This window comes from Theobroma cacao, chromosome 4, assembly GCF_053813885.1.
Source record: "Theobroma cacao isolate CCN51 chromosome 4, ASM5381388v1, whole genome shotgun sequence".
Lineage (NCBI taxonomy): Eukaryota > Viridiplantae > Streptophyta > Magnoliopsida > Malvales > Malvaceae > Theobroma > Theobroma cacao.
This window is the reverse complement of record NC_142642.1, coordinates 35,781,665-35,849,023: the sequence shown is the minus strand read 5'-3', so window position 1 is coordinate 35,849,023 and position 67,359 is coordinate 35,781,665. Positions and strand designations below refer to the sequence as shown.

The 67,359-nt window shown below is 35.0% G+C and overlaps 11 protein-coding genes across 20 annotated transcripts in view; 6 read left to right on the top strand and 5 right to left on the bottom strand.

Moving 5' to 3' along the window:
• The window catches only part of LOC18602782 (RING/U-box superfamily protein), a 7,404-nt gene extending 4,247 nt beyond the window's left edge, over positions 1 to 3,157 (bottom strand). For both annotated transcript variants that reach the window (XR_001927686.2, XM_018120189.2), the window contains exons 1-3: positions 3,017 to 3,157; positions 988 to 2,011; positions 53 to 689 (exon numbers count right to left, since the gene is read on the bottom strand). Coding sequence is in view for 1 of the 2 variants with exons in the window: in XM_018120189.2 (XP_017975678.1) it covers positions 53 to 689; positions 988 to 2,006 (1,656 nt within the window). In the remaining variant the exon portion in view is untranslated. The remainder of the gene's footprint in view (positions 1 to 52; positions 690 to 987; positions 2,012 to 3,016) is intronic.
• Positions 3,158 to 4,040: 883 nt separating this feature from the next.
• On the bottom strand, positions 4,041 to 11,253 carry LOC18602781 (dehydratase family). Its single transcript, XM_007034381.3, has 14 exons — positions 10,480 to 11,253; positions 9,439 to 9,510; positions 8,699 to 8,746; positions 7,468 to 7,622; positions 7,180 to 7,374; positions 6,987 to 7,098; positions 6,750 to 6,819; positions 6,589 to 6,647; positions 6,347 to 6,470; positions 6,145 to 6,215; positions 5,521 to 5,622; positions 5,316 to 5,396; positions 4,477 to 4,635; positions 4,041 to 4,391 (listed from the first exon to the last, which is right to left on the bottom strand). The coding sequence occupies exons 1-14, from the start codon at positions 10,999 to 11,001 to the stop codon at positions 4,341 to 4,343; spliced, it is 1,821 nt and encodes a 606-aa protein (XP_007034443.3). The 5' UTR covers positions 11,002 to 11,253; the 3' UTR covers positions 4,041 to 4,340.
• A 6,881-nt stretch (positions 11,254 to 18,134) lies between these two features.
• On the top strand, positions 18,135 to 21,159 carry LOC18602780 (chalcone synthase 1). Its single transcript, XM_007034380.3, has 2 exons — positions 18,135 to 18,438; positions 19,917 to 21,159. Exons 1-2 carry the CDS (start codon positions 18,261 to 18,263, stop codon positions 20,906 to 20,908), a joined length of 1,170 nt encoding a protein of 389 aa, XP_007034442.1. The 5' UTR covers positions 18,135 to 18,260; the 3' UTR covers positions 20,909 to 21,159.
• Positions 21,160 to 24,572: 3,413 nt separating this feature from the next.
• On the top strand, positions 24,573 to 30,312 carry LOC18602779 (uncharacterized). Of its 2 annotated transcripts, none has more exons than XM_007034378.3 (3): positions 24,573 to 25,309; positions 25,570 to 27,323; positions 29,719 to 30,312. In XM_007034378.3, the coding sequence occupies exons 2-3, from the start codon at positions 25,710 to 25,712 to the stop codon at positions 30,052 to 30,054; spliced, it is 1,950 nt and encodes a 649-aa protein (XP_007034440.1). In that variant the 5' UTR covers positions 24,573 to 25,309; positions 25,570 to 25,709; the 3' UTR covers positions 30,055 to 30,312. The 2 variants fall into 2 exon arrangements, with proteins under 2 accessions (XP_007034440.1, XP_007034441.2); XM_007034379.3 differs by having other exon boundaries at positions 29,700 to 30,005.
• A 3,201-nt stretch (positions 30,313 to 33,513) lies between these two features.
• On the bottom strand, positions 33,514 to 35,337 carry LOC18602778 (uncharacterized). Its single transcript, XM_018118920.2, has 2 exons — positions 34,409 to 35,337; positions 33,514 to 33,759 (listed from the first exon to the last, which is right to left on the bottom strand). Exons 1-2 carry the CDS (start codon positions 34,654 to 34,656, stop codon positions 33,699 to 33,701), a joined length of 309 nt encoding a protein of 102 aa, XP_017974409.1. The 5' UTR covers positions 34,657 to 35,337; the 3' UTR covers positions 33,514 to 33,698.
• A 1,423-nt stretch (positions 35,338 to 36,760) lies between these two features.
• Positions 36,761 to 40,876, top strand: LOC18602777 (FAD/NAD(P)-binding oxidoreductase family protein). Of its 2 annotated transcripts, XR_016025899.1 has the most exons (12): positions 36,761 to 36,848; positions 36,992 to 37,106; positions 37,280 to 37,355; positions 37,589 to 37,732; positions 38,147 to 38,205; positions 38,410 to 38,477; positions 38,565 to 38,616; positions 38,719 to 38,892; positions 39,046 to 39,645; positions 39,815 to 40,061; positions 40,320 to 40,374; positions 40,697 to 40,876. XR_016025899.1 is itself a non-coding variant. In XM_007034372.3 (11 exons), the coding sequence occupies exons 1-10, from the start codon at positions 36,838 to 36,840 to the stop codon at positions 40,028 to 40,030; spliced, it is 1,515 nt and encodes a 504-aa protein (XP_007034434.1). In that variant the 5' UTR covers positions 36,761 to 36,837; the 3' UTR covers positions 40,031 to 40,061; positions 40,697 to 40,876. The 2 variants fall into 2 exon arrangements, 1 of the variants encoding a protein (XP_007034434.1); XM_007034372.3 differs by lacking the exon at positions 40,320 to 40,374.
• A 123-nt stretch (positions 40,877 to 40,999) lies between these two features.
• On the bottom strand, positions 41,000 to 43,737 carry LOC18602776 (Transmembrane amino acid transporter family protein). The gene is made up of 3 exons (XM_018120272.2): positions 43,371 to 43,737; positions 42,356 to 42,963; positions 41,000 to 41,803 (listed from the first exon to the last, which is right to left on the bottom strand). Exons 1-3 carry the CDS (start codon positions 43,645 to 43,647, stop codon positions 41,264 to 41,266), a joined length of 1,425 nt encoding a protein of 474 aa, XP_017975761.2. The 5' UTR covers positions 43,648 to 43,737; the 3' UTR covers positions 41,000 to 41,263.
• Positions 43,738 to 46,150: 2,413 nt separating this feature from the next.
• Positions 46,151 to 55,288, bottom strand: LOC18602775 (Protein kinase superfamily protein). Its single transcript, XM_018119847.2, has 13 exons — positions 54,952 to 55,288; positions 54,456 to 54,605; positions 54,011 to 54,181; positions 53,624 to 53,767; positions 52,760 to 52,865; positions 52,461 to 52,609; positions 52,198 to 52,323; positions 51,874 to 52,017; positions 50,913 to 51,000; positions 49,415 to 49,788; positions 48,034 to 48,357; positions 46,508 to 46,738; positions 46,151 to 46,387 (listed from the first exon to the last, which is right to left on the bottom strand). Exons 1-13 carry the CDS (start codon positions 55,183 to 55,185, stop codon positions 46,253 to 46,255), a joined length of 2,376 nt encoding a protein of 791 aa, XP_017975336.2. The 5' UTR covers positions 55,186 to 55,288; the 3' UTR covers positions 46,151 to 46,252.
• Positions 55,289 to 56,949: 1,661 nt separating this feature from the next.
• Positions 56,950 to 59,702, top strand: LOC18602774 (uncharacterized). 5 transcript variants are annotated; one of them, XR_016025845.1, is made up of 8 exons: positions 56,950 to 57,255; positions 58,224 to 58,304; positions 58,394 to 58,494; positions 58,572 to 58,654; positions 58,749 to 58,811; positions 59,300 to 59,380; positions 59,475 to 59,560; positions 59,650 to 59,702. XR_016025845.1 is itself a non-coding variant. In XM_088805442.1 (6 exons), the coding sequence occupies exons 3-6, from the start codon at positions 58,257 to 58,259 to the stop codon at positions 58,835 to 58,837; spliced, it is 321 nt and encodes a 106-aa protein (XP_088661568.1). In that variant the 5' UTR covers positions 56,950 to 57,255; positions 57,385 to 57,476; positions 58,224 to 58,256; the 3' UTR covers positions 58,838 to 59,024. The 5 variants fall into 5 exon arrangements, 3 of the variants coding, with proteins under 3 accessions (XP_088661568.1, XP_088661569.1, XP_088661567.1); XR_016025844.1 differs by lacking the exon at positions 59,650 to 59,702 and having other exon boundaries at positions 59,472 to 59,530; XM_088805442.1 differs by lacking the exons at positions 59,300 to 59,380; positions 59,475 to 59,560; positions 59,650 to 59,702 and adding an exon at positions 57,385 to 57,476 and having other exon boundaries at positions 58,749 to 59,024.
• Positions 59,703 to 60,160: 458 nt separating this feature from the next.
• On the top strand, positions 60,161 to 61,867 carry LOC148763355 (uncharacterized). 2 transcript variants are annotated; one of them, XM_088805440.1, is made up of 4 exons: positions 60,161 to 60,234; positions 60,324 to 60,386; positions 60,868 to 60,981; positions 61,264 to 61,867. In XM_088805440.1, exons 1-4 carry the CDS (start codon positions 60,163 to 60,165, stop codon positions 61,264 to 61,266), a joined length of 252 nt encoding a protein of 83 aa, XP_088661566.1. In that variant the 5' UTR covers positions 60,161 to 60,162; the 3' UTR covers positions 61,267 to 61,867. The 2 variants fall into 2 exon arrangements, with proteins under 2 accessions (XP_088661566.1, XP_088661565.1); XM_088805439.1 differs by lacking the exon at positions 61,264 to 61,867 and having other exon boundaries at positions 60,868 to 61,237.
• Positions 61,868 to 62,316: 449 nt separating this feature from the next.
• Positions 62,317 to 66,043, top strand: LOC18602773 (Tetratricopeptide repeat (TPR)-like superfamily protein). 2 transcript variants are annotated; one of them, XM_018120438.2, is made up of 4 exons: positions 62,317 to 62,713; positions 63,481 to 63,726; positions 64,387 to 64,542; positions 64,957 to 66,043. In XM_018120438.2, exons 1-4 carry the CDS (start codon positions 62,597 to 62,599, stop codon positions 65,362 to 65,364), a joined length of 927 nt encoding a protein of 308 aa, XP_017975927.2. In that variant the 5' UTR covers positions 62,317 to 62,596; the 3' UTR covers positions 65,365 to 66,043. The 2 variants fall into 2 exon arrangements, with proteins under 2 accessions (XP_017975927.2, XP_007034430.3); XM_007034368.3 differs by having other exon boundaries at positions 62,324 to 62,713; positions 63,514 to 63,726.
• The last annotated feature ends 1,316 nt before the right edge of the window (positions 66,044 to 67,359 follow it).

Genomic DNA, 67,359 nt, shown 5'->3' with positions numbered 1-67,359 from the left:
ACAAGTCACCATTGATAAAGGGAGAAAAGCATCAAATGATAGAAGAATCAACCTCGCCATCACCAAATATTGGGACCTCATGATAAAATTGTTCTTGGAGTTCACGGGCCAACATTTCATCCGCTTCAACTTGTCTTGCCCTAGCCTCTGAGTCCTCATCCTTCACACAGTCCATATTATTCGCATTTGTCCCTCTCATTTCAGATGACTCGTCAAGATCCAAAACATCCAGATGCTGACCAATATGAATATTAGATGACCTTGAACTAGATGATCCCCTAGATGAACCAAGAAACACAATGTCTGAGTCATTACGAATGACCCTAGAGCTTTCACCACTATTTCTTGAGGTTAATTCATGTTTCTTTTGCCTTTTAGGCAGCATGTTTGTTGCAAGAGAAGGTTCACTAATTTGATTGAACTTTGAGACGATCAAAGGAGCCGTTTCAGTTGCATCCTGATTTTCTGGAAAATCACATCCAATCCTGTTATTTTCTCCTCTTTTCACAACTCTATTTTCGTTTTGTTCTTGGCATCCAATGTTATTAAATCTGCTGAACTGATGTACAGCTGCATGATCTACATTCTTTGAATGGTTGTGCGTGCTTCTCCAACCACCTTTTTCTTCAAAGCATGCATCTCTACCGGAATCACGAATTCCACTAACTTCTCCATTATTACTCATAGGACTGCAGCAGGAAAACCACATATTTTAGTCATAAGGAACCTTGTACCTAGAATTAAGGATAGACAAAAATTAATCCACCAAGGTTCTGTTGACATCCATAGAACATGTTCCGAATTTTAAAAGATGCTATATTGTCCGCTTACCACATGCTATTCCAAAGTTTCAGATAGAGATTGTACCCCATCTCTTTGGCAAACATTTTAACACAAGAAATAAAACCAATAAACAACAGAAAGAAAGCATCCAATAGACAATAGACAAAGAAATCTACTTAGAGAAGAACACTACTTAAAATTTACCTGCTGAATAGATTAATTACATGCATGTCATACTCCTTGGAAGTGTGAGGATGGACAACTCCCTTTCCTTTAACGTAATTATTATCTTCAGCGATTATTTTCCTAATGTCTGTCATCCGAGGACTGCTGCTAATCACATTCCCAAAATCTTGTTCAGCTTTGGAGCTGTTTTCATATTGTTCATTTAATTGTTTAGCCCTGATAGCTATATTCTCGGGAGAGATGCAGCCATTTCGAACCAACCTTTTTTGCCCAATGGCTCTTGGTGAGACAATAGAATGGTGAGATACAGGCAATTGTTTTTGCGTTCTAAGTGGGGTACCATGAGAGCGACCCATCCCTTTTCCATCATCCATAACTGAGCCTACTCTTTTAAATCCAATGTCATCTACTTTTTCCTTTCCCTTGCAGTTATCTCTGGATGTTGCTGCATTATTTGAAGCGTTACGTAAATAAGAACCACTATTTCTTGGTCCCTGACCTTCTCTTCTTCCTTCAGCTAAGCAATTTTTTGATCCACCAGGTGGAAAAGCCATTTCAAGTATTCGGTTGTGTCTGCTCTGCTCGGTTAAGTCTAGAATAGCATGATCTTCTCGGGATACGGATGATTTAGAAGGCAACTTAGAGAAAGGATCTTTTCCTTTATCCATGTATTGCTCTCTAGAGGAATTCCTGCTTCTCTCCATTGTTCTCCTAAATAAAGGAGCATTTTCTCGAGCATTCTTTAGTGAAGATAAGACAATGGCGTTTCTTCGATGCTCAATTTCATCAACATTGCCTGAATGTTTTCGAGGGTGTATATAATGTTTTCTGTTGTGCCCATTCTCAGCAACCAGCCTACCCCTGCCCCCTAGCCTATCCAAAGATTCTTCACCTGCAGTATCAGAACCTCCAAAATAACCAGCTACAGATAAATTACTTTCTTTTTCAATACAATCAGCTCTATTCATTCTCCGTGCAGATAACCTATCAGGAGTGTCAGGTACGTCCATGACTAAATCAATGTCCATGTCCTCCATTTTCTCTATCAAACAAAACATACAAGTCACACTCTGACTTCACATGAAGCTTCAATTACAAAAACATGAATTTGTATATAAAAATTCTCTTGTCCAAGAGCAGCTTAGCAATGTCCTTTACTGGAAAAATCACCTTTTCATGATAATAATTTCAGAGCAATTTAACCCACCAAACAAACAAATTAACACCTTTCTTTCCTACACTACTCTTTTGACTTTTTTAAAATGCTATTTATCCACAAGCAATGTAAGAGGGACAGAGAAAGTATGACATCAAAATAGCTCCCTGCTGATAACTAATGCAATAACAGTAACCAACAAGCAAAAGTAAATGTTGGCAAAAGATTTTGACTTATAGTAGTAAAAGCTCTCCCATTTTGATCTATTTAATATAACTAAAAGCACGATAAACATCCACGTACCAAGCAAAGATAAAATGAAATAGTTATGCTGGTACACAACGAATATGAAAGAGTATTTTTCTTTAAAAAAAAAAAAAAGGAGAAAATCAAACTTGCTAGCAAAAGGTTGAAATGAATAATTGAACAATGAAAACAGAGAATTTTCATATTTGTACCTAGAAAAATAATTATTACTATGATGCACAAAATCATGGCAAACATAAATGGCTCAATCACAATATCCAGGCAATAAAAATTCGAAGCAGTGGCTTCATGATACAAAAGAAACCCCTAAATTTTTTTTTTAAAAAAAACGTAAGTTCAATCTTTCAGCAAATTCTAATAATATTAACTATTAATTCCTTTGAATTACCTGATATATAATAAAGCAAACAAGAATCTATATAGATATAGGTGAAATAATCACATCAATAAATTAGAAAAAAAAAAATTTTTACACTATTGAGTGTGCAAATTTTAAAATTTACATAATTGAGAAAGTAAAATAAAATAATAGCCGATTAGAGAAAGAAAAAAAAATACTAATCAAGATTCAAGAACTTATAAATTTAAAATTATTTCAAAATAAAGATAAAAAGAATTAGATACCAGATTACTTTTCGCTTCTGGTAACGATTGGAATCGAGAAAAGCGACGAAAATCCCAAAAGAAGTTGAATCATCCAAAGCCCTAAGGAGGCAATGCCATCAACTCCTCTCAGAGTCCCTCGTCTTTGCAAATTGCAATCTGTTTTTGTTTCTCTTCAATTTTTCAGGGTCGGCATTTGGATAGTCCGGTTGGATCGGATCTAGGTTTTTGGAGCCCTATGAAAGGTTGCTGGACTAGTTAGAAAATAATAGTCCTGGTTTATTCAATGACCATTCGCAATGACCATTCGCTTAAACAAGGGCTGCGTAACAATTGGGTTAGCTGGCCCAAGTTCTTTTGTTAATAATTCTCCATTTTTAGTTCTAAAAAAGGTTAATATGGTTCTCGTGAGGGGTGTATGGTACAAATATAAATAAAAAATAAAAAATTAGTTAAAATGTGTATTACCCGAGTCCATAACAAACTCAATTCATGATTATGGAACATTTCATTGGAAACAATAAAATTCTAAAATTATACAGAGTAATTTATATTTATTTCTTCTTAATAATTAAGATTATCAAAAGATAAAATACTTGTTATTTTTTAACTACCGTACTCCAAATTTTATTATTTGATAAGATACTCAGATCATATAAATATCTGATTAAATTTTAAAATTATTATTCAAACTTGTATTCAGATATCTTAATCAAGATCCGTTAAATATCCAATCTTGTTAAATACTTTATTAAAATAAATTTAAAATCAATTTGTATTTATATTATTAATGATAACTAACTTCATAAATTAACACTAAAACCACAAAAACAACATATACAGTATTAGAAATCAGAAGATCATTATCTAAATAACCTTACACTAAAGCCACAAAATATAAATTTACTGTAAAAATGCTCAATACATCAAGTACTTACCATTGAACTAATTGCTCTTGTGCATAAATTCAGTACATCAAGCAAGCCACTTATCCCATGGAAACCTCTAAAAGAGGGGGAAATGGAGAAAAGAATGGAGATGAGAGTAAATAGGTCGCCCAATTAAGATTAGAGGGCTATAATCATTTTCAATACAAGAGTTCATTAATTATTGTTCAATGATACAAAATTGTACCTTTAAATCCAAAGTTTGTCCAGGAGGGGCAGCAAATCCCTGAATTAATGAGAACAAATTACTAAAGGAAATTGAAAATTATTGCCTGCTACAAGCTAGTCCTAGTTGAAGAGCCGGTGGATACTGAGACTGAGCCGCAAAAGATCTTATGCATCGACTGGGGCCTGTTTTCACTCTACAATATTTATCATTATATCCTTTTGGCCATTGCCTACTCATCTGTCACACACCCCTTTGAAGCTGATTGCACGTTCTTGATGTACTGAAAATGGAAAAGAGATGTTCATTAAGAGATCTACTACTAATATAAGGGAAAACATACTTCCAATGCAAGATTGCTGCCGCACCTTATGCAAAACTCCTCTGTTAGCCTTGTAAGGAGGTGGAGTCCACTTCTTTCTCCGTTCGCTTAGTTCAGCATCTGTTAAATGAACGTTTATGGCCCTCTTCTGAACATCGATGCTGATGAGGTCCCCGTTTTGAATTAGACCAATGGGGCCACCCTCCTATAAAAAGGAATTCAACATTGACCATCTATTTATGTACGAGGCGGTGAGCAATTTTATACGATATAAACTCTATGCTCACAAAATATTTTGTACAAACAATCAATTGTTACCCATCACTGGTTACAAGGATGTCAAAATATTATTATAAGCATAAATATAGACAAATAACCAGTATATAATCAGAAGCTTAAGAGTCTAGTTTATAATTACTATATAAGTATCTATGTGAACTTACTCTCTCTTTTACAGGTATTGAGATCTATTTTGAAAATTTACAACTCAAAAACTCTTCAATCCTCCATCAAGTAGGAAAATATATCCTGTCAAAAGTTGCACACGCTTTTCCCCCATTTCCTTAGTTCGTTATCAGAAACAAAGAAAGTAACTTGATACTCTGTAATATAGCATTCTTTTATCATTATTTAATAATTCCCAACAACTATGAGTTTTATTATATTATTCTATGAAAGTGAAAAGTAAATTTGTTGACCATCATTTGTTTATTCTAAAACTTTCAGAGCTTCAATTTGTCCAAGTTGCAGGCAAAAGCACCTCTTTATATCTAAGAGGAAAAGCAACATGAAAAAGATCACAAGTATGACTGCCAAAAATGCACAATATTAGTCTTTAGTTGGATGCAAAATATCTTGAAATCTATGAATGAGAAATTACTGCACCTGTGCTTCAGGGCATATGTGGCCTACAACAAATCCATGTGAACCTCCAGAAAACCTACCGTCAGTGAGCAACGCAACATCCTGCAGTTTTCACTTGCAACATTCAAATCAAATACCTCTAGGGAAATATAGAACATTGGTATGGATCAATAAAAAAAAAAAGAGGCCAGCGGTGGAAAACCACTTGGACTGGATATTACAATACCTTCCCAAGACCTGCTCCCATTATTGCACTAGTTGGTGTCAACATTTCAGGCATGCCTGGCCCCCCTTTGGGCCCCTCCCCTCTAATGACTACCACTTTTCCCTGTAAATTTACAAGCATAAACAAAATTCAGAGTTTACCAAATGCAAATGGATATATAACGAATGCATATTCAAAATCATAATTCTGAAATGCCAAATGGTTCGAATCTTCAAAGATAAAAGTCCAAAAAGAACATCACAAGAAACAATTTGGCAAATATTATACATATCAAATAAAGCAGGTAATGAATAATCACAAATAGATACATACAGATATGTGCAGTAAAAAACACAAGGCCTTGGCACTTCAAGACTATTAAACACACAAATGAAATCAGAGTCTCATAATTAATTGTTTCTGTTTTTGGATACCCAAAATTTTATATAACCAGAAAACAGGGGGAATTCCAACTACACAGTACAAACTCGCAGCATTCAGCAAGTAAAATGAAACAGCTTACATGTATCTGAAACAAAAAGTAAAACAACTTCTCATAGTCAATTGTTAAACGAAACTCAGCATACAGGGCCTCAACTTTGATAACTAATTATAGATAAATAGTATGCTGATTGACACACATACCTTAAAACTCATAGGATTTTCAGAGATAGCAGCTAACATAGCTTCCTCTCCTTCAAAGACAAGTGCAGGACCTAAAGAACAATTTTTGCAATAATTATCTATGGAGGCAGACTTGATTTGTAACAACCAAATAAAATCTAGCAGCTCAAAGAACATGTAGCACAAACTTAAATTTAGTAAGGAAGGTGAGCGAAAAAGGCACCAGAGAAAAAGAGGCCTTCTTTTCCAGTAATTTTTGCTACAGAACCGTCTGGTGCAAGATTTCCTCTTAATATTTGGATGTGCCCTGTTTCCTTGATAGGATTTGACACCGGTCTTAAAATATCCTGGAAAGTAAATTTGAGACTTATAAGACTAGTTATATCTTCCATTGCGGCATCTCAAATTTTCAATATTTAGAACAAACAAAGTCTCTTCAAAGGGGAAAGAAAAACAAGCACCAACCTGTCCCTCAGGTAAAGGTGGGTAACTTTGTGCATTTTCGGCCAATGTCTTTGCAGTAACTAGAGAGGAAGTATCATTGTATCAAATATTAAGAATATTGAAGAATTAAGATCAAAATTGCAATAGATGAAGAAATGTTAATAGAGTAAAAATTCACACACCAGTCATGCAATCCCCATCTAGAAATCCAAGTTCCAAAAGGTAACGAATAACAGCAGGTGTTCCTCCAATCTATCAAAACAGCATATGTTTACCGACAAATTAAAAAGATAAGATAGACAATTTTGTCATGTCTAGAGAAAGGTGTTAATGTCATACTTCATAAGCTATAGAGGCAATGTGTAACTTGAAAGAAAAAGAATGATATTGATAGCATAAGATATTCAGTAAAATCATACCTTATGCACATCCTCCATGACATATTTGCCACTGGGCTTCAGATCAGCCAGAAATGGAACCTCATCACTAACCTTCTGGAAATCATCAAGAGTCAACTCCAGACCAACAGACCTACCATGAACTTTCCACGAGTCATCTCTACAATTTTTCTACAAATTTGATATACATGAGATATTCTGCCCAAATTCTCACCTTGCTATAGCAATTAAATGTAACACAGCATTGGTTGACCCACCTAGTGCCATGACAATAACCATTGCATTACGTAAAGATTTATGGGTGATTATGTCTCTTGGTTTTAAATCCATTTTCAACAATTCCACCAGATATTTTCCAGCCAAACGGCATTCATCCAACTTCAGTGGGTCTTCAGCGGGTATTGAAGAGCTTGTTAGGAACAAACGAAAAGTCATAAAATAAGACAAGAGATGAAAATTCCAAATTCCGCGTCCAAATGATCCTGGGAGAGCATAATTCTACCTGTAAGGAAGAGACATTCCCATAGCTTCAATTGCAGAAGCCATGGTATTTGCTGTGTACATTCCCCCACAAGCCCCTGCTCCGGGGCAAGAGTTCCGAACAACATTTTTTCTCTGCTCATCAGTTATTGATCCACTTACATATTCTCCATAACACTGCAGGTTTAATCAAAAAGAAAACAAAAAAGAGTTACAAAGTTACAAAATTTGACAAAATGTTATGGTATTTTCAGATACATTCATGTCATAGAAGTTAATCTTCACATAGGTTAAGTGGTAGCCATTCTAATGAAATTGCTTGATCTTGACAAAGTTTGAACAGTCAGTTGGTCCTTGTTTCTATCCTCGAAGGGTGTAAAGGGGGGAAAAGACCAGTGAAAAACAAACCAAACAGTGCCCCTCAAGGGTGAGTGCTACTTCAGTTCAGGGAGAGAGGAAAACCAAAAACAAATGTAAAAAGAAAGCACACCGAAATTTATGTGGGCCAACACCAGAGGCAAACTAACTGAACTCTAGTCCACCCAAAATATTCTGCCCACAGTTCACTGGTCAAGCAGAATTTAAGAGAGATAGCAAATCGGAAGATATCACATTGCTCATGACCAGAAAATGCAAAACTTCTCCATCTTTGGAGAATGAGTATATATTCCAAAAATTTTGCATTTGAAGAGATTTACGCAAAAGACAAACTCCATAGAGGGCCACCCATTATAACCCAAAATAGGAAAAAAGGTAGGCAGTTAAATTTGTCTGTTTATACACACCACCATGAGGTTCTTGATCTTACACAGACACAGAGTATCTAGCACAGCACCTCTCCACTTCTTGGAATAGAGATTTAGCTTTGTATACTTCTCTTTTTAATCTTTTGATTGTAAACCTTTATATTTTAATTACAATTCATTGCCCATATATTTGTCAAAAAAACCATAGATTATGGAAAATATCCCATGTATTTATCAATATGTAATTTTCTTTACCAAAAATCTCAGTATCCTCATAATTTGACAAGTTCCCCACACTTCAGGAAAATCTTGTAATTGTCCATATGCATGAATTTTCAATTAAATGTCGTCAAATCAAAGAATTAACAGACAGCAAAGGTCTGAAAGAAGCTAAGTTGTGGGAGCACAGAAATATCTAAACAAAGAGAAACATCCAGCTAATATGAAGATACAATGAGAAGTAATAACAAGCATAACAGCATTCAAATAGCATATCACCATGCTTACCTGGAATGCAGATATTATATCATATGTATTGCCTTGAAAATGACCAGGCTGCAAAAGCACAAGTATAAAAATAAATAAATGCATGACTAGAATTGACAAATTATAACCATTTAAATTTGCAGTAGGGCAACAACACCAGGATTACAATCAAATTCACTTGAGTGTATTAACTGAATATAAAATGTAAAAGAAACAATGAAAAGGAGAAGCAGATGCAACAAATTGCAATAATGTCATTGATGACATACTAGTGTATGATGACATAATTTACTTGAGGTTAGAATTTAGGATGCTTGATGCCTCAAATTCTTTTACATAGGTTTGACCTAACTTTTGGCAAAAAATATTACCAAATTGCCAGCATATTTACATGTTATGTTAAGCCCAGAAGCTGTAGTCATTTGATTTTGGTGGGGAAAAGGGGTTGTTTAATGAGAGAGGTGATATTGATATAAAAAGTCGTGGATGTCTAATGTATACTGCAATTTAGAAAAGAATTCATGAAAATGAATGCTTTCCTCTTTGAAACTGATCCTAATGGCCTCATCTAATACGATCGGAGTGAAATGTGTATTTATTTAAAAATTTTAAGAATTGGTAGTGATTTACTGAGGAAAACTTACCATAGAATGTTATAAGAGCAAAACTAACAAGATATCAAGCCAAGATGTACCATTAGCAACTAACAACAAGAGTAGTCAACTAGTAGCACATATACTAGACAAAGCAAAGCAGCAAACCTTGATAGCTCCACCATAAACCATAAGACTTGGCCGATTGAGCCTCCCCATTGCCATAATTGTACCTGGCATCTAGAGAACAATCTAGCATTAGATTGAGATAATTGCACAATTGCGAAAGACAACCTGTTTCATGCTATAAAATACAATTATTGAATTTTCTTGACCCACAACAATATTAATACAAAAACTACTTCAACAGTTATATCAAGGTCCAAAATTGAACCGCGGCTCATGATAAAATGACTAGGAAGCAATACATTTAAACTGAAAGAGAAAGAGTTTGACCAAAAGATTAAACTTGCATCAAAATTTACAATCCTCAAATTTTTCAACAGCCAGAAGATAAGTTGAAGAAAAATTGCTTTAAGTTCAATTTAGAGGACGTTTTGAGACCAAATAAAAAAGTTAAAACCAAACAAAACATTGCAGTTCAGTTTGAGCTTCCTCTCCCCTTAAGCTTTCTAAAAAAAGGCTCCACTAAATATTCATATAAGCTCAATACAATCTTAAGCTCAATTCAAAAAATTATGCGATTTCAATGAATTAATTAATCAAAGAAGTACAATTAACTTATTGAGAAATCCTCAACCAGTAAAGTAATATTAATTGCACCAATACATGGATAACAATATTTCAATTCTCAATTTGATATGGTCTGAAAAAGAAAGGAAATACAAAGGTACCAATCTTAGTATGATTTAATTTTATGTATAAAAATCAAACCAAATTGATCACTTTGGTTGGTTTTTTCCATTTGATTCCAATGGAGAACACTCTTGACAGAAATACAGTTTAAATTCTTTTATTTTCTTCTCTTCTCACAATTAAAAGCAATAAGCATATCTCCAAAACATCCTCTTTTCCTTTTTACACTAAAAAGCAAGTAGATTTATACCCAAAAAAAATCTCAATTCAAAATCAAGACAAACAATCACAATCAATTAAAAAAATTCACCAAAATAGAAGAAAAAAAAGTTTCCATTAAAAAGCTTATATATTTATCACAACCCATAAAAAACAGTGAATTAAAAGGCTTACATTTTTATCGCAGCCAGGAATAGAGATATTCCCATCATACCACTGAGCACTCATAACCGTTTCGATACTATCAGCAATCAAATCCCTTGACTGCAAACTATAGCACATCCCTCTCGTCCCCATCGAAATCCCATCGCTAACCCCGACCGTATTGAATCTAAATCCAACCATCCCTGCCTCTTCAACGCCCCGTTTCACTTCCTCCGACAACCTCAACAAATGCATGTTGCACGTGTTCCCCTCGTACCAAACCGACGATATTCCCACTTGGGGTTTCGACATGTCGCCTTCGGATAACCCGACGCCGAACAGCATCGCCTGAGACCCGCCCTGTGACTTGGGTTCTGTGATTCTCGAGCTGTATTTGTTGAGCTTCGTCGTGGGTGGAGAGGGAGGGTCCGCCGTTACGGTTGCTTGGGATTGTGCGGTTATGCGAAAACATCGGCGATGGTTTGGAGGAGGTGTGAGTGGTTTGTTGGTGGGGAGCACGGTGGCGCGAGAAGTTAGAAATGTCGCTTGCATGGCGGCGGCGGCGTGTGGGTTTAAGGCAGGGGATTAGGAAAGCTGCTTCCGCTTTTTAAGTGCTAGTAGCCAGGAGTGAGTGTGTAGAGCACGTACCAATACCATGCACGTGATTATTTAAAAGAAAAGATTCCAACGAAACCTTTAGTGTGGGGCCCCAGACAGATAAACTATTGATTAGGGTTTTAGAGGAGGGTGGCGCGTGGTGAAGGGTACCGGGCGGAAAGGGAGTGCTTTAGTTGAGAGGGGGGTGGCTTTAAGGAGGAGTGAGGGGGCAAATTTTTTAACGAACATGTAAAAATTAATGGGCAGTGGAGTTATTGAAGTGGACAAAATCACACTCTGTTGGTTGGCATGTTTTTTTTGTTTCTAATCTGAGGAATGTGATCACGGTTCTATCTACATGCATAAAATTTGAAATTTGAAGAATTTCGTATCATTTCGAATCATCATCACTACTTTAAACAAAGTTTTAGATAGGGTTTTGGGTACTATTTGTCTTAAACCTGTTGGATAAAACTTAGCTCAGTTTCAAACAAACCATGTTTAAATTTGGTTTGATTAAGTTTGTTGGGATATACCATTCCTAACCAAACTCAAATCTTATCAAGCTTGCGGCTTGAACTTGTCATGGATGTTAAAAGTTTGTTGGAGATTTAAACCCTCCCCCAAAAAATAATATTTTTACCAAAATAACGTTATTAGCCTATTCTTGGTTCATTCAAGGTTATCCCTTTTGGATTTTTTATTGTACACTCAATCACTGCGAGATACTATCCGCCTTGTCCAACAAATAAAAGCCGCGTAAGATTGAACGTAATGTAAATCATTAAATGTCTATAGCTTGTTTGGTTTAATTTTTTTTTAATTTAAAAATTATTAAGAAATTTTTATAAAAAATTTTATTTTTAAAATTAAACTAAAATTATTTGATACATTTTTTTTATAAATTTTTTTTATAAGTTATAATTTTTGTTAAAATTATCATAGAAGATATTTCTTTTTTTGAGAGAGTAATATTGTAATTATTTTTAATAGATGAATATATTTTTGAAACAAAAATAAAAATTTTCTTGTATTTTTAAAAGAAGAGAAGCTTTTCCTAAAGCTCTTTTATTTAAAAATTTTATTCTTTATGTTTGGTCTAGTTTTTGTTTTGAAGAAGTAGATAAATTGAAAAAAAGTCAAACAAAACAAACACCTAATCTCATTTTAGTATAATCTATGTGAGATTCATTATTCTTCTGTAGAACCATAATATCCTCTTTTAGTTCCCTTTAAGAGCTTCTATTCAATCTAAAATTTAAAACTCTACTCATTGAAAGCATATGATGTGGAATTCACATGATTTTTCTTTAAAACCGTTACATACTCTCCCATTTCAATAAAGATCCATTATCCTTAATACCAATTGTCACGAAAACGGACAATAAAGATAAAAAAACACAAGGACAAAGAGAAAGAAGAATTTTTCACAAATACCTACTGTTGAACTCTTGTAAGGTATTGTTCATTTTAATCTGTTGACCTTTGTCATGAAAGCGGACAATATAGACAAAGAAGAAAAAGAACAAGGACAAAGAGAAAAACAATTTCTCACAAATACTCGTTATTGAACCCTTGTGAGGTTTTGTACATACCTATTATTGAACACTTATGAGATGTTATCAATTTTGATCCGTTACCTACTATTGAACTCCTATAAAGTATTATCCGCTTTGATTTACTATTTTGTCACACAAAAGGGACCTCACGGCTTGAGAGTGATATGAATCATTAAATGCTCATACCAATTAGAGACCTCTGTCCTCAATGGCATATCACTAGTACCTAGAGCTTGTTTCAATATTATCACAGTCCACTCTCGCTTCAACAAGAAAGTTTGCTTTGATACCAATTGTCACAGTCTACACCAACTCCTATAAGATATTGTCCATTTTGACTCATTGAGATCATGATTTATCTCACAAAAAATACCTCACAAGTTGAAAGTGATATGAACCATGAAATGTCTAATTTCATTCCAATGCACAATAGATGTTGAATTTATGGCTCTACTTTAGGATCGTGATATCCTCCTTTGGCTCTCCTCTAGGAACTTCTCTTCAGTATGAAATTTATAACTCTACTGGCTGAAAGCATATAATGTGAGATTCACATGGTTTCCGATGGGACCCAGACACATCCACCGCTCAGCTTGGCGATGTGGCCGAAGGATGCATTGGGCTAGATGATGTATGGTTGTTCAGATTTTAAGACATGGGTGTTTCATCTTCAGTTCCTGTTTTATGCTCCATATGTTCCGTGGATTTGACCATTTCCCTCGGGCCGCCACTATCCACCCCAACCCAACAATTTATTTTTGTTAGAATTTTATGCCTTTGTTAACTACAAAACCAAGCAATCAATGACAAATATCAGCATTTTGCAATGTTAAGAAACAGAGTGAAGAAGACAGGTTAGCCCCAGTAAGCATCATTTCTCTGAAATAGTTAACCTGCTGTAGACCTATAACTCAAGAGGAACCAAAGCAGCTTAGAATGTGTGCTCTAACCTATCCTGCAACGGTATTCAAAGGGACTGTTACAATGTGCTCTGACTCCTGGCCTTAGCCCTTATTGATTGACCTTATAAAATGTTGTATCTGATATTCTTTTCCTATACATGGAGATCTAGACTCATGTTTTACTATCTTTTTGCTTGAAAAGAGAAAAACCAAAAACAACGAAACCTGACTCATTCTTTTTTGCTGAAAAAACTGCCTTGTTTCTGGCAAGAGTACAGGCAGCCATGTGCTACCTGCACCTTAAATCTCAAAGAAGAGAGAAGGAACATTGCCATCCGAGAAACCAGCTATCAGAAATGCATTACCATTATGATACCTTCAGACTCCAGCTTATCAGGATAAAACGGTAAGGAAAAGAGATATATCAAGTAGGAGGCTGAGATGCAAATCACCTAAGTTTAGCAGGAATTGGAGGCAGAACTTTTAATATTGGTGTTTAGTAAATCATTAACCTTTTAGTTCCTCTTTTGTAGAATTAACAAGATCTTCGCTCAATACAGAGCAGGCCAGACAGCTTGGTGTTTTATCTGTGGAGTCAAGTTTAATGCTATTGCTATGCTGCCCTTCCCTACTGTCTCACCAACAATTTGATAAAAAAAAAACCCTCTTTGGTGCTTATTACTCTTTTCTTCCCTAGAGGGACCAAACCCCCATATCAGAACAGTTGAATTCAGGCCTCTTTCTAGATGGTCCTACATTCTTAAGGCTTTGTCCAACCGCTTTTCACTACTCGGATTTAGCACTCTCTATCTCGATATTATTAAACAAAGAAAATAAACACTCTATAACTTGGTTTAAACAATTGATTCTGACTTTTTACAGCAACTGTACCAACAAAAATCAACATTCATGGATGACAAGCTACATCAGTTTTAGATGGACTTCTTGCAGCAAAAGAGAAGAGCATGGATCCAGCTCCCTCCCTACTTTCTCAATCATATCAAAAAGGGTTCTTCCTTTTAAAACAACAGCATACGGGTGGTGGCAAAAATCAGACACAGATTTGCTCACCCTTTTCTTTTTGCCTTTCCACTTTAATTTGGCGTGCAAAGTGCAGTGTGGTCAATGATCTGAATCCCATAATTTGATAATTGATCATGGAACGCAATGTGGTTCAACTTTTCAAGTTCTCTGGAAGGACTAGTGCTCCAGATCCTGAGAAGATTGCTTTGGAATGTAGCCATCAATGCTAATGCTAATGTTTGTAAGTAACCGAGTAACCACACCTCACTCAAAAAGGAATGGTTCAAATCCCTTCTGGACCAACGAAAAACAAAATGAATGTACAAATTCAAGATGTGAGAGATAAAGATTGGAAATATCTTTCTACAGTAATGTTTTAACCATGAGATCAAGTCATAAAAAGTAATTAATAAATATCAAAGCAATATTCAATGTACAGAAAAAAAAATCAGAGCCACATTGATAACAAAAACGGGTAAAACAATAAAAGTAGATAACACTCTGTAGGTTTTCCATACAAAATATCTTGAACATTTCTGGTCGAATTGCGTGTATTCCACACAGAAATAAATCAATGGTGATTTGTTTCCGATTCAGTGTTGTAAGGCATTGTAATATAACTTTTGTTCATACAACTCGCATCGTAGAGGAAACCTCAAAGTTCTCTTCATGTTACTTCCCAATGCCTTCTTCATAAATCAAAAACAAGTTTGATGTAAAATTTGTTTACCCCAACCCAAGAATTGTTACCCTTTTGACTGTTCAATCTCGATTTAATATTGGAGAGAAGTTTTAGATATATTGATCTACCAAGGTTTTGCTGAGTTGAGCCAATCAAGTTTTCAAGGGGTCTTCAGAATTGTCACCTTTCGGAGTGAACCAGAGTCCTGACAACAGGTGAAGTAAGTTCCCCTTTTCTTTTTTTATGTTTAATTTTGCTTATTGCCCACGAAATTTAATATTTTTGGTACATGTGATATTGCCCAAGAAATTTATATCTGTGTGTTTAGCATATACTTTGCTTGATTACAAGAAATGAGAGTTCTATATTTTCCTTTGATTGTTTTCTTTCATGTTCTTTTTAACATTGAAGGTTTAGAAGTATGAATTCTCCTTTAATTATTTGTTTGTTGTAAGGTTTGAAGTATGAATTTTATATGTACTTGATTTCATAGGAAGAACCTTAGATGTACTTCGTTGAAATTTATGATTGTAACGAATAATTAATTAACCAATTTTGATCTTGTCATTTTAATCTCAATCTATTCCCTCCTGAGATGTGCCTAAAAATTATTGCCAAAGTGTCACTGAGCCAATCCTTTAGTATACCATTGGGCCAATATTCTTAATTAAAAGTTGTAATTCCTTAAATGAAGATTAATATTGCAACAGATGCAAATATATTTTCTTGGCACATTCTTCTCTAATTAATTTACCATGAATATTTACAACTTCTTTCCCTCCAAACATGAGTCAAAAAACTTCCAGCTTTCTGCTATTTCATGACTTCTCCCTAGTACTTTGTCAAGATAAATAAGACTCTTCTTGTTTATTGGCTTCCCAACTTGTTCTCTTCCTAAAATTTTGGTGTAAAAATTGAAAATCTATCTAAACAATTAGATGACAAATTGATACTGTATTGTTGTCTGAAGTGGGATTCAGACTTTGAGTAATTGTGAACTTCTTTCAGTTTCAATAATTTCAAATGGGATCCAAAGATGATCTTGTTGTAGCTAGCTAGTGTCCCCAAGCAAGGACCATGACCCCTCAATTCACCTCAAGGTTCACTAATGCAGTCCCAAACAGCACTCATAGGCAGCGCACTAATTAATGACAACAGCCCCAAGATCTCCTCTCTTGTGACATTAATTATAACTTCAATCGCTTTCTGACTTACCACAAATCAATATCTCATGATTTTATATATATATATATATAGCATTTTTCATAATTTTTGCAATATAGTGTGTCATATATATATAAATCTATTGAAATCATAAAACACTGTATTGTGTTAAAGCAAAAGTGATACATTTATGCAAGACAAGATGCAACAAATAATTTATTGAACGTAACAACAATGATAATTGTTGTCTATACCTACTATACATAAATAGGTGGGGCATTAGATGTACAAATAATAAAAGTAATACATGAATGAAATGATAAAGACAAGGTATCCCCAGCACGGATTGCTTGACTCAGTTTTACTTATACTGGCACTACAAGACAATCAATACAATCAAGAACTGAGTATTGAGTTTTTTTTTTTAAAAGAGATAATTGGGTGATTAATTAATATTTATTATATCAAAAGCTTGAGTTAATTGAAAATTATCCAATTATTTGTATTTAAATTTTAAGTTTCGCTTGTATAGATTGAGTGTATGAAAAAGATGGAAGGAAAAACAAATTAAAAAGTATTGGACTTAAGAGTTAAGACTTCAGAATTAACATACTCAATGAATAATTAATTTATAAACTAAAAATATAATCTTTAGGATGTGGATTCTAACCCAGTTCTAATATAATCTTGGGAAAGAAATCAATCCAAATACAATATGAATGAGCATTAAATACATAGAAGAAATTAATGATTCCCAAAGCATACGAAAAAAGATGGATTTAGCTCCTTATGTAGGAAAATATTTCTCTCTATATATATATTTTTTAACCCTCGGCAAGTTTGTGTGGGTGTGTGTGTTTTTCTTATTGCTCATATTTGGCATGTGTTGTTCTATACGTAAGTTACGATTAAATTTAATTATATTCTCATTAACATGAATTTGACCACATTTTCAACTAATATAATCATATTTAACTTAAATATCATTTCACCTTTTTTATTTGTTCTTTAAAATGACAAAAGGTAAACAACAATAACAGTGACCAATAATGAGAGACTTAGTCTTGGAATGTATACTAGATTAATTGTTACTTAGTTGCGTTATCAAATAAGTCTATTTATAATTAAGGATCTTAGCTGAAAATTGTAGTATTATATTAGAACAAATAGACTTTTTGTTATGGCAGACCAAATTTAAATACTGGTTTGAGTTATAATGTATTTTAATCTTAAGTTTGCTTTTTCTCGTTTTTCGTAAAGATTTATTTAATTGGATTTACATAATCTTGTAGCTTATTATGAACATGCCTCGAATCTTTAGGCTATGTATCTTCCACATTTTTGGTCATAATTATTGTCTCGTTCCATATGAACCTCCCAAATAATGCTCACACTCTTTGATGAAACAAATCCCAACCGTCTAAATAATTTCTGTCCATGATTCCAAACTATTGGGACCACGATAAAACCCCGTGCACCTCTACAATGACGACCATGTTATAGCTTTGTTAAGTGATTGAGTTGTTGTGGTAAGTGAGAACAAACTCAAACTTTTAAAAATCATGTGGGATGAAGGGTTTGATAGGCGAAGTCAAGAGAGAAGGAGAGACAGATAGATGCACCAAACTCACGTGTCACGTGCCAGCCAGCTTAAGAAGTTGTTGGGGGAGGGGGGTCTTGAGCCTAATAGCATTGGTCAAGCACGTGATGCTCAGCTACCCGCGCCTCAATCTTATTTATAGGACCAAACTCTTTGCGAACTTAATCGTAGCATTTCCCTTCTACCACTCATAGAATCAGCAGCTAGTCCAACACCAATCACCACCTCCACCCCCCTTGCACCGCCGGCTGCTAATCCTTTGTGTTTATCGTAGAAGAGAAAAGATGGTGACAGTCGAGGAAGTTCGCAAGGCTCAACGTGCTGAAGGGCCCGCCACCGTCTTGGCCATCGGCACGTCAACTCCACCAAATTGTGTTGATCAGAGCACATACCCGGACTACTATTTCCGTATCACAAATAGTGAGCACAAGACTGAGCTCAAAGAGAAATTCAAGCGCATGTGTAAGCTTCTTTGCTCTAGTTTCCTTTTCCTTGGTTTTTGTTCTTTCCCTTCTTAAAGCTCCTTTTGTCTGTCACTCTGTTATAGAATTTAGCTACTATTTATGGAAATTTAAAGTGGTTAGGTGTTTCATACGTAATTCGCATGAAAATGGAAAGGATATGTGCATTGTTCATAACATTTTCATGCAAAGGGTAAATATAATTAATTTTGTTTATAAATTCATCTCGTGTAAAGATAATTAGTTATTAAACATATAACACGGGACAAATTTCTCAAATCTCGTAAGTGGACAACCATGTAATAAGTAAGACTAGATTAATTTGTCTCCGAGGTTCAATTTGCTAACGCTAAGATTTCAACGAATTTAGATTTAAAGCCTCTAGTCCTTTTGACTACGATTTACTATTAATATGAAAAAAGTATACACCACTTGAGTAGTTAGAATCTATTTAGATTAACTGATAACAATATAGAATGATAAATACGATATTAAGGAAAATGATTAATATATAGCTGCATCATTACCCAAAAGGAAAAGTTAAATGAAAATCCTGAGATATTATTTGATATTGGTCCGATTTATGCAAGACTTTTTACAGTATTTTGCAGCTTTCTTTTGTATTGTCATACACGTGCTTCGAGAAGGACCTACAACGTGCATAAAATCATTTTTAAAAATGAGAAATTTTAATTAAAAAAAAGGCTTTTTAATAAATCAATAGCAGTATGTCAAATAGAGGGTTAACTATGTTTGGTTGATTACGATGGGATCATAGAAAGTAGTACTAGAAAAGTTGTTGGGTTCCTTGCTATAGCAGACCTTATTTATTGTCTCTCACCATAAAAAAATATGACTCACATAACTTATATCTTATACTAAAAAAATATATTCTTTTTAATTATTTGCTATCTAAATTTTTTCAAAAAATCTAAAACATTTAAAAGAAGAAATAAAAGAAAAGCAAGAATGTTTTTCAAATAAAATATTCAAACATAAAAAATTTAAGATAAAAAATTTAAAAATCCTTGAAAAAAAAAAATTGGTGGGTCGGTGCTTGATTGCTGCCAAGTCACTTGGTTGGACCAAAATGATTTGTTGCACCTTGCATTTGCTTTTTCGGTCCAATAATAAAAGAGACACACAGAAATCACACTGCATTATTACCGCTGTCACCCAGTTGTTATTAGCGACAAAAATGATATGTGGTAAATATTTCATTGCGTCCCATCAAAAATAGAAAATTACAATGAAGTACCTACAGCTTTCTAAAGAATAAAGATTGCTCTCTCACCCAACAAATAGTACTAGTAAGGAAATTCCTTTGATCATTGTATCGAAAATGGGAACCGTGTTCCGCCATGTACATCATTGTTTGTTTTTGGCTTGTCAGAAGGAAAACCAAGTTGAACGGAGCTGCTTGGTTCAACGGTTAAAATATGATTATGTAATAAGTAAACTTGTTATTTCATTCTCCAGGTGAAAAATCCATGATCAAGAGGCGGTACATGTACCTGACAGAAGAGATACTGAAAGAAAACCCCAATATATGTGCATACATGGCAACTTCATTAGATGCTAGGCAAGATATGGTGGTGGTTGAGGTACCAAAGCTGGGCAAAGAAGCAGCCACGAGGGCTATCAAGGAATGGGGCCAGCCCAAGTCAAAGATCACCCACCTTGTCTTTTGCACCACTAGTGGTGTGGACATGCCTGGGGCTGACTACCAGCTCACCAAGCTTTTGGGCCTCCGCCCGTCCGTTAAGCGCCTCATGATGTACCAACAAGGTTGCTTCGCCGGTGGCACGGTGCTCCGGGTGGCAAAGGACTTGGCTGAGAACAACAAAGGCGCCCGTGTCCTCGTCGTGTGCTCGGAGATCACCGCCGTTACCTTCCGCGGGCCTAGTGACACTCACCTAGACAGTCTCGTGGGCCAAGCATTGTTTGGTGATGGTGCTGCTGCTGTTATAATTGGTGCGGACCCAGTGCCCGAGATCGAGAAGCCCATGTTTGAACTAGTCTCAGCAGCCCAAACAATCTTGCCAGACAGTGATGGGGCTATCGATGGTCACCTTCGTGAAGTTGGGCTTACATTTCACCTCCTCAAGGATGTTCCCGGGCTTATCTCCAAGAATATTGAAAAGAGCCTGGCTGAGGCATTCCAGCCCCTGGGCATCTCAGACTGGAACTCCCTTTTCTGGATCGCTCACCCTGGTGGCCCAGCGATATTGGACCAGGTAGAAGCCAAGTTGGCCCTCAAGCCTGAGAAGCTACGAGCCACGAGGCACGTTCTTTCAGAGTATGGCAACATGTCAAGTGCTTGTGTGCTATTCATTTTGGATGAGATGAGGAAGAAGTCCAGAGAAGATGGGCTCAAGACCACAGGAGAAGGGCTCGAGTGGGGGGTCCTGTTCGGATTCGGACCTGGACTCACCGTTGAGACCGTGGTGCTCCACAGTATCTCTGCTTAAAGAGGCTTTGAAGTCTATTGCCCCCTTGCATCGTCATCATCATGTAATCTGGTTCCACTTTCTCTGGCATTTTTATTTTTTAAGTTTATTTGGGTTTCATTTTCTTTCTCTTTTAATCTCCTTTGAATTTGTATGGTTGTTGTGAGAGTCAAACTCTCTGATGCTGTGGGTGTGTTGTAGACTGGAAGCTTAAATGCCTATAGAATTAATGTACCAGCTTATATTAATGGCAATAATAAGTTCCCATTTCATCCTTGCCTATGCCATAGGAAAGCAGCTTTCTTTATTTACTTTGCTTTTTATATAACCACGTGGGCAAGAAACAGAAGGAAAAAAACTCTTTATTGAATGCATAACAAAAACAAAAATTTGGGTTATAAAAATCACTCCAAAATAGATCAGTTTTTTTTCCTGATTTTTCTCCATTCAATTTAATCTTTTATCTCTCTTTAATAAACCTTTTGACTAGAAAGGGCTTTTAGAAGATATAAAACAGTAATAAAGGACCCACTCACCCAATAGTGGGATCCCCACCTTTGATTAATACATATTTTATACATACTAATATAACTATATAAGCAATAAAATCAGTACGAGAGGCATAAATATAAATAATTTACCAATTACTAATTAAGAAAAAAAAGGTGATATTAGAAATAGTAATTAAACTATTTTTTATGAAATACTACATAATAGCAAATAATGAAACTATCTCTAATTTTGATACTACATAATAGCAATTTGGTGGTCTGTCCCCGGAACGATTACTCCTTATTTTTTAGGAATTGTTTCATGAAATGATTAAACTTTACTAGAAATGAACTAAATAATGAAATAATCAGTTCACTTAAACTATATTGACATGAAATTAAATAGTTATGTTATCAAACCGAACATGCTGTTAAAAGAATATTACAAGGATGTCTTACACTGCATTGTGGAAGGTGTTTTTTTTTTAATTATAAAACAATAAATATTTATATTAGATTTAAAAAGTAATTCTTCAAAATTAAAAAATTTGTAAAAATAAATGAAGCAATTAAAAATAAAAAAATACAAAAAAAAAAACATTTTTGTTTCCTTTTTCTTTTCTCTCCTTTTCCTTTCACCAAAAGACTTAAAATCTTTTTTACTATTTTTTAAAAGTTATAAATTGATAGAATAGATATGCAATACTTAATAAAATTTTGATTAGAAATTACTGAAAATTGAAGGAAAAAAAACAACACATAAAAAATCTAAAACCATTTTTTTTTAATTCATAGAAACAAATCTAAAACCAATTTAACCAAACGAACTCCACCAAGGCATAACACATAAAACCCACTATAACTAAAATGTCAAGAAAAGATTAAAAATCCAATTCTAACACAAGCTATCTATCAGCTCCAAAATGACCAATTGGCAAGTTAAAACATGCTTGAGTTAGCTTTAATTGTAGGTATAGATGTTTATATTCTATTCCTTAGGAATATATTAATATTTTACTGTTACAATTAAAAGAGTCACAGTCAACATTGCATGGTACAAAAAATTTCCTTACTCATCTCTTTTGTATAAATGTATTGTTATAATGTGGTGATAAATTCTAAGATGGTTTCATTAAAGAAAATTGCAATGCCAAGAAGCATTGATTCTTGCACATGGTTTCTTTTTTTTTGTCATTATTTCAGGGCAAAACTAAGGCTGATATGTCTGTTTGACACTGTCCATCATGTTCATGCCAACCAAACCCACACTTCTCAAGTTACAGTTATGATAGTTAGGATCCTAGAGTTGAAAAGGACAAAGTTATGTACAGCATATTGTTGGAAGGGAGCCAACCAAAGAATAGTTTGGTTACTAATCTGAAGGGATTTAACAAAAAGAGTAAAAAGGAAAAAAAAAAAAAAAGGGCAAGCTATTTAGGGGGAACAAAATCAGATACTGTGAACTGATTGTCTCAAGCAAGAATTGGATAAAAGATGATGGAATTGATTGCCTTCAACAGTGGCCACCATACTTTGTTATTTGACTATGGTTGTGTGAATCTGCCCTGCACATGATTTTTTCATGCTATAAAAGTGTCTACATTATTAGCATTTGGCCATCATGACCACAACATTTGGCAATTGAGTACAAATTCAAACTGGTTGCAAGATGAATTATGCCATTGCTTGCTAAACTTTTTCAAATGCTTTTGCTCCATACAAAGGAGAAAGGAAGGTAAAATTTTTCATTTCAATGGTCAAGTCAAATTAAGCACAAAGGTTGGGTAATTTAATGGAGTTAGATTTGGATGACAGGGCATTACCAAAGTAGTACTTTTTATTGTTAATTCTACTGATCATTTTTTTTTTTTGAGCTGAATACTATTAAATTTGGTACTAGGTGGTTTGAATTTAATTCAAGAGCTGGACCATATTATAATTCCCTTCCCTTGGACCACCCAAATGACAAAATGTTAAATGAACAATAAGATAGTAGTTTTCTCTTATGTGTTAAACTACCTATAATTTAATACATAATAGTTATAAAACTTGTTGAATTATTCAGAAAATTTTGAATAATTTTTTTATTGTATTTAATTAAATTTTTATATTTTTTATTTTGAATAAAATAAATCTTAATAACTAATCATTGATTAATTATCGTTAGTTGAAAATGTCATTTATCATTTTATGTTTCATGATATTGATGTGATATATTAACATATTATATTGAATAATGACATAATATGTTGATGTGATATAAAGATATGATCATGTGATATTTTTTATTCTCTACCTCAGTATTATATAAATGTAAAAATATAAATGATATTTTGACTAATGACAAGTAGTCAATTATCAATTATAAAAATTTATTTAGCTCAAAATAAAAAAAAAAATTTAATTGAACGTAATAAAAAATATAAATTTATTTGAATATTTTAAAATAATTTTAAGAATTTTTTAAAAAATATTATACCATAATTTAATTAAGAAATTGAGATTAAATGACACGTATATTAAGGATTTGTTTTACTAAATAAGAGAAACTAGAATAGAAATCAGTAAAACAATTTATTCTACTTATTATTTTGTTTAATTTATTTTTCTTCCTTTTAAGTTTATTATAAGATTAATTGAAATAATATTTTACCTTTTATTTCTTAAACCTCATTTCTCTTCCTTTTTCCTTTCCCTTATAGGGCGTAACTGTATAAGGACTTGTTTGTCAAAAAAAGAAAGAAAGAAATATGAAATAGAATCATTATAGATTTAAGGTGGTAATTACCAATTTACCATATTTATATGAGAAAAAAACATTTTTTAGGCATAAATATATAAATCTTAAAAAAGAACAAAAAATTCCCAGGAAACTGGGTGAAGTTGATGGGTCGGGTCAAAACTCAAAAGCCCTGACAATGAGCCAACATGCTCTACAAGAGTACAGGGGGCTACCAACTATTTTGATTTTGAAACCACTAGCAGCCAGTGGGCTACTCAATTAAATAAGATTAATTAAGTTCTCCTAATTTGGCAGTTTCTGAATTAATTAGTCCTATTTTAAAATGAGAAAATTAAGCAAATTAAATATTTTCCTCTAACCAATCATTTAATAGTAAAAATTTTACATTTTTATTAAAAAAGAAAATAAAATAATAAAAAAGGAAATAAGAGAGCAAGTCCCCTCCTTTCCTGGCTCACATGCAGCCTTCCCATATTGGACCCTCTGTCTTTCTCTGACTCTTCTTATTCTTATCTCTTCAAAAAAGGTAAAACAAAATTAAAAAAATTAAAACAAAACCCAAAAATTCATTAAAAAAAACCAAAATTACTTTTTAATTTTTGAAAAAAAAACAAAAATATTTTTTTTTTCTTTTCTCTTCCCTCTTCTTCTCCCTCCAACCCCAAACTCCCAAGCACATTCACAAAAATCTTAATTTCAAATTTCGCCTTTTTAAAATCCATTATCAACTCTATACAGAAAGAAGTAACTTGGGTACTTTATCCTTTCAGTTGTTGATTCCTATTTTTTTTATTAACACTTCTGTTGCTTTTTTTTGGATGGGTTTTCTTGAAAGGTGGGGTTTTGTTTACTTTCTTGTATAGTATAGCTATTCTTTTCTTTGATTCTTTGCCCATCAATTTTTTTTCTTAACTTCTTTACCAGATTCCCCACCTGAGTTTTTTTTTTAGTTACTAGTATTATTTTTATTTGGTTTCACACACCCACATGCATGTTCTTCAGTTTCTCTGATCTGGATTGGATCACAAGGCTCTATTTTTTTTCTTTCTTTTTTCTAATTTGAAGAGGAGTAAGAGAGAAAGAGAAACGGAGAGGTCTTTGGTGGGGTTAAGTGCTTGGAAAATCTCTTCTTTCTTTTCTGGGAGCAATCTTTGGTTGCTTAGAAGAAGAGGAGAAAAAAGGAACAAGGTGAGAGATTTTCTTTTCCTTCTTCCTTTTTGTTGGATCTCTATTTTGGGTCCACAAAGAAGATTCTTTCTTTTTTTTTTCTCCTTCTTGTTTCTGTTATGAAAGTAACAATAGCTGTCTTATTGCATTTCCATCTGAGTGAAATTTGAATTGAGTTTGATTGGTTTTTGGCCAAAATTGCAATGTGCTGCTCATTCTAGTGAAAAATTATGAATTTTGTTTATTCTTTTTCATTTGTTTAGCTTTGTTGGTTTGTACAGAGGAATAGTCTACTTCTGCTGTGCTTGCATTGTTGGGGGTTTTGAATTGAAAATTGAGTTTTCTAGTGTTGAATTATTGAAATTGGGTTTTAACCGGAAGAGCTTTTCTTGGGGTTGTAGCATATTTTGACTCCTGAGGCATGGCGGGTATGGATGTTTCGAGGTATGCACATAGCCCTGTGCACAAGGCTGTTGCCATGAGGGATTATGCCAGTCTCAGGAGGATGCTCGCGGCTCTCCCACGCCTTGGTAACCCAGCTGAGATTCGAACAGAAGCAGCGTCATTGGCTGAGGAAGAGAAGGCTGATGCGATCTCTGCTTTGATTGATAGGCGTGATGTTCCTAACCGGGATACCCCTCTCCACTTGGCTGTTAAACTTGGTGATGAAACTGCAACGGAAATGCTTATGGTTGCCGGTGCTGATTGGAGCTTGCAAAATGAACAAGGATGGAGTGCACTCCAAGAAGCAATTTGTAGTAGGGAGGAGGCTATTGCTATGATTATTGTTCGACATTACCAGCCTTTGGCATGGGCAAAATGGTGTAGAAGGTTGCCTCGCTTGGTGGGAATTATGCGAAGGATGAGAGACTTTTATATGGAAATCACATTCCATTTTGAGAGTTCTGTGATACCTTTCATTTCCAGGATTGCACCTTCAGATACATATAAAATTTGGAAGAGGGGGGCAAATTTGAGAGCTGATATGACTTTGGCTGGATTTGATGGATTCAGAATTCAGCGTTCAGATCAGAGTATTCTTTTCCTAGGTGATGGTTCTGAGGATGGGAAGGTTCCTCCTGGATCGCTTTGCATGATCTCACATAAGGATAAAGAGGTGATAAATGCTTTGGATGGTGCTGGTTCTCAAGCAACTGAGGAAGAGGTTCGACAGGAAGTGGTTGCAATGTCTCAGACTAATATATTCAGGCCTGGGATAGATGTGACACGGGCAGTTCTTTTGCCACAAATGACGTGGAGGCGACAAGAGAAAACAGAAATGGTGGGTGCCTGGAAGGCTAAGGTGTATGATATGCATAATGTCGTTGTTAGCATCAAATCTAGGAGGGTGCCTGGGGCCATGACAGATGATGAGTTCTTTGCAACTTCCAATGAAAACGAAACAGAGAGTGAAGAGCTTGATGAGTTATTGACAGAAGATGAAAGGAGACAACTTGAAGTTGCTCTTAAGTTGGATTCTTCAGAATTATCCAATGAGAATGGTGATGGCATTGTTGGGCATCGTCATAGTTGTTATGAGTCTAGGGAAATTCCTATTGAAGAGTCCAATGGTTATAAAAATGGAGAGACTAAACAGGAAAAGAAAGGATGGTTTGGTGGATGGAGGAAACGGGAGACGAAGCATGAAGTACAGAAGAAGATTGTGCCACCAAGAAGTTCTCTCTGTGTAGATGAAAAGGTGAGTGACCTACTCGGAGATTCTCCATCGGGGAGTCAGATCAAACCTGGTAGACATTCTGTGGAGATTGTGGCGAGGGATGATCATCGGAGGATAAGAGATTCGAGAACATCTACTTCGATGAGTTTGGAGGGTGGAAATCGGCGTAAGGACAGTGGCCGTGAGAATGAGTATAAGAAAGGATTAAGGCCTATTCTTTGGCTTTCACCAAACTTCCCACTACAGACTGAAGAACTCCTGCCATTGCTAGACATTCTTGCAAACAAGGTTAAGGCAATTCGTCGGTTAAGAGAACTGCTCACTACCAAGCTTCCTGCAGGAACTTTCCCAGTCAAGGTATGTTGTTCTCTTTCGCTGTCAGATTGGATTGTTTATCATTGTTATTCCTTTTTGCAATTCTTTTAGTTAAACTTTATGTGCCTTTTGCTTTTACTGTTATTTCTTGTTGTTGTTCAGATTTATGTTGGTTCCCATCAATGCACATGTTTTAATGACCATAGTTTTGTCCTCTGCCTTTTTTATATTTGTTTGATCTTGCCGCTTCTCAATTGCAGGGAAGATGTTTCCTTCTAAAGGGATGTTTGGTGTGACAGATATCTAAGGTTTTGTTTTTTTAAATCGTAGATAGAGCTTTTATTGAAGTATCAGGAAGATAGATGCTTTTCCACATTAAGATGTTAGAATCCATTTAATCTTATAGAAGCCACATTGGGCTTATACATGACTCCTGTAAGATATAAGACCAGGATTTTGGTATCTGCGTGCCTGGAATAAGATGTAGTGGTTTCCTTCTATCTTTTGCTGTATAGACTTGTCAGATAGTAGGGAGGTTATACTTACATTTTTAATTTTGATGGTGCCAGTGCACTGTACTCACTCATCTGTTATTGGGTTCTCTGTGCGAAAAAAAAGAAATAGAGCAGTGGTAGTGGTTATGTGCACTGAATGCTAGTCTTTGCTGTAGTTATCAAGTAATGATTGGGAAATTCAACAAAATAACATCTATGAGAATACTCTGGAGATTTTAGTTTCAGCTTGGATATTTGAGCCTTTATTCCTTGTAGTAGGTATCATGATAGTTTAGTTTGTTCCTTTGGTTCATTTTTTATTGATACAACAAGGACTCCTAGCTGGTGGTGTGTTCGAAAAACTTCTCCCTTGAGATTTTGATGGAGTCCTTATTGCCCAGCATTATCCAACTAAGAAGTGCATGAACTGTGAAACCTTTGACTTTTTGCTAGCTGCTTCAAGTTTGGTTTCTAGTGATCTAGTAATGGAGGGACTTATCGATATAGGTTTCTGACTACAGGCAATTGAAATGGAAATCATATGTTCATATGCATAGCAGGATTGCCTTCTGGTTTTCCCTTTTCATGCTGTGTCTACTTTGTTTGATCTTTGGTTGGTTGAATTGCTCTTTGCTGTAGGCTAAACACTTGCACTCTTTCTGACTTCGCTGTTTCTTGTTCCTTCTTGCTTTAGAAGATCTTGATTTAAGTTTTTATTTTCTCCTATTATTCATTCACTTTTTCTATGCATTTAAAAGCTGCAGTTGTTTGTATGGTGCTAATTCTTATCCTCAATATACTGATGATGTGGTCCAGAAAACTTTATTGTGTCTTGGCATATGTTTCTTGGGCCTAAAAATATGCCCTCTCTCTCTCTTTTACTTAGTCCATTCTGCTCAGTAGCTATATGAAGACTTCCAATAAACTACACCTATTCTCGGACATACATGTTTGTCTTTTAGTTGTTAATTTGTCCATTTGGAGTTCAATTTTGTACCAGATTAAACTTGGTTTTTGACATGATTGTGGCTTTGTGGAGTTCATTTGACCATTGTGCTTGTGCTGTTTCTCAATGTCTCACAAGCAATGCAGTAAACAATCATGTACATGGAATTGAGTACAGGTCATGAAGCACATATTGGCAAAAAGACATTGGACTTGGTTTTGGTTTTCAGATGGCATCCCTGTTTTACAATTAAAAAATGTGGCATTTATTTGTTTGTAAACAAATTTCTAATATCTGGCAAAAAAAAAAATTTCTGAAAGTTAATTTACTTTTTTATATATATATTTTAATTAGGATTCCAAAAATTACTGTAAGAGTAGAAGTTACCTAATTTTATGGAGAAGTATTTAATGTTTAAATGATTTATTAATTATATTTGTGTAAGGAGGGTTGATTTATATAAATGTTAATATATGGGCTCTTGTGGTAGAAAAGATTTACTTTAGAAATTGAAAATCATTGATGGGTATTTGGAGAACAATATTTAAAGTGCTGTTTGTAGAATAATTTAATTGTCAAGAAATGCTACCTTGAAAATTTGAATTAGAAAGAAGAATAGAGTATCCTTAACACACATATTGAATCATTAACATTGAATTACTGTTATGATGAGTGGTCATTTTAAAGTTTATTCTGGTCCATTGGTCAACCTGTTGCTGGATTTCTTCAAGTTATTATCTCTTGTTTTGGTAGCACTATATTATCCTTCATGTTTGTTTCAACTCTCAATGTGGTCAAATTTTGGGTGTCAATGTTATTTCCCAGTTGGTGAGAATGCATCTCCAGACTTGTTAATAGAGGCAAAAATCTTTGAAGATTTTAACTCAGCTATGTATGAAATATACGCACATGGTTAAGCTCAGTAACAAATAATACTTATCCCTTGTCAATATATTGTTTTAACTTTTTACCAAGAAGTCTTCATGGTTGCTCTTAGGTTGCTATCCCTGTGGTTCCAACAATCAGAGTATTGGTTACTTTTACGAAGTTTGAAGAACTACAGCCTGTGGATGAGTTCTCGACACCCCCTTCAAGCCCCACTGCTGTCCAAGAAAGCCCTGCAGTGACAAATTACTCAAGTTCATCTTGGTTTCAGTGGATAAAGGCACCATATCACCGCCCTAGCTCATCCACTTATAATTACAATAAGATAGAAAATCTTCAAGATCCATTTGCTATTCCTCCAGATTATACTTGGATTACAGCTGAAGCAAAGAAAAAGAAGATGCAGGAGAAGAGCAAATCAAAGAAAGGTAAGAGTCAGAATCATTGAAGGCAGGCTAAGAACCAGATGTAAACAAGTTCTTAGCTTTCTAAAGGAACTCCAGCAGATACCAAACAGGAAATAGTGTTTCATTAATCTTTAAAAATTGTGTTTCTGTTAGTGGAAAAGGAAATAGAAAAATAGATAATTGGGGCTGTGTTCTATGAAGTGGATGATCCCTTCTGTCTTGGGAAAATTTGGTATATCATTGTGGGGGTGGAAAAAAAGGTGGAAATAGAATGTGATTCTTACAGCATTTGCTTGGCATTTGGTGGGATGTTACACTCGTTGGATTACTGATTTACATCATGACGTGTGACTAACTTTTGACAACAGTTACTGACAGAATTGGCAAAGTTTTATTTCTGGCAGCCGAGTCAATTTTTTACTACTACCTGTTTCAGTATTTTTGTAACCATTTTTAGATCATTTGTTTTAATAGGCTATGGCTTCTCCTTGTGTAATGTGTCTTTTTGTGTTTGTTCTCCTGCTCTTCCTGATTCCAATTAAAAATCTCCTACCTGTTTTATTTCACTTTTATCTTTATTTCTTTTGTTTTTTGTGTACCATGGAGCACAAAATCGTCCAAACGAACCCTGCATCTGTGCTGTTGTAAAGAAACTTTGTCCTAAATTTCTCTGATGAAGGGCTGATTTATGATTGGTGGAGCATTCTTGAATCTAAGGTGACGTTTGGTAGACTGCAAGTGGGAGGCATTTCTTGCAATTAGATTGCAGGGAAGCATATTGTAGCGTTTGGTTGATGTTTTGAGGATGAGAAAATAATCCCTCGGCAATATGATTGCAAGGAGGGAAAGTTACTTTCCCTCTGTAAATGGAAAGTAAAAATATCTTTATTCTCCAATTTAACTTCTTGACCTTTCTTTACTCCTTGCCTTCTTCACTTTCTCCCTTCCTTCTTGCCTTTTTTTCCTTCTTCTCACCATTCGTAGGAAAGGTAGTTCATCACCGGCACATTTAGATCGAATTTCATCATCAAATTTAAAAATTGGAGAGATTGAAACTTAGGTTTTATGAAACTCTAATTCAAATTTTCTTAAAATTTGAAAATATGTTGAGAAAAATTTATGTTTTTGATATCAAAAATTGAAAAAAAAAACTTTTAAACGGTTTAGAATCAATGAAATTTACTAAAAAATTGAGAAAATTTGAGAGGAAAAGTTGTTTGGATAAAGAGAAAGAATGCATCAGGAACACTTAAAATAATATATCTATCGATAGATGAAAATATTTATTGATAAATTACGTTCAAACTTAATAGTGGGTATCTACCTATCAGATTTTTTTTTTGAATAATTTTTTATTTTTAATTTTTATAAGTTAAAGGTGAAAATAAATATTTAGCAATTTTACATATTTTAATATTTAAATAATTAATATAAAAATACTATATTAATTTTCAATGTTATTATTTATTATTTTAATTACTTAAAGTTGAAAAGTCAAATTTTATATTAAAAATTATAAATTTATTCAATTTATATGTTTTTTTATATATAAAGATAATTTTATAAATTCATATTACATTCCCAATAAAGTGTTTTCAAATCAAACACTACAATGTAATCTTCTGAACAATCATATTCCCAGCAATCATCACTTTTTCTTATTATATCAAACGCGGTAAAATTATATTCTTAACAATTACATTTTCAATCATCACATTCCCAGCAATATACCAAACGCAATCTAATTCATGAATATGATTAAAGTTGGGATACAAAATGGGACCTAATGACAAGTCTTGTTCTCAATTAACATGTTCCTTAGCACTATCATAGAGTCAATTTCTGTTTCTACCTGAATCATTGCTTATTCTTAATGCTGAGAATGTTGGAAATACAATTGGAAGGATTCGTTTAAATGTAGAGCAAAAACTTATTAGTATAACAGTGAATTGGGTTTTGACGCACAGAGTCTTTGGTCTGGCCGTCTTCTCTTTCATTGAATTACCAAGTAATTATAAGGTTCTTGACCTTGCATCCTCTTAGTGCTTAGGACACACCCTGCTCTTTGATGGGTGTTGCTATTTCATTCGAAGGAAGAATTGATAAAAAAAAAAAAAAAATTGTTTCTTTCCTATGCCTCCCAGTGTGGCATTGGCTGCTAAAACAACACATCAAGCAAAGCTAAGGCTTCATCATTCTCCTTTTTCTTTATTTTTTTGGAATGATGGAGTGGTTTTTATGTGCTATGCACTTTTGTTTTGGATCATGAATTTTTGTTGCAGAGTTGGTTTACATAGAGAAAATTGTTTCCGAAGTTTGATTACTACCATAACTGTGATTGCAAACATTGTGGCAACCACATATTTGCTAGATCTGTCACTTTTTGCTAACCTTCTTACACAAGTAGCATTGCAATTTTATTCTTTATCCCGGGTTCTAGCCAAAGCAAGGGTGTTCCATCATTTCAGATTCATTTATCATTCCTGTTTAGCAGACTATTAAACTTTTCAATACTGTTTTGTAACTCTTCCAACTTCTATTTGTATGATGAATCCTTTAAGTTTTTGAAAACCAAGGAATTTGATTATGCTGCTGCCATGTGGTAATGTGGCCACCCAAGTATATGAAGACAAGTCCATTAGTTTAATGTTTCTTTTTAAAAAGTAAAGTGACAACATTCAATCAAATATAAAGCATCTTAGCAATCATGTTTTCTGTTAGTGCTTGCTGAGGCGTGTGCATTTATGCTATGATTGTGGTAATGAGCAAAGATTTCGATAACTTGTCTTTTAGGGGACCTACAAGGATCTGCAACCCCCATAGTAATGTCAAGTTAGCCAAGGCCAAGCTTGTTCAAATAGGTAAAGAGAAACTTGGGATTTGCAGGGAAATTTTCAGTTGCAAGCCTGCTCCATTGGCACTTGTCAAGATCATGAATAAACAAGAACATTCTAGCTTTCAAAAATTTCAAGGTTAATTGAAGATTTTGATGCAAAGTAAAGAAAAATTTTTATCAGCTTCTGGGATGCTGCAGTAATTCCCATATGATTTTGAACTCATTTGATCACTAGATTCACTTACCAAGGGGCCACTTAATTAACACATGCACCTAAAAAGAAGAAGAAACATATGCACCTGTTCTGAAATAATTATGACCAATTTGCTTTTGTTTTGCTTTGAGGGTGGGGTAGGGGAACACTCAAAATTAACACCCCCCCACTGGAGAAGTGGCCCTGCCTCTTCTCCCCATGCCCCAGATTTAAAGACATTGATTGAACAATGAAGACTCTTGTGGGCACTCAAACAGCAAAAATCAATTTTCATGCATTCCTTAACCCTAAACGAATCTGGCTGCACTTAACACAAATCTGTCCGCAAATGCATCCCCTACTTTGATCAGATAGCCGATCATTTGTTAGAGTTAAATCAGTTTGGGGCATTGACAGATCTGGTGTACCGTCTCAGTGCTGTGTATTTCTATCACTTTCTACATCAAGATGTGGGGAATTTGATTTTTATTCATCTTGCATTTCTGAAATCTACAAATCTGGCTAATAATGAATAGGCAACATTTTTGCACTAAGCAGTAGAAGGTTCATATAAATGTTCTATACAATTTTCATCCAGGATCACAAAGTCGCTAAGGTCATCTTGAAGAAGGACATTACCTACCAGGCATGTTACTTCATTGAATCGCACAAACGCAAGAGTTCCTAACTCCCTCGAGCTCTCCATCATCTGACACACTTTTATGATAACAAACAAAGAATAAGGAAATGTAGAAACTTGGTTTAAGCTTAAACTATATGAAAGGTAATGCTAACAAGTATCCTGACAACACTCGTTGCATTGCTATATATCTGAAAGTATTTTCATATTAAAAGGCAGTGATTATTTTCGATGTCTAAACTCAAAAATTCAGTTAAACAATAAGCTTAACAAGTGTCCTGGTTAACAAGACCCTATGTGAAATTTAGTGGTCAACTAGCTGCGCCATTTCTCTTTCTATCCTCACTGGATTCATCATTGTAAGGCTGCTAGTTGCTGTAAATGTGAAACACATGCGACCTTTTGTTGTCCCTGCCATGTTTCATTTCATAAATGTCCTGAAAATTCAAACTAGCACAAATTGTTTATTGCAGAAGGTCTTACCTAATGTAAATTAGTGGCTAGCTAGCTAGTAGCTACTTACAGGGTTAATCATAAAAGAGTAAAGAGCTGCACTTTTACCTGAAAGGTAGGTTTTTCTAAATTCCAAATTCTTAAACTCATAGGTGTTTAGGTTTAAAGTAGCTCAGACATCCACAATTTACCCATGCAAGTGAGATTCTAGCTATGCAGTATAAATTTACACAAAAAATTTAGGTAGACTGGTAGGGGGAGAGAAATTTTTACCTTGGCTCAAACTCCTGAACATGAGCAATATCTTTTCCATGAGCATCTGGCCAACTCACTTTCCTCCTTTCTGTCTTTAACTGATTCTCCTGATCTACTGTAGTAGGTTTCTTGAGATTACTCTTGCGAGTGGGAATCAGTTCAATGTGAGGCCCATTATAAGTCCCACTGCATCCACTGTTGCTGCCACCACTTCCATTGCTGATCCTGTCTTGGCCTTGTGATTCATCATTACCAACTTCTTCCATGACCCCATCTTTCTTTTCCACAGCAGACCGTTTCTTGATGTTGCTGCTACCACTGCTTCTGCTGTTCTCTTGATCACCTTTGCTATCAAAATTCCTCGATGGTACATAGCAAGAGCACACTAAAGCGGTGCACCTGTTCTGCGCCGACGCCGCCAGGAGTGCAGACGAACAAGCTTAAATCCTTTCTATATATCCTGATACCATGACCAGAACCCAGCTTTATTTATTATAGCTATTTGATCAACCAAAAAAAAAATGGCGAAGAAATATATTCTATATATTAGTAAGAAGGTTGTCTCCAAATGATTATAACTTTGCTTTACATGGAAGAGATTGGAAAACAGCTTAATTCTTTGGGAGGTCGGAGATCTATGCAATGGAATTTTCAGGTTGAGAAAAGATGCAAGAATGGATATACAAGGAAGCGCAATTATGTATGATATAGCTCCCCCCACTCAAAGTTGTTTTCTTTTGCTTTTGCCCTTAGCACTCATTAGTGAGGTGAAAATGGGTGAAACAAAAAGGATTGGGGTGCTCACAGCCCCCCCTCCCCTCAACTTTTGACTGTTTTTGTGTGGGGGATGTTTTCATTGTTTGTTATTAGTTTGGGATAGGCATCTCATCTTTTCCCTTTCTTCATTTTGTTTTGCTTTTCATGGCACCAGCCTGCAATTAGTATGTGGTAAAGGGAGGAAATAATTATAGTTTCACAGGACACATTGAAAATAAAGGAAAGGAGAGAATTATTTCTTAGCCTTCTTTTTCTTTGCAAGGTGTCCTTGTTTATATATGTATATGCTTTGTGTTGTTTAGGGGGTTGGGAGGGGGCCTAACTTTTTTTTCTATGTGTTCAAAGTAATGTTTATATATTAACATCAAACATCACTTCTTTCACTTCCATTTTAGTCTTCATTGATGTCATGAGAGGCTGTTCCAAAGATTCTTAATTCAATAGTAGCTACTTACAAAACAGTTTTACTCATTTAATTATCACTTATTTTCGTACATTAGTTTGCACAAATTAAACTGCTTTGTTATTAACAAAATAACTCATCAACTTTATATATATATATATATATTTAGTCCATCGTACGTGCATCTAATTCAATTTTATGCCCCATGTTATATATATGTTGAATTATTATTTAGTTAATTTTACATACAAATTTTAATAGTTATATAATATATTTCAAATTTATTTAATTATAATTGAAATTTTTATCTTTTAAATATAACTTCAACAAAAAGGAAAGAAAAAACAGAAATGAATATTTTTCATGATGGATCAATAGTGTTTACAACATTTAGTAATTGATCAATTTTGAAATGAATGAATTATCGTAATTGTATAAAATTTTAAATTTCTTCAAAATTCAGAAAAAAAAAAGAAAAAGAAAAAGAAAAGAAGTTCGAATATATAAATCTTGGCCAGCTCTCCCAATCATGTTTACAGGAAAACATGCTTTTACCCTTTCTGCATCTTTTTGATTTCTACACATTAGCTGCTAGGTTCTAGCTCGACCATGTGCAATAATATCACCCTAAAAGGCTTGGAGATGCCATGTTACTTGGTCAGACCAAATTATTTTTTCTCTCCAAAATTATAACTCTGGGACAATGTAGTTAGACGAGATTAATGTTTTTACCACTTCCTTAAAATGGATACAATGAATGGAGTTCATAGAATCCAAACACTTTTGGAGTAAACAAATTTACAACTTATTCTTAGTTTGTTTTATGTATGACTTATAATGGGTTTTATGTATATGATGATAAGATTTAGGATGACATTTAATAGATATTGTTTAAATTTTTTTATATATTTTTTAATTTTTTAGAGAGAGAGAAAATAAAAAATAATTATGTAAATTTTTTCTCAATTTTTTCTTTGCAAAAGTTTTCCTCCATACTTGTCACCTCCACAAACGCAAGAAAGTTTTCTTTGCAAGAGGATTTTATTTTCTTTTCTCGTGCATTTTTCATGAATCAAACGGGCCTAAAGCGCTTGTCCAGGGTCCAATGCACACACATAAGACGGCCCATAAAAAGCCCATACAGATCCAATTATATTTGGGCTCAACATTTGTGCAGATCCAATAGGCTTTTGGACAAAATCAATCCAGTCACTCCTGTCGCTTCAAAGTTCGGCAACTCTCTCTCGGCGATACGCAGGGCATTTCGATGATGAACAGGTGCAAATTCATCCAAAAAGTTAACTGATCTCCTTTCTTGTTTTTACACTTGTGCAAATTAAGATCCTTTTTCAGTGCTTATTTCGCTGAGTTATATGGTATTTTTATGTTTATTAATGATGGATTATCGGCTATAAAAACAGGATTGTCGCCAGAAACTTTGGCTCCAATGTTTATAGATTGAGAATTCCTTGGAGACCTTTCTCTAATGATGCAGCCTCAAATCTATCTAGCTCAAATGCCGGTAACCCTGCAAATGTAATCTTTTTTTTTACAAAAATAATTTTGCTTACTTTAATTTTCTGGATTTATTTTACATTTTAATGGTTTTTCGACTTTAAATGTGGTTAATTTTACCTTTGATCATTGATTCAGTAGCTTTATTATTATTAAAGTGGTGGATTAAGCTGGCCAGTTTTTTAACATTGTAGGAGGGTGAAGGTCAACAATATGACATTGCGATTGTTGGAGGTGGCATGGTTGGCCTGGCTCTTGCTTGTTCCTTAGGTAGCTAAATTGTTTACATTAACCATACATTTTCATTTTTTCTGTTATGCAATTTATTTGTTCAAGACAGATATGATTCACAATAGGCACTACATGCATGATATTACAAACATGGATGCTGGTGACACTTATAAATATGTATAATTAGATGTTTCGTAATCTATATAGAGTATGTTCTTTTTAATGAGAATAAAATTCGGAGATGATGATCTGTTTACTATGTTAATATGCAGCTAGCAGACCATTAACGAAACATTTGAATGTTGCCATCATTGATAGCAATCCGGCTTTGGGGAGAAAACACTTCATTAAGAAAGAAGACCTCCCTGATCCCAGGGTCAGTACAGTAACACCAGCGACTATATCTTTCTTCAAAGGTAATAATATAATGTGTTTTTCATTTTTCACCTAATTCTGAGCCAATTTTAATCCTTATGTTTTGTTTTTCTGAACATTTTGCAGAGCTCAATAAATGGTTTTGTACTAGCATCCTGTGAAACATTGAAAAATGAAATTTGAAATCGAAAGTTAAAATTGTTTTTGTTTTAGACACCGGTATAGGTTTATGATGCCAGCAATGATTTGATAAATTAAAGATAATTATCTTACGACTATTATTCTTTTAGACCCTCCATCTGTAAAGGAGCGTACAGGCAAGAGAAACCATTTGCCTAATTGATTATTAGATATTGCTTTGACAAGTTGATATTTTCCCTTAATTAGTTATAACGCCCCATGCTTGTTTGCCATGTTTATTTTGCTTTCTATAACAGTGGTTGTATACCTTGCAGATATTGGTGCTTGGCAATACGTTGAACAGCATCGACATGCCTATTTTGATAAGATGCAGGTGCTGGCTTTTTTATTTTCTCTTTTTAAGATAATGTCTTTTTTTTCGTCAACTTTCAATGCTATCATTCATTCTCTTGTCTGAAACATGAACTAGCATGCCACTTAACATGTCTTATTTCCATGGACATCGTTTGTTTTTAAATGACACCAAGAATGTCTTGAATAAAAAAATTTCTAACAGTTTTATTGTGATCTGCTATAGGTTTGGGATTATACTGGCTTAGGTTACACAAAATACAATGCGAGGGATGCAAACAAAGAAGTACTCGGGTAAGCACCTACTTAAATCTAAAGAGGCAACTCTTGTTATCTTTTAGATGCTAATGCCTACATGCTGGTTTTGGATTCTGTCTTTAGGTGTGTGGTGGAGAATAAGGTGCTACTTAGTTCTCTGTTGTCATGTGTGCAGGTATTGATAAGTTATGCAACTTTTAGCATAATTACTGTGTCTTATTCTATGGTCATGGTTTTTACAGACACAATTGAACCAAGGTAAATTAAATATTTTCAGGATACAGATTTGCAGAAGAAAATCTACCCATCAAGATTGACTTCAATGTCTATACTACCAAATTCTTCATCCTTGGAAGAAGACAGCACAGCATCAGAGACAGCATTGTTTACTTATGGGCGTTTAGCTAAGCTGGAACTGGAGGATGGACATAGTGTATATGCGAAGTTGGTGGTAATTGAACTTGCACCTGGATGAGTTAGATTGTCCATTACGAATATAATAGGATAAAAGCTTTGTGTGATATCTATTTACAAATTTTCTGGATGACATTACTTTTCATTAGTAAAATTTTATTGGTGTCAAGTTACATGCAATTCATCTCAGGTAGGAGCAGATGGGGGAAAATCACGAGTTAGAGAGTTAGCAGGATTCAGAACAACTGGATGGAACTACTCACAGAATGCCATCATATGTACAGTAGAACATGCTGTAGAAAATCATTGTGCATGGCAGAGGTTTCTACCTGCTGGTCCCATTGCACTTTTGCCAATAGGTGATAAGTTTAGCAATATTGTTTGGACTATGAACCCAAAAGAGTCATCAGAGTTCAAATCAATGAGTGAGGATGACTTTCTGAAAGCCGTAAATCATGCTCTGGATTATGGTTATGGCCCTCATCCTACATCAAGCTTATTGGGTAACACAGACATTTTTTCTTGGTTCAAAGGAGATATCACCATGTCAGCTCGTGATTGCTTTGAAGTTCCACCAAATGTAGCCAAGTTGGCCTCTGAAAGAATGGTTTTCCCATTATCCTTACGGCATGCTAGTGACTATGCATCCAAGCGTGTTGTTCTAATTGGTGATGCGGCACATACTGTGCATCCTTTGGCTGGCCAAGGAGTAAATTTGGGTTTTGGAGATGCATCTATTCTTTCAAGTATAATTTCCGAGGGTATTGCAGTTGGCACAGACATTGGGGAGGTATGTATAGGACAAACCATTCTTATAAGACATGATGAATCTGGTTATCATTTCTAGATTTAGACTTTGGCAACCAGTTCTTCCTCTTTCTTTCTAGAAAAGAATCAGAATAACGCTGTTGTGATGCTCAATTACGTATCACTAAATGGTGGTGTTTCAACTTTTTCAGGTATCACTATTGAAGAAATATGAAGCAGACAGAAAACCGGCGAATGTTATGATGATGGCAGTCCTGGATGGTTTCCAGAAGGCATACTCTGTTGACTTTGGTCCTTTAAATATCCTACGAGCTGCAGCATTTCATGGGGCTCACTATATTTCACCACTTAAAAAGAGCATCATCTCTTATGCCTCGGGGGAGCACAGATTGCCACTATTTTCTTGAAGACCTTGATAAATGTGATTGCAAAAACTAGGTAATCACACATAAATTAAGTAGAGTTTTCCTTTTATCATCTTGTACAGGAGTAATTTGTTATCAGGAAACATTAAAAGAATAATTGTAAAATGTAACTGTGATCACAAGAACTGTAGAAGCATTATTTCATGCATTTTACTTTGGTCAAGGGTGTATTTCTTAGACAAAATGATTCATTCATCTTTTTCCTTTAAAAAAAATGGGAAAAAAAAAACCATAGTAGCCCCTAATACAGTTATTCTGATTCATCCGAAAGGAGTTGAAACCAACAAAGAGGTATCACATTCCTTGTGGATTTCAAAGGAGGCTAGGTGTGGAATGATTCATCCTCATGCAGCTAAGAATTTCCAATCATGTTTTCTTTTTTCTCCTTTTAATTGGATTCTATTCTCTGGTGACAAACTTCTTAACTTTAGCTTAATCAGAAAAGAGATTAGGAGGAAAAGATAGAAAATTTGAGGTTAAGCATTTACTTCTTATGAGCTCTTTGATAGATGTAAGATGTGGTTACCAGTTGATCATTGACTCACTAGGAAGAGAATCCATTTCATGTTCATATTCAGCATCATTTTCATCAGATTCTCAGTTTGCTAGGAATTCTAACTTTTTCCCATTCATATTGTTTCTTCTCAGCTTATACATACCAGAATCTGAAAAGCCAAAACATTGTGGATTCAGGGTCATGGAACTAGCTTTAGTTCATCATTTAGATCCGCCTCAACTGTTATTATACTTTGTTTTTTCTTGGTAAATGCTTACAGTAGAGATATCAGTTTTGCCAGAAAAAATTCAACTCGATAGTGTTCTGTATGGTAGTAGATGTATTTTTTTTTTATATAATTTGTTTCATTGTGAAACCTCAGTGCAACAATAACAAAAAGATTTGCTAAAACCGGAGTTTCTGAAAAATGAAGACGAGGCTACCAGAACAAGTACATGAAAGTGTTGGTGTATTATGAATTTCAATACACATGAAGAGTTTAACCAGTCATAACTTCAACTGCATGATGTTAAATCTTAACATCTTTGCTAAATAGTAGTAAATTCATGGAGCAATATGAAGCTTCAGTGTTCTTCATCAGCGTCCAATTTACTAATTTCCGCTATGTAACTCATCTGTCTTACTCTTAAGGACTCAATTATTTTCCATATTAAGCAGATAAAGAAAAATGGAAATCCTACAAGCAGGACTTGGCTCTGTCAAGTTGAGTGAGCTTTCAGGAGGCTTTTTATTAATAACTTTGCTGATGAAATGGTTCCTAGTACCCCAAGAAGCAAACCAAAAGCAACGACGGAGAGGTTAAGAATAAGAAGACGTCTGGATATCTGAGGCCAAGAAAGCTTGATGTAGAAGGCAGAGGGTAAAATCACGCAAATGCAGACGCTTACAAGGGAGCCAGTGAGGCTAAGGACATGCTCAAAGTATGGAACAGAGAGAGCAAGGGCTAGTATCGATAGAAGGAGGATGGAGCCTACACAGCCTCTTATGATCAACTTCATGCGAGAACTCACAGATTCCGGTAAGTTATGCTCAAGCTGAATGGCAAAAGGTGCAAACTCAAGTGCATATTTAGTCATGGGAGTTAGCACAGTCGCCCATAATGCAATTTTTGTGATAAAATGGTGTTGGGGCAAGCTGAGGGTGATCTGAGCGTTAACTTGTGGCCCAAACAACTTGGCACCCAGGAATGCTAGAGCAGTGTAGAGTGCTATGACTGATGCAAAGCTCACAATAGATACCTGGAATCAAGTAGAGAAAAAGTAGGTCACTTACAATATTGATGCTGCAGATATGCAATTGCTTCTCTTATGGTATAGGAATAATAATTTAATTCTTAGATTCCACTTCAACTTTTAAAGGATGGAATCAAAGAATACCTAAAACGTAAGCAGATACCATGCTGATGAAACAAAATCGACAGCTTGGAAAGAGACATTTAAGCAGATGGAATTTGATCAAGTAGTACGTAGTGCTACAACAGCATCCACGAATAAGAAAAGGAGAACGCAGGAGAATGATGGGGAAAAGGGAAACAAATGAGAGTTAGTTAAGAAGAAGAGATTTTTTACTATTAAATAGCACAGAATATTTGCTTGCTACTGTAGATTCCACAAAACTTGAAATGTATAGGATCTAATATCTGATTCTCCTACTATAAAATTATTTATGGAGCTAAGGTAGGAAAGCACTTCATATTCTTTGACTTTGATGATTAAAAAAATTAGGCAAAACAAGTTTATATGTTGCAAAAATAAAAAATAAAATAGAGAATCTTTAATAGCTATATCTACCTTGGTGAACTTGGATGGATCTTTCATGGCCTTGTATAAGTTGGGGAAAACAATATGGCCAGCATAACTGAAGATGTAAAGTCCAGATATGGCAGGAATCTTTTGCATATGTAGCATCGGTATGGTGTGGTTAGCCTTTACACCTCCAAAAATAGCAGTGCACACCACTGATGTGAAGATAATAATTGACATAAGGATACCGCCCGATGAGAGGAAAGATATGGAAGAAAGATCTCTCAACCACAGACTTGGAAGTGCTATGAGGACAGCAATCACAGTTATCAGCTGAGATGTAGATAGCTTAGCCCCTGGTAGCTTGAGTTGGGCCCCTGCGAACACCGTGCTCAGATTGTCATGGAGTGAAATGGTGTAAGACACAAGGGCCATGAAAATTTCCAAGTAGATGATGGTTGCTGCTAAAACTCTTCCTTTTCTTCCAAATGCATTCTCTCCAATATCAGCATAGCTTTGGGATTTGGGATTCCTCTCAAGACATTTTCCAAGGATGTGAGAAGTATAGGTGCATATCACCCCAAGTCCTACAAGCAGGAAAACAGATGCCCATCCTCCACTTTCTAGAGCATATGGAGTTGATAACTGGCCAAGACCTGCTTTACATGTGAAGTAGAAAATGTTATCGCCTGCTGTAATCCAAGGCAATAGGGAAAAAAAACCACAAGATTATATTAAACTCATAAAAGAACACGTGGCATGTTGCCAATGGTCGAAAATCAAGTGGACAATTGCAACTTTAGTACTAGATGCTCCCTCCGGTCGGTCCTCCCCTCCCAACTATGAGGACATTCTTACTAAATAAAACATGTGTGACGAGTTATTTACCTCTACATAAAAGAAATCCTCAAGTGGGGTTTTTACTAAACCAAAATACAATAAAAAAAAAAACCGTGAGAAAAGATTGAGAGAGGAAAAGACATTTATGATGAAACGGTTAGAGGGAGAAAGGAGTCGAGGATATAAGAAAGAAGGAAACATGCAGAGAATCGGATAAGCTTACCTATGAGCATTCCACTCATATTCAAGACAGCATGAAGAAAGGAGCTGTTGGCCCCAGCTTGTTGATCAACATCTTTGCCCTTAACCATGCTCTGCACGTCCTCGATATCACCATGACCGCATTTACACACTTCATTTTCCTCAATGCAAACATCACACGTCACCTGTCTCAGAGCCAAGTTTGCACCATGGACTGTCTCACTTGCTACTTGGTGAGAGAGACGACTCGTTTCAGGGCATGGCAATTTTGCCATTGATTTCCATAGCTTTCCCAACATACTTGGTTCTAAACTTCCACACAAAGCCCTCTGGGGCTAATAGAATCAAATGGAAAGTGTCGATCACCCTAAACTTGAGGAGATACTTGATTAATGACCTTTTACCAAAGAAGCCAAAGAGTAGCTCCATTTATAGCTGAAGGAAATTTGACATGCATTCCACTAACTAAAGTTTGAGAGAATCTCACTGTAAGTGAAGATACTGCCTTAGCCATAACCAAAAATAAAAAAATAAAAAAAGTTAAAAGAAGTGAGTGTAATATGTATATGACAGAAGGAAAAGAACACACGTAATACTATAACCACCATTTGCAAGATTCTGACGCAATTAGCCATGAAATGTGCATGAGAGAAGGAAAGAGATCAAGTAGACTCCACAACTAGATACTATTTGCGACACCAATGGACCTGGGCAAATAGAACAACTCGCTTTCATTCATTTTCTAATGGGAAAGGAACTAAAACACACATTCATGGAAAAAGCCGGCTTTTTACAAAAATACATACATCTCCCTAACTAGGACTTGAAACAGTGCATGGTATTGGTATAAGTTCCATAGAATTAACCAAGCTTCCTAAGTCTTAATTAGCCAAAAAGAGAATAAAAAAGAAAACTCAACTTTGTAAGCTGATCACAAGTAGTGTTTTTGTTTTTGTATTTTCATGTGCACAAAAGAATCGAAATAAAGGATGTATATATGATCTACCAATTTATTCAAGTCAACCGTTTTACCACTGATTATTCATAAAATTGATGTGGGTCTTTGTGTTGGTAATTTGGTTTCATCCTCCCAAATTTGTCTAGAACAGTCCAGTTCAAGTACTTGGTTAATGCTTATGTTGAACCTGAAACCGACATCAATCAATTTGTTACGGTTTCAACCATGCATGGTGATTTTACTCAGCACTGCTATTATCTTGGTTGGCTGCTGTCATTCGAGAAAATGAGATGACAAGCAAGGTTGGCCACAAACAAGGGTGATGTATTGAAATCAGGCTGCATTTGAGATGCATGGCTGCGAGGATCTGGAACAAAAACAAAGAGCTTCACCAACAAGAATTTCTTTTCGTTTTTCCTCAACAATATTCCCATAATATTTAAAAGCGCTATGGGGTATCTTGTGTAAGAATTCCAGGAAGCTGTGCTGAGGCGGAAAGTGGTGATGCCAAACGAACCAGATCAAAGGTTAGTGTGATAAGACATACCCCTGCCTCATGCAAGATCCCCTGCGGCTAAATGGCTTATAAATTAAAGCCAAAATTTTGTTCCAGTTGAAAATGGTAATGATAGACTTTGGAATTTTGGTAGGGGGGAAGGAAATTGATGCCAAACGCATCTATTAAGAAACTTCGATGTGGACTTGGTTCCCATCACTGGTAAAGCTATAGGCCTATAGCTATATAGCTTGTGGTACCTGCAGTGACATCACCGTCGAATATAGGTGTAGATCCTGTCTAAGTTTGCACATTTCCCTGTATTAGATATTGAAGCTAGATTCATTGCAAAAATTAATAATTTCAATTCTTATTAGTAATTAGTGATGATTGTTTTTTTTTTTATTTTACAGTTATATATACAAGATGATAATAGATAAGTTATACACATGTTGAAGATGTTCTTGTCAAGAGAATTCCTCTATCTTATGATTTTTTTTAAAAAAGGTTATATATATTTTATCGATTAAAATAATTAGTATTATTTAAAGAATATTAATAGTAATTTATAAAATAAAGAATTTTCATTTTGTTCTAAAAGTATATTAATTAATTATTTTTTTTTATAATTGAAAGAACAGAATTTGAACTTAAGAGATTCTATTTTGTAAGCTTTTAAATGTAAATATGGTTTGAGAAAAATATTGTCTCATCCGTCCACACCAAGTTCCCTTTGAAAATGAACCAAATCACTAGGATATTATTCCGCCTTGGTGTTTCACATGGTGGAGGGGCATCTCATGAATATGATATCTGATGTCAGGCATTTAATGTTGGTATTTCACTTTTCCTGTATTCCTTCAGATAAGTGAATGGCTTTTGGCTTCAATTCTGGACATTAAACACCTATAATTATAATAATAATAATAATAATAACAAATGCTTCCTCCGTCTCAATATTCCTTTCCTTATTTAATAAGGTTTTTACTTTTTTACATTATAATAATAATAATTTTGGCAGGTAGCATTGTCCATAAATAATATGCATCATTGTCATCAAAACCATTTCCGAATTGACCCAAATTGAGGGTGAAACAGGTTCCTGCCTCAAGATGAACTGCCATTGAAAGTGAAACCCGAAACCTTCTCTTCCGTTGGTTTGTTGTTCTTGAGCTTGACTAAGAGTCAAACCAAATATTGCAACAAAGAAAGGACTCTCCTACATGGCAACGGCCTGAAAACTGGAAATAGGATCTCATTTGATATTTATTACCTTTATGAAGACCAGCGTTCCATAGAACCGATGCAAGAAGTTGGGGTAAATCTGTTGTGAATCGACATCGAGCAGTAAGAAATGCAGAGGCATGTAATTATATTACATTTTATATAATATAATCCTATACAAACATATACACAATTGAGGAAAGAAGTTGGACTATCTCAAAGGTGATTACAAAAATGTATCCCGAATTAGGCGTGCTAATACCCGAGATGATAACCTGCTAATCACCTCAGGAAGCACCCTGGCTGATATGCCTGGTAACAATGGAAGCAACTCTTGGACAGCCTGAGCAACATTTACACCCTGTTAATGCCAACAGAATAAAAGCAGTTAATGAGACATGAAGACTACAATCTCTAATTCAGAAGGAGAGAAGTTCCAAAAATAGTTAAATTTTAATTAAAAGAGCGAACTTTGGAGTACCTGATTTGATGTCGCTGATATTGAACTTCCTGCTGTTAAGAACTCAACAATTTTTTGAACATTATTCAATATAATTTTGTCCTCCTCAGTCATTGAAGGCAATAGTCCTGCTGGCTTGAATGGTCCAACTGTAGGAACCATGCTAAACACAGGGGCAGCATTTCTGACTCCCAACACAGACATTAGTTGAACTAACTGTTCCCTGGTAAGCGCATCAATGCCCTTCACAATCTGCTTAGCACGCCAGAAACATTAGTTTGATATTTGAGCATCCTTCTAACCAACCTCACACCAAAAAGGAGGGTGCAAGTTTTGTTCAAATTGAGCAGTATTGTCAAAAGAGCAAACATAATAACTAAATCGTACAAAAACAAATACAGAACCGGCATGGGCAGTGAAAAGGTGAAGCAATTATATAACCACACACCAAAAGAGAAAGAAGAAGGAGAGGCTACGTAAGAACACAAGCAAACTTGCAACTAGTTAAAAGAAAATGAGTAGCACACAATAATACTTGTTCTATTATTTCCACACGATTTTAAGAATGTAAGTTGTAATAGATCAAACTAATGCAATGATGAAAAGAATAGACTGTGAAGACACAGTATAATGGCCATTAAAATCATTGTAAACTTGATCAATTACTAACTATACATGAAAGAAGGATAAAAAACTGCAGAAACTATAATCTTTTCCAATAGGTCAAATATTCTACCCCAAGATTATCCTTCTTATGATCATATGCTGTTTTTAGATCCTTGAAGAACAATAAATCTTGGAGACCTATAAGTTTGCAAGCAAGAAGAATTTGTTTTGAAATGAGTTGAATGATCTAGGAGTTGATGTGATCCAATGCATTGAGGAAAAAGATTGTACCACAAAAGGAGGCAGGGTTGACATTTTGCATAGATGATTGAGGGGCAAAACAAGCCTTGTTCAAATTAGAATAAATAATACCTTTGAGGCAACTTCAACTGTATGAAAAAGTCTATTCCATTCTTTTACTAAATACATTGAAAACACCATTTATACATGTGCCTCCGTATTGCAGTGCGCAAAAGATTTCAAAGGGTCAAGGGCTCAAATATTCGAAAGTACAATTTCTTATTATAGAGTAAACAGCTGTAGCCAGAAATAGTACCATTTTCTATTTGAACTGAGGAAAATTAATCCCGGCACTTCTTAAGGTTTACTGGAGGAGGGAAAATTTTTTCCTGCACTATCTCTAAGCATATATATGACTCAGCAAAAATCCCAATGGAAACCTTTTGGAGGTATAAAATCATTTGGGAAAAAGAATTATGATGGAAAATTTTGAGGTTTTTAGATAGAAAGGAAAGCCAAAGAAGAATGGGTTGCATTGCAGCATATTTTGTCACCTTCTGGCCAAAGACTGGCTCTAAGAGGTCCTTATTTTGATATGATTGAACTAATATCAAATGTAGTGCCTTTAATGGGGAATAGAGGCACTATTTTTAGCCAGCAGATAACATTTTTTTTCTTCTGAATATAAGATTTAAAAATACCTCATCCAGAAGAAATTCTCGGAAAAAGTTTCCCTTCTCAGACAGCAGAAATGCTAAGGCTGCTCTTGTTTGAATAGGCTGATTTGACTGAGATTCACTTGGTAGAAATCTAGGGAATGCAATAGCTGCTTGATTTTGTAGAAGGCCTAGTTCAGCCATATCCCCTTTCAAATTCTCTCCACCTCCACTTTTTGCTGCAGTAATGAAATTCTCAAAGGCTTGCATGACATCAATGAACCTGTCAGCATCAAAAACACCAGATTTCCCATATATTGTGTAACGCAAAGCATTCCTCAAGCGTGGGGATTCATCTGTGAGGAGCCTCTGAACAATGGAAGGAACATAATGACATGATAAACTTATATTCTGGAAAATGTTGACCATTTATTAAGAGAAAGCACAACAGCAATAGCAAGAATCTTTGCAGTCACACAATGAATTTTAAAATAATGTTATGATCACAAACTATTCTCAAAAACAGATGGCTCACAATTCAGAAATGTAGTCATAAGATGTTAATTGGTTTTCACAACACCATGAGCAAAACACTCTTCCATCTTGCTCAACTCAAGAAAGCTTCAATCCTATCTAAATACTTTGGTTTTTGGATTAGTCATGTGAATTCTTTTACATCATTCCAGCCTATCTAAAACAAAGTCCCCAAAAGTCCCTGGATACCAAATCTTTTCAACACTTCCTCACCTGTCATTTTTGGCCTCCACTTTTTCCTTTTCTTACCATCAGCTTAATGGCATAGAAAATTATGTTGTTTCTGTATGTTGTCAAACCAAGGTTTTCAAAAAATACTAATAATTTAGACAATTCTTTTGTTCTTTTTGAAATAATTTACGACAATTCAAGACGAGTTTCAAAGTGTAATCTGACTACATTTTCTATATAAGTTACGTATTGGCATTGACAGTAAGCATACAACAACTGGTCTATCAGAAACCAAAGAAATGATTTCAAGTAATAAATTTAAATTTTTGCAGAAACACAGAGTGACTTCAAATGTCTTCTTCATTCTTCTTTTTCTTATTTGTCAAACAAAAAGGTAAATGTTCAATGCTTCAAAATTTCAACCAGAGGACCAAATACCCTTTTGGCTTGAAACTGTCACCAGGAGGCATGAAACTCAATAATAGTCCTTAAGACAATTGACATTGACCTAATATATAAATATATATATAAACATTGTCATCCTAGAAGCATTTTTAGACCCTCATTCATATACCAAATATAAAACTAATTAATCAGGCAATTGGCTAATTAGTCATCAGAAAATTCAAAACAAAATGGCCAGTGCAATATTTCATGTCATCATTACAATGACAAATCAAATTCATTTCAAGATACATCTGCAACAACAGCATATTCATACCTGAGCAATATAAGGATAGGCCTCATCCACAATAGCAAAATCGGGATTCCCCACTAAAGCTATTCCTTCCAACACCCCTATTGCCCTAATTATAAGAGCAAAATAAGGAGGTATCCTAAATGGATAATCAAATGTTATCTGTGCCAAATCCGCTGCCAGCTCCTGAAAATTAATGTTTTTTGCACCCCCACCCTCAAGTGCCTGATCAAAAACCTTTGCCAGAACAGGCAAAATGGGTTCCAAATTAACCCCTTGGGGAATAAAATCGAGTTTAACAAAATCTTTAACTATTTCTGCATAGTCCCTGTGAATAAGATGAGCAATCGCCTCAATCATTCCATACTTCTGATCATCAGTTAATTTTGTGACAAGACCTGTTACAGCATAAGCAAACTTTACAATCTATAAAATAATGCTGATGAATAAAAGACAGTATTCTCATAGTAAAATTTAGCATTTATATGCATGACCAGCATGATGTCAATTGTATAGGAAGAGAACTACTAAACCATTGTTGAAAGACAACCATATATCAAAATCACTCAAATCAGCTCAACCCAACCCAATTACGTTGGAGGTTCGCTAAATGAATTTTCTACAGCTTGCTGAATCCGAAGTCCTAACCCTGATAAGTTGCACAGAAAATCAATCATATTTTATTGCTTAAATAGATCATCGGAAATAATGGCTATACTTACAGTTGCTCATTGGAAAGAAATGCTGGTTTAACTTACTGTTATGTACAAGCAGCAATTATTTTATAGCTGAATCAGGCAATGTCTCCTATACTTAAAAGAAACATGCTTCTGTTGTGCTCCACAAACAGACCTGTATGACTTCTAAAATCCAAAAGTCCACATAAAGGCACTTGGGTTAAAGCTTAATTAAGAGATTTCAATACTATTGTTGTGGTTTGGATTGCCACAATCAGTCAGGAAGCACATAAGTTTTCTTTCTGTCCTCAGATGAGTTTTTCTTGGCAACTCATATATATTGCATCTAAAACAGAAGGAACCCAACACTGAGCACAAATTCAAACATTCTCATCTATGAAAATCAGTTTCCATTTGAACTAATGAAATGTAGAATTAGGCAATAGATCTGATGAATGGCCTAAAAAAGATAAGTTTGTGCTCAAAAGCCACCATGATACTCTTTTTTTTTTGGCTTTAAACTTTAAGCGGTAATTCTGAAAGCAAGCACTGTGGAGGACTCAAGCTTGTATTGAAGAACAGCTAGCTGTTGTTCTCTATTAGGTTAAGGACACCATTTCTGAGTCAACTGGTACAAGAAGATACAGAAGGGAAAGAAAAAGACTTCATCATTAATCTAGGGAATCTTTTATAACTGGGGGGGGAACAACAGCTCAAAACAGCTGCATTAACCATAATTAAGGGCACAGGTCTAAATTCACAAAGAAGTAACTCAAACTATACAATGCCGTTAACCATGTTGAAAGAAGATCTTTTGCACTATAAGCTTAGGAATATATTATTACCAAAGTCAAGTATGGCTAGCTTCCCAGCAGGAGTGCGGATCAAATTCCCAGGATGCGGGTCAGCATGGAAAAACCCAGTATCAAGCAACTGAAATCAAAATGGGATAAGTCACATAAATTAGATAATAAAATTCAGAGCTTTTCTGATGTAGAACAATAAAATATCTAAAACAAGGAATTGCTCATGACCTAGGTGGTGGATATTCACACCATCTGTTGGTTGCAATTGCATGTCCAGAAACAATTGGTAAGCACGATAAGGAAGAGGAAGACATATTATTAGTGCTAGGGACTGATACTTGTGCACAAACAATGCACATATTAACATTCATTAAATATAGACAAAAGGCCTTAACATTTGATATTGGCACCTGAATATTCAAACGAAAAAAGAAAGAAACTTAAACTTAGCCTCCTCTTTCCATAAAAACATTTTTAAATATATGACGGATTCCTTCCCTATCCTCAATATGACTAGCTCTATCGAAAGCAATAAATTTTACAACTATCATTTAACTGCCAAAAGTTACCGAATGAACAAATAGGATTAAATATCTAAGGAAATGTTTAAGGTTTTCAAATAAAGCAGAAGCAAATAACAGTCCTAAATTGCAAAATATTTTGACAGTACTGCCACTATGATACTATGAAATTTCTGCCACCAACTCCTTCACTATCATCTTTCTTATCATCAACAAGTTGAAATATCACATATTTAACTGCTGAAGGCAACTAACCCCATTTCAGTACTAATTAACCAAAAAAGTGATGACAAGTACCAAAGCAAAATGCACCCAAGAAAAGATTACATGAAAGTCAAGTTTCACATTGAAGACTCCTCAAAAATGTAAAAGAGAACAAAATCTTGACCTGTCTCCATTAGACATAAACTAGGATGAGAATATATATAGTGCATCTCCATTAGACATAAACTAGGATGAGCATATATGTAGTACATTACCTGCTTTAGGTAGCATATCACTCCAACATTGACCAGTTCACCAACATCACTCTCTGTACTTTGTGATAGCTTCTCTCCTTCAATCCATTCTGTAGTAAGAACCTTTCTTGATGTATATTTGTGGTAGGTCCTTGGTATAACAACCTGAAAAACAAAATTGACCATAAACTGATTTCTCTTGATATTCTTAAGAAACTAATTAAAAAGAATAACACGAAAAATAACTTCTTTTAACCAGAATGATATAACCAGACTGGGTTCTCCAAAATCAGGAGTTACTGCTCCAGACATAATAAAGATACCAGTTTAGAAAATACAACTGACCTGTGGAAGGTCCTTTCGCATCATTTCAGAAAAGAGTGATCCATTTTCACCCTCTTTAACATAATCTAGCTCCTCAAAAAATCGAGCAGCCCATTCATCAACCAATCCAACCACGTCTACAGAGATCTGGAATGGATAAGGGAAATCAAGTAGGCAAAGCATGATAAATTATCACTAATATGGCTATCAATACTAGAGGTGCCCCTTTATAAGAAGGAAAAAGTTTTGACAAAAAGAGAACTGGCAACAGGTATATTATATACCTGAGGAAACTTCCGCAGAACCAGACCCAAGTTCCTTATAATGAACAAATCAACAGTCACCGTCTCAAGAACAAAAGGCCTCTGCACTTTGACAGCCACCAGATCTCCATTTTCTTTCAAGCGTCCCTTATATACCTGTCCAAGAGATGCTGCCACAGATGTCCCACAACAATTATACGCATTTTAAAATATTTATAGTTGGAATGGCAGATAAAAGCTATTAAAATTATTACATAATGTAAATAAAAATGTGCATGTGTGTGTATGTCATATGCAACGTATATTCAAGCTGAGATTACCAGCAGCTATTGGTGAAGACGAAAGTTCTGAGTAGACTTCTTGCCATGGCTGACCAAGTTCCTCTCTAATAAGAGCCATTGCTATGTCATCTGGAAATGAAGGAACCTTCACATATCATCAAAGAAAAGTCGGTTATAGAAAGAGACTAACAACCCTCTCCTCCCCCTCCCAAGAAAAAAATATAAATAAATGTATTAATGCTAACAAGATTAGTAATATCCACCTTATGGAATATGCAGCATGTTTGGAGAAAAAAGCCTTTCAAGTTAAACTCCCTGTCATATGATTATTTAAGAGTAATTTTCCCCCAACAAACTTTCTTTTTTTTTTTTTTTAAATTTCCCCCAACAAACTTAAGTTTGTGAATTGTAAAATAAAGGATGAAAAGTTGGCAGAGACATATCAAGAAGGCCCTGCTCCATCAAAACCAATTTCAAAAACCTATCATTTTGCTACTGATATAACATTCAAAGAAACTAAAATAAATTTCTTGTCACATTTGAAGTCTATCAAATAATATAGACAATTCTGGTACAACAAGTCATGTGATCTACCTAAGGTATTTCTGAGGTAGGGGCTATTTGAGAGGAGCTCAACTATCCCAATCACAAGACAACAATTAAGGCTCATATGGCAGGCCAAAACACATTGACATTAGAACTAAAAACAGGCATCAGATCAAAATTGCAGACTTTTTCTCACATCATCCATCTCTATTAAAACAGTGACATGTTAGAATTAAATTTCTTTACTCCTGATAAGTTATATATTTTGAACAACTTTTGTGGCATAGGAAAAGATCTGATTGAATATAATAACTTTAAAAAGGAAAGAATGAAGAAAGTATTATGTGATAACTTTACCTTATCACAAAGCTTTTGCAGCTCAGTCATTGCAACAGGAGAAAGTATATCTGGTCGAATGCTCAATGCTTGCCCAAGTTTTATATATGCTGGGCCCAAAGAGGTAACGATTTCCCTTAATTCAATAGCTCTAGCAACTTCATTCTGATAATAAATACAATCAAATTAAAAGGCAGATAATCAAATTTGAACAACAAAAAGATGTCAAACTAGCACAATCATGTTTCATGTTTTACACACACGCATTAAAGGAAGCCCAAATTCTTCAAAGAATGAACATCAAAGAGATACAGTACCATTGAGAAAATTTATGTCACGTTGGATATCAATATATCAAAACAAAATATCAAAATCTCAAAAGTAGGGGACAGAGCATCAAGTATTCACCTCTTTGACCTTCTTGTTTATCACATCCAAAGCCAGACGTGAGAGGAAACCCCCAGCAACAGATAGTAATTGTATAATTCGAGTTGCAACAGCACGAGGCCGTTTTCCCCAGTATACAGAGATGCTAGCCGGATCATATACCAAAGGTAAGAACTCACTGCTTTCATCAACCTATGTAACCAGAAAATCATTGATTCATGACCAGCCAACAATATAGTATAGTAAAGAAATAGCACACTAGCTAGAAACCACAAGTGCCAAAAATTTGTCCGCTAAAGCATCAATTTACCTGCCCTTAAGTTCATTAAAATTTTCAAAAGCCCGGGAACTATTCCAATTTTCAGAAATGAAACGGGTGGTCCTATGTGCTAAAACCATTACATTAAGAGAATCAAAATAGAGAAGTCAAACTTAACATATATATGCTACAAAAACTGCATTTTACCTCAACGAGCCGAAGCTGAATGTTGTCATCAGCAAACTGTGAATCCCGCAAATTTTGGCCACGAAGTCCTTTCATTAGTATAGCCAATTGTTCATTTTCTTCCATTTGCGCTCTCACTCTTTTTATTTCCTGTGAAACTTCTCCCATTCTCTGCTAGTTCAATTATCATCAAAGCAATAGGTAAACAAATACTATACCATTAACCAACAAAGATACACCAATTCATATAGGAATTCATATTCGATATGGCTTCTCATCAACAAAAATTAAAATTTTACTTATTACTAATTTCGAATGACGTGGCAACTTGTGATTGAATCAAATATAGCTTTTAATAATACAATATAATAAAAAGAATACTTAAACTTAAACTTAAATTTTCCTTTTCAATTTCCTTCACTTTCTCAGCAACCACACAAAAGTTCACCTAATCGAACCAATCTCATTTCAACGAATACAAATACTTTTAAGTAATATGAACCTAAACTTTTTTTACCGTGGAAGCTCCGTTTACGGATTTTTTAGATGATGGGGACTGCGAGGAGCCGTTGATGTTGTTTTTTGAAGGAGAGGGCTGGGACGGCCCATTACGAGCGGGCTTCGGTTCAGTTGCGACGGCGAGAACCCGTCTTGTTCGAGTACGAATAGAAACTCTGTTGGAGCGCGGGACAGAGAAGCGGACGGGGTCGATTCCACAGTAGACGAGCTGCCGCGGCGCTGCTACGTCCATGGCGGAATCGACGAAGAAACAACTTCTTTCTAGAGAAAAAAAAATTCAAAAAATGAAGACTTTCAGAGAGAGCTCTGAAGCAGAAGACTGGAGTTGAAAAGAAGAAAAAAGTGCATTGAACGCGTGTTCTCTTGCAAAACAATGACGTAGAGGAGAATCTGGCCCTTGGAGGAACACGTGGCAAAAGATGGTGCAAGGAAAGCTTTTTTTTAAATATTATTATACACATTTTTTATTAACCGTTGGTTTCTCGCGGGTGGTTGTCCGCCTGTCTGTTGTGGAAATCGTTTTTCGTTCTTTTTAGTGTTCGGCTTATCACCTCACAATTGTGAAAATGCAATTCTTTTTTTTTGAATTTTTCTTTACTGCTTAAATATTTTTTGAGGAAACCAGCTAACATTTTTTTATTTAGAAAATATTGTTACAACTAAAAAAATACAAAATATCAATATATGTTAGTAAATATCTAGAGTAGTAATTTATTGAAACTTTATTTTATTATTCCCAACTCAGATCACTTGAATCAAGTCTGTATGATTTTTCTTTTAATTTAAAAATTATGTCGTTTGACCTCAAAAAACATAATATTTTCATAAATAGCTAAAGGTTTTTACATATATAAATACAGTAGATAAGATAAATTTCAATTAGATAATTACTCAAGCATCATTTTTTTATCATCTAATTGAGATGATATGATTGAGATTTATCATATAAACATATAATTAATGGAAAATATAATTAAAATTACCATATAATTAAACATATAAACATGTATAATTAAAAATTACCATATAAACATGTATGCATCATATGTTTCATTAATGGAAAATAATGATAAAAAGAACCTGCATAAGACAACTGTTTCCTCTCTTACTCATCTTACCTAACTTAAACATATAATTAAAAATTACCATATAAACATGTATGCATCATATGTTTCATTAATGGAAAATAATGATAAAAAGAACCTGCATAAGACAACTGTTTCCTCTCTTACTCATCTTACCTAACTTCTACACGTGTTGTCTTTGCATCAAATTGTGGTGAATATAAAGTTATGATAACTCATAATACAATAAAAACACTAATCAAGGTTGGTCCAAAAATGCCAAGATCCAAAGCAACTCCGTCCTATCCCTGAAAAGGTTCACCTGAGAGGCAAAGCAAGTGGTTGACATTTACGCTAGTCTAGATTTGAGTCATTACTGGTAGGGTTGGGGCATGATTAAAAGTCTAAGCTGTTTTTAATGCTCATTTATTCAAACCTGAATCTTTCATCCCATTTTAATGACTAAACCAGACCCAAAAAAAAGTACCCCATCATGTCTCTTTAAGGTGCAATTCATATTATTATTTTAGTTATTTAAGGTGCTATTCATTTTTTTTATTGAATAAATACGTTTTGTGGGAAAAAAAAATCCAAGAAAGATATCTTAGCTAAATTTTAGAACCCATATACTTTGTTATTAATTTTTTTATAAAAAATTGGAAATTTATCAGTATTTGAAAAACAAAACTCTTACTCAAGTAAAAATAAATACTAGTAATAGTTTATTTATTAATCACCGCATTTTACATTTTAGTGTAGTAGAAAGAAATAATTATTTTGTGGGGGGGCTTTAACAATTCTTGTGGACATTTTTGTTGTCAATGATTTTTTATTTGTTATTTACTTAAAGTTATGGCGTGCCACGTGTCATAAATATGGGGTCAAAAAGAAACTAGTTTAGTTTTCTCCAGGACCACATGTAAAGGGTAGAATTTTGTTCCCACTTCTGTTTTGGAATTTCCAGACCAAACTACTCTCTTTTTTTCCCCTTTTTCTTAGGGTTTTAACTCTTTTTTTTTGTTTTTCCTCCTTCAACCTGCCTGCTACCCAAACCCCTAACACAACACTTAAATACCCATAAAGCCCCTGCCTTTCACAATAATTTACCTAAAAGGGTGGACAGGTACCAAAGAATAGAGAAGCCAAGGCCTGAACAACCTATCAATGAGAATGAAATCAGAATCACTGCTCAAGGTGTTATTAGGAACTACATTACTTATGTCATATCTCTCCTGCAGGTATTACCCCGAAAAAGTCTCTCTTTCCTTTTTTTTTATTTTCTTAGCTATTTTTTCTTGATATTTTATATGAGGTTTTGATATTATGGGCATTATTTATGGCATAAAAGACTAATTTTTTCATTTCAGGTCTATCCCTTTTGATTGTAAGTCCCTCTTAATAGCAGAAAAGAATCAATAATATTGTATAATGTAAGGAAGACCCAAGTTTTTAACTTAAGGTACATTTAAGTTAGCTGTGTAGCTTTTTTTTTTTTTTTTTTTGTCAATTTGGGAAGTTTGATTGTTGGTAGAGTCTTTGTTAAAATTCGTGTTGGAGGGTGATGTCCAATCCATGGTTCACAGCTTCCTGAATAAGTTTATTTGTTCATTCGTTTTATTAGTTGCAAAAAAGAGTGCTTCATTAGGTGCGACAATTCAGCTGTTGGATAGGCGTAGTTAGATGCAGATTGAAGTATTACTGCATTTCCCATGATTCTTTTAGTATTTAGATGCTCCTAATCTTGGCAGGCTTCCTTGTTGGATTGCATCTGCAGTTTTTGCTTCCCCATTGGAGGATATTAAAATCAAATTCCATTAATAGGAACCATGTGCTTCATGGAACTGGTAATGAAGATAATGAAAGAAAGAAACACAAACTGAAGCCAATAAGAAAGCAAAACTGAGTGTAAAGGAAGAGTAGGGATGGGAAGAGCAAACCTTCCAAAGTGCTTCAACCATTACATCCTTGTGATAATTTCATATTTAGTTACATAGAAGACTTTCAGGAGCCTAGTAACAAGTTTGTATATGGTATATTGATTCTATTGCCCTGTTGTAATTTTCTTTTTCATGACTGGTCATTCACCTTGCTGCTGATTTTTTTTTCTTTGGATTGTTGGTAGAGAAGTTTATGTCTTACAATGTTCACTTTCGGGGTGATGTATATCTTTCATTACTTCAACTTTCGAAGATTTTTCCTTTTTCAGGAGAAACAGGTAGGGGAGATTGTTCTAAAGGCAATGGGACAGGCAATAAGCCAAACGGTGGCCATTTCAGAGATCATAAAGGTCAGAAGATTCCATTCCTTTTGCAGTTCGCATTTAGAAAATAGAAATGGACAATCATGCTGACCATCATCTTATGAATTTCTGAACAGAAGAGAATCCCTGGGCTGCATCAGGAAACTTCCATAAGTTCAATGAGCATAACTGATATGTGGGAGCTGATGGAAGAAGGGCTTGTTCCATATTACTTGAGGCATTCTTATGTTTTGTCCTCGTAATTCATCTTTCTTGAAGTGCATTTATAATTCTTGTTTAAAATGGTTTGTGCAGGTTGGAGATGACTCGCCAAGTGTCCCTTATTTCAATTTCTCTGTCAACCAAAGAGCTAAACAAATCATCTCCTGGATATTTAGGTTTTCCACTTCTTTTTCTTTATGGCCAAATATATTGCCAGCATCATACCTCTATGTTAAGATCTAACATTGTTGGAAAATGTTTTATTACCAGCTATCAAGCTCCATCTCATGAGCAGTAGAACCAATATCAGTCTCAGCAACAGCAAAACCAAATGCACGTGCCCGTTACTGGGTTATTGAAGGCGATGAATTTAGCATTTTCTTCCTCTTTCTTTCTTTTTGAATAATAATTACAACAATTAAATGTGAAGATCATAAACAGTGTTTTATAATTTTTTTTGATGATGGCTTTGATTGCAATCCATATTTTGTTTATGTATGTTAACATGAAGCTCTAATAAATCGCATTCTTATTTTTTGAGACCAACCTATTTGCAATTGCCTTTGTTTATTTAAATTCTCAATACATTCATCATCCTGATTCATATGGACGAGTAACAAGTTTCATTTTCATTATATTGATTTTATTGCCCTGTTGTTATTTTCTTTTTCATAACTGGTCATATACTGGTCCTTCACCTGACTGCTGATTTTTTTTTTCTTTGGATTGTTGATAGAGAAGTTTATGTCTTACAATGTTCACTTTTGGGGGGATGTAGATCTTTCATTTATTTCAACTTTTGAAGCTTTTTCCTTTTTCAGGAGAAACAGGTAGGGGAGGTTGTTCTAAAGGCAATGGGACAGGCAATAAGCAAAATGGTGGCCATTGCAGAGATCATAAAGGTCAGAAGATTGCATTCCTTTTCCAGTTCACGTTTAGAAAATTGAAATGGACAATCATGCGCTGACCATCATCTTATGATTTTCCGAACAGAAGAGAATCCCTGGGCTGCATCAGGAAACTTCCATAAGTTCAATGAGCATAACTGATATGTGGGAGCCGATGGAAGAAGGGCTTGTTCCGTATGCCTTCAGACATTCTTATGTTTTGTCCTTGTAATTCATCTTTCTTGAAGTGCATTTATAATTCTTGTTTAAAATGGTTTGTGCAGGTTGGAGATGACTTGCCAAGTGTTCCTTATTTTAATCTCTCTGTCAACCAAAGAGCTAAACAAATCATCTCCTGGATATTTAGGTTTTCCACTTCATTTTCTTTATGGCCAAATACATTGCCAGCATCATACCTCTATGTTAAGATCTAACATTGTTGGAAAATGTTTTATTACCAGGGATCAAGCTCCATCTCATGACCAGCAGAACCAATATCAGTCTCAGCAACAGCAAAACCAAATGCACGTGCCCGTAACTGGGTTATTGAAGGTGATGAATTTAGCATTTTCTTCCTCTTTCTTTCTTTTTGAATAATAATAACAACAATTAAATGTGAAGATCATAAACAGTGTTTTATAATTTTTTGTGATGATGGCTTTGATTGCAATCCATATTTTGTTTATGTATGTTAACATAAAGGTCTAATAAATTGAATTCTTATGTTCTTTAGACCAACCCATTTGCAATTGGCTTTGTTTATTTAAATTCTCAAGGCATTCATCATCCAGATTCATATGGACGAGGACGAATTAATGGTAGAGGGAGAGGACAGGGATGGGGCAGGACCTGTAACAGGAACTATCCAGGTATAAGTTCCCTAGATGCCAGCCTTGGTGTTTACTATTGCAACATCACTTGATTGTGCTGCTTGATCACTAAACTAGTCTGCTGGCAGAGAATGGTGGTTATTGGAATCAGGGGTGAGGAGGTGGACGAGGCAGAGGTTGGGGCTATCGTGGTAAGATGGCTCTGTATATATGAGAACCACATGTCTAGCTTTCTATTTTTGTACAGCGTACATGCTTGTGCTATTATCTTGCTTAAGTATCATTCTTTCCATTTGATAAATCATTTTTTTTTTCAATAGAACTAGAAAAGAGCACTAAGTTTGATCTATTCCTCAACATAAACGGAGCTAGGTGGCTATTTGCTTTATCATTAGATCTTTTTTTTTTTGTTTGTCTTATATCTCATCATAGCGAACATATATTGCAATCTGGTTGTGGTCCACATGTCGACCAACTAGCACCTTATCCCAAATGTTTGCAGTTAGTGGCATGATGCCTGACTACATTAAAATTTTAAGCTGATAACACTATACCAAAGGCTTGAGGCATGTCATGTTTCATGATTTATATTGGATCTGAGAATGCATGCTTTTCCATCCAATGATGAATGTTTTCGTTTTTGTTGCTTACAACAATTTTTGTTTTCTACAGGTGGGTATGGAAGAGGCAGGGGTGGAGGGCAAAGCTATGGTCATGGACGAGGATGGGGCAGTGGCAGTGGACATGGTCGTAGACAACAGGCTTAATAGTGGGATTGTACTAATGGTTAGCTCTTTAGCAGGACGGCCTACAGTTGTTGGGAGGAAATTCTTGTTGGCTGTTAGAAGCATCAAAACATTTATATCTTCCTCTTATCAGTTTATTTTTCTAAATGATATGGATGTAGGAAGGCATTAGCATTTTCTCGGTTGCTTCTATCCTGTTAAGGGCTGTTAGTGGGGTTTTAATATGCTGTAATCCGTTGCCTCTGCCACTCTTTGTAGATATAGTCTATTTTTAAATGTATATATGCCTTTTGAAATTTCTTTCTCTCTCTCTTCTGTGCAGTGATTGTGTCCAAAGCCAATAAATGCAAGATTGAAGCCATGTGCTTGTTGATAAAGCAGGGTTTGCCTAACAACCTCTGCAAGTTGCAATCTAGCACAAGACACGTGTCCTCACGCTTATGATATGATACCCCTTCAGATTAACAAGGGGCCAGGAATAAAAGACAAACTTTACCCCTTGTTCCTGTAGAAATTGGCGCTTCAGCAGGAGCTAAAAAGGAGGAAATGCATTTACTTGCTTCGAGCTTGTGATGCTTCGTTTTCAGTTATTTATCTCATCAAACATACCAATGGCGGAGGCCTCCTCTTCTATACTTCGAAAAATTAGAACCGTCTTCTCATCCATAATTTCTTCCTTTGAAGTCAAAACAAATAAAATGTGAAAGCGTTACCTTTTTTTTTATAACATTGTGGCCTGAAAAAGCAAAACAGACCAAAGTTTATAAGAAATCAAGTGGAATTAATCTGAGTTAGGTGAGTTCCTTAAGAACCAAGGACATTCTTCAAGAAGCTGTGCAGGCGTGAATATCGATGAAAACCTATCAACCTGAACCAAACACAAGGAAAGTGCGGAGCTATTATTGACTTCAAATAATATTATATGCATTTATGTTTGATAACACCAACCATGGTTAGAAATTTTAAAACTTGACTTACTTTTCCAACACTTCGTTATAATATATGGAAAAGATTTTACTAAGATTTTCTCCTCAATCAAATTGTTTAGGTAAATGAAGCCCCAATTAATGAATTAATAACCCACAGCCCAAATTTTTAATCTACATCTATAGTTTGCCATTTAAGAAGTTCATTGTATATAAATTCATGGTAATCTTAGAGATTAATTAAACTATTAAAGTACTAAGAGACAACTGAAATCTTTAATAAAAACAATTAATCGCAATATAAATGTCAACCGAAAGTTTGTCTTATCCAATGAAAAAAAAGTAGTTATTTAATACTAGTAATAATTAAAAAAGAAAAACCTACAGTTGGGGAGCAAAACCGTCTTTACAAAACCAAAATGGAAAGGACAAGCAAAAGATGTGGCACGTCCGAGAAATAGAAAGCTGCCAAGTGTCCGGAACCCAAAGGTGGCAAACCAAATCTCGTCAACAATGTCACAGCAAATCCTGAAACCACGATGAACCTGGACTCAACAATGTCCAAGTTCATCTCAATCTCCCCAATGTCCAGCATACACTGGTCAGCTCTGTCTCTATTTTCCTCTTCTGTTCTGCCATAAAAAAAAACTCCTTCAAAGCTCCAACAGTCTTCCCTGTCTCTCCTTTTTCTTTCTGGTTCTCCTAAAAAGTTGAAATTAGAAGAAAAAAATGAAAGAGAGAAAAGAGATAGAGAAACAGCTGCCACAGTCTCCTCCTCCTCCTTATCATGTTCTTCACAAGCTTCCTCCCGGGGACAGCCCTTACGTTCGAGCGAAACATGTTCAGGTATATATCTACGTATATCTATACGTCTGCATGCCGTACACCATTGAGTTTGATGGGTGCATTTAATCTGCTTATCATCTGAGGTTCCTCTAATACAGTTAAATGCTAGGTTTGTTTTATTTTTTTGGTTTTTTGGGTGTTCATCCTGGACCTCTTCTGTTACTATTTTTCTTTTCTTTAGGTTTTTTATAATTACTGAAAAGCCCTTGAATGAGAGATTAATTTACCAAGCAGGGGTTTTGTTAGATTCTATCATAATTATCTCTCATTTTAATCTGTTAATGTGGTTGCGTGTGTGTGTGTGTGTATATATGTTCGAAACATTTCCAGTTTTTGTTGTTCATGAATTGCTGTTATTGCAGTATGTCCTATTTTTCCAGTTCAAGGTATTTTAGGAATTTCCTGCTAGAAAAGATGCAAATTAATGAGAATAGAGTAAAGGACAAAACAGTAAAAGACTACCCTTTTTTGGTCCTTAGTGCAACTCTATATTTGAATGACTTGTTCATTTGGTAAAAAAATGATTTTTAATTAACACTAATTGCTAGTTATTAGTGAAGTTTCATTTATCTATTTCTTCCTGTTAATTTAATTCAATTAGGCATAGATTGTACTGATGATTGCTGTGACGTTGGGTAAGGTGCTAAATTCTCAAATCATTTTATACATATTCGGAAGATTAATGTTATATATGTGTGTGCGTGCGTGCTGTGCAAATCTCTAAAGCTTTCTTATGCTTAGGTTATGCAGTGATTTTTTTTTTTTAGTTTCAATCCGGCCATCTTCCCTATGCATTGCAGTTAGTAGATAAGGATCCAGACGCGGCGATAGTTTTGTTTTGGAAGGCGATAAATGCAGGAGATAGAATAGACAGTGCACTTAAAGACATGGCAGTGGTTATGAAGCAGCAGGATAGAACTGAAGAAGCGATTGAAGCAATAAAGTCTTTTAGGGACCGCTGCTCCAAGCAAGCTCAGGAATCACTAGACAATGTCCTCATTGACTTGTATAAGGTAATGCAAATTGAACCAGGAGGCTGTGTTTGTTGTATGCTTTCTAGTCAGTTAATTGTAGTCTAGGCAGTATTTATGTATAAGAATAGCGGTATTTAGAGAAGCTCATTATAGAATTTCAACCAATGATCCCCTTGCTTTGAGTTGAAGTAATTGTTGATATTTAACCTTTTTTCTATCTAATTATTAAGGAGCAGCCAACCTAGCTAAATACTTTTAAGGTGATAGGAGAGGCACTAGTTATAGGTTTTTGATCGTGACATCTTTCCTTATATATGCACAATGAGTCAGAAGACACTAGAGCAAAATTGCATTAAAATCAATCAAGTTAAGAGCTTAAAAGTGAGAGGTGGGGCCTAAAGGCCAAACTAGTCATGTTTAATCTCTCAAGCTGATATTTCAATGAGCTAAACACTCTGAATTAAGGGAATTCCAGGTCAGAAATCCTGAAACAAATTTTTTGCAAGCACTGTTTCTGTGAAGATGAAATGTAGTAACCACTTCGTTGTATGGTTTGATTAAGTCTTTATCTCATCAAAAATCAAGAAAAGGTTTTGTTAAATTCTCAACTTTTCAGATTTAGGGAACTTCTTCCTGCTTTCATCATCTTTTTATATACCCTTATAAAGTCTTCATACTAACCTGCAATAGATTTAGCAGAAATGTGGGAGAATTGACGAGCAGATACAACTACTTAAGCAAAAGCTTAGAATGATTTACGAAGGTGAGGCCTTCAATGGGAAGCCTACCAAGACAGCACGGTCCCATGGCAAGAAGTTCCAAGTCACCATCAAGCAGGAGACCTCTAGAATACTGGTAATCAAATTTTTGTAGTCAGTTATTTGTCAAATACTGCATTTGTTACCTCTTCAGCATACTTGGGATTGCCAGTAACAAAATTGAATTCATAACTTTTTGCAAAATTGTTTTTAATTTCTCCTGCTATCTAATTGATCTCAATTCATCACTATATGTTTACTGTTAGTGTTTTTCAGTACCATGCAATGCAACTTTATGTTTGGGCTTGAAATAGGAAGATTTTACTACTGAATAAGTACTAAGTCCACTAATTTCTTTGATTCTTTTTCCCCCCTTTCTTTGATCTTTTTCAGTCAGCAATTAAGATCACCTCGCTTGCATATAGTTGCTAAGAGATTTTCATTTTTTTTTCTATCATTTTGGGTAGACCGTGTTGATTTTGAAAGTTTTCCGGACAAATGTGTAATACAGGGAAACTTGGGTTGGGCCTACATGCAGCAAGAAAACTATTTAGCAGCAGAAGCAGTCTATCGTAAAGCTCAGATAATAGACCCTGATGCCAACAAGGCTTGCAACCTTTGCCAGTGTCTGATCAAACAAGCACGTTACTTGGAAGCAGAATCCGTTCTTGAGTATGTAGTACACGATAAACTCCCAGGATCCAGTGATCCCAAATCAAGAAACCGTGTGAAGGAGCTGCGACAGGAACTCGAGTCACGACAGCCCGTAGCATTAGCTTCAACTGCAATAGAATTAAATTTAGAAGATGCTTTCCTGGAAGGACTTGACCAGTTGATGAGCCAATGGGCTCCATACAGATCAAGGAGGCTTCCTATATTCGAAGAAATCTCTTCGTTCAGGGATCAGTTGGCTTGTTGAGTTTTTTGTGTTGGTTTATACTCCACATGGATTGTGTCAGTTTTGAATGTTAGTGCTTGTGGAAAGCGAGTATGTTAGAGACAGTAAACTGCTTCAGGAGTGCCTTTGTAACAATGAGCAATTAAAGGAGCTGTATATACATATTTCTTCATATATATTCCCTATAAAGGGTCGCGACGTTTTGCCTACTTGAATTTGGAAGAGGAACTGCTAAAGCAAAAGCCTATTTACCAAGGTTTTTACTGGGAACCGTTACTTCACTTGCTGGATTAGCTTGACAACTGTTACACGACAAGGTGACGGTCTTAGGCCTGAAGTTGGTAAGAAGGAAATTTGTGGATCTAGATCAGTTTGCCAGTCATCGAAGGAGCTGTAAAGTGTCAGCGACTTGGGAGAGCGTTGTGCACGTGGGAACTCACAGCTGGGTAGTTGGTAATTTCCATTGTTAGCTGCTCACGAAGACAGCACAGAAGGGCGGCCGCCTGTCAAACTCAACATTGACTGATGGATGGGTACTGGGCTTTGGATGGGGAGTTGAACATGGAACGCTTACTGGGTAGTTATGGAAAGCAGGGAAACAATATTCTAAACATTTTTGCATTGCTTTTGGATTGTACTGTAGTCACATTGTTTTTACCATTGAGAATCAATTTATTATAATCAAAATTTTCAGTCGAAATTGTAATATTTTATATTATATTATATTTATGATTAAAATTAATAATTACAATCAAATACAAATCAATGTGTATAATATTATAACAAATGAGGTTGTTCAATAAAAAAACATTTTAATTTATAAACATCAATTTTTACTTATATATAATAAAAATAAAATTAAAAATGAATTAACGAGGATAACAACAAATACAAGTTTCATAGGGGTTATTAACGGCGAAGCAAAATCCATGAGCATCTTGTCTACCGCGCAACCTCCTCCATGGTCGAGCACAACACAACTGCCAACAGCATTTGCCCTCATTTGATAACAATTGAAGAATCAAAGGACACGTAGAACCAATATGGTTCTTCTTTTGCAAGCAAGTATTGGTTTTTCAATGCCTGTTTAACTTGAGCCAAAAAAAAAAGAATTGACATTGAAATAATAAATAATCAACAAACTATCACCCCTTAAAAAACCCACATCAGAATATTCTTCAAATAATTTACTTCAATTTACTCTGTATATTATATTATGGATTGATGATGGTAGCATTTTAACTTGGAATGCTTAATCATAATTGTGATCAATTATGAAATTGGACTGACACTAAAAATCAAAATCAAATTGAATCTAAGAAAAGTAACAAAATCAGAACAAAATAAAAACTAACTACATATTATTCATAAAAAATTTGAATACATATCAAAATGAATCTAATCCAAACCAAAAAACTTCATCTTCATCGGGTCTTTCTTCTTTTGTTGTGATCAGATAAGAGAGTTTCCCAAGCCTGACGAACGATCTTGAAAGCACCATCTGCTGCAACTGAATCATTCTTGTCCGGATGGACCAATAGTACCACTTCTTTGTAGTGTTTTCTAATAGTGGCAGCATCAACTACGGCGGAACAATCTTCGATAAAAAGAATGGAGTACAGAACTTTAGTATCGTCTACCTTCATTTTCTGGCAAAGACTTAACATAGAAGCAAACTTGTGAATCAAATAGGCGGCAATGTACTTCTGCACGATCCGTAAATTGGGGTTCAAATCGAGTGCTGCGAACCCTTGCTGAATAGCCCTGTCGATGTTCCCCGACTTGAAGTATTCCTCTGCAGCTACTTTAGCTCTTTCAGCAGCAATCTCTGTGAATTGAGATTGACAAATACCTTGAAGACGAAAATCGGCCATCGCAACACAATTTCTTCAAAGAGAGTAAGAAACGATCCGAGATTTGATATCTGAAATCTGAGATCTAAGATTTTGTGAGTAAAGGGAACGGTTTTTATAGTGTTGGGCAATTTGGCGTTGAAAAGACGCTATTTGGTTTGGT

Excerpts from the sequence above, each read along its gene's own strand:
- LOC18602781 (XM_007034381.3), bottom strand. The coding sequence starts at position 11,001 with ATGCAAGCGACATTTCTAACTTCTCGCGCCACCGTGCTCCCCACCAAC. Across the intron at positions 7,623-8,698 it reads ATATAATATCTGCATTCCAG|TGTTATGGAGAATATGTAAG; the intron begins GTAAGCATGGTG and ends TTAAACCTGCAG. Across the intron at positions 6,820-6,986 it reads TCATGGAGGATGTGCATAAG|ATTGGAGGAACACCTGCTGT; the intron begins GTATGATTTTAC and ends CTGTTTTGATAG.
- LOC18602780 (XM_007034380.3), top strand. The coding sequence starts at position 18,261 with ATGGTGACAGTCGAGGAAGTTCGCAAGGCTCAACGTGCTGAAGGGCCC. Across the intron at positions 18,439-19,916 it reads AGAGAAATTCAAGCGCATGT|GTGAAAAATCCATGATCAAG; the intron begins GTAAGCTTCTTT and ends TTCATTCTCCAG.
- LOC18602779 (XM_007034378.3), top strand. The coding sequence starts at position 25,710 with ATGGCGGGTATGGATGTTTCGAGGTATGCACATAGCCCTGTGCACAAG. Across the intron at positions 27,324-29,718 it reads CAGGAACTTTCCCAGTCAAG|GTTGCTATCCCTGTGGTTCC; the intron begins GTATGTTGTTCT and ends GGTTGCTCTTAG.
- LOC18602778 (XM_018118920.2), bottom strand. The coding sequence starts at position 34,656 with ATGGAAGAAGTTGGTAATGATGAATCACAAGGCCAAGACAGGATCAGC. Across the intron at positions 33,760-34,408 it reads GTTCAGGAGTTTGAGCCAAG|TGTGTCAGATGATGGAGAGC; the intron begins GTAAAAATTTCT and ends TTATCATAAAAG.
- LOC18602777 (XM_007034372.3), top strand. Across the intron at positions 38,206-38,409 it reads CCTATTTTGATAAGATGCAG|GTTTGGGATTATACTGGCTT; the intron begins GTGCTGGCTTTT and ends GATCTGCTATAG. Across the intron at positions 39,646-39,814 it reads TTGGCACAGACATTGGGGAG|GTATCACTATTGAAGAAATA; the intron begins GTATGTATAGGA and ends CAACTTTTTCAG.
- LOC18602776 (XM_018120272.2), bottom strand. The coding sequence starts at position 43,647 with ATGTTGGGAAAGCTATGGAAATCAATGGCAAAATTGCCATGCCCTGAA. Across the intron at positions 42,964-43,370 it reads TATGAGTGGAATGCTCATAG|GTCTTGGCCAGTTATCAACT; the intron begins GTAAGCTTATCC and ends CATGTAAAGCAG. Across the intron at positions 41,804-42,355 it reads ATCCATCCAAGTTCACCAAG|GTATCTATTGTGAGCTTTGC; the intron begins GTAGATATAGCT and ends ACTTGATTCCAG.
- LOC18602775 (XM_018119847.2), bottom strand. The coding sequence starts at position 55,185 with ATGGACGTAGCAGCGCCGCGGCAGCTCGTCTACTGTGGAATCGACCCC. Across the intron at positions 52,866-53,623 it reads TGCAAAAGCTTTGTGATAAG|GTTCCTTCATTTCCAGATGA; the intron begins GTAAAGTTATCA and ends TGATATGTGAAG. Across the intron at positions 46,388-46,507 it reads TATCAGCGACATCAAATCAG|GGTGTAAATGTTGCTCAGGC; the intron begins GTACTCCAAAGT and ends TGGCATTAACAG.
- LOC18602774 (XM_088805441.1), top strand. The coding sequence starts at position 58,257 with ATGGGACAGGCAATAAGCCAAACGGTGGCCATTTCAGAGATCATAAAG. Across the intron at positions 58,305-58,393 it reads CCATTTCAGAGATCATAAAG|AAGAGAATCCCTGGGCTGCA; the intron begins GTCAGAAGATTC and ends ATTTCTGAACAG. Across the intron at positions 58,655-58,748 it reads ATCATCTCCTGGATATTTAG|CTATCAAGCTCCATCTCATG; the intron begins GTTTTCCACTTC and ends TTTTATTACCAG.
- LOC148763355 (XM_088805439.1), top strand. The coding sequence starts at position 60,163 with ATGGACGAGGACGAATTAATGGTAGAGGGAGAGGACAGGGATGGGGCA. Across the intron at positions 60,235-60,323 it reads CTGTAACAGGAACTATCCAG|AGAATGGTGGTTATTGGAAT; the intron begins GTATAAGTTCCC and ends GTCTGCTGGCAG. Across the intron at positions 60,387-60,867 it reads CAGAGGTTGGGGCTATCGTG|GTGGGTATGGAAGAGGCAGG; the intron begins GTAAGATGGCTC and ends TGTTTTCTACAG.
- LOC18602773 (XM_018120438.2), top strand. The coding sequence starts at position 62,597 with ATGAAAGAGAGAAAAGAGATAGAGAAACAGCTGCCACAGTCTCCTCCT. Across the intron at positions 62,714-63,480 it reads TTCGAGCGAAACATGTTCAG|TTTCAATCCGGCCATCTTCC; the intron begins GTATATATCTAC and ends TTTTTTTTTTAG. Across the intron at positions 64,543-64,956 it reads AGGAGACCTCTAGAATACTG|GGAAACTTGGGTTGGGCCTA; the intron begins GTAATCAAATTT and ends TGTGTAATACAG.